The sequence below is a fragment of the Streptopelia decaocto genome, assembly GCF_964273445.1.
Source record: "Streptopelia decaocto genome assembly, chromosome: 21".
Lineage (NCBI taxonomy): Eukaryota > Metazoa > Chordata > Aves > Columbiformes > Columbidae > Streptopelia > Streptopelia decaocto.
Window position 1 is genome coordinate 4,000,153 of NC_138676.1, and position 70,948 is coordinate 4,071,100.

Here is a 70,948-nt window from a genome sequence, read left to right on the forward strand (position 1 = left end):
CCCCGAAGAAACGCAATTAAAATATTATAATTATTGGTGGTGGAGTATTTGCTTTTATCGGCTGCTACTTAAAACGATGCAAATAGAGGGGATTTTAGCATTCCAGTCAGCCCGGCTCCCTCCTACAGGGATGGAAATATTTGTTTTAGTCAACTTTGTTGTGTCGATTTTCTTATCTCCCTCTTCTTTTCCTCCCCCCCTTTTGTTTTACATCAATACACTGACACTCTTTCCTTCCCCGACCACCGAACCCCCTTCGCTTGCTGCATCTTCTCCCCGTGCTCCCCCCGAGCAAAACTCCGGAGAGTTGGGGGGTGTTGGGCGGTCCCTGGGAAAGGGGAATGGGGGGGATATGGGGGATGTTTGGAGTTGAAACAAGGGACAGGCCGACGAAGGGCAATTCTAATCCGAGAGCACCCTCCTGTGGCCAAAGCAGCAGGGTGCTCCGCAGCCCCTGCCCGAATTCCTGAGACCCCCCCCCGACCAGAGCCCAGCACCCCGCACCCCTCGGGACAGGGCACCCCAGTGCTGTGTGCGGCTGCGGGATGCAATATGCAATACTCAATGTGCAATAGACAATGTGCAATATGCAATGTGCAATATACAATGTGCAATATACAATATTAAATGTGCAGTGTGCAATATGCAATATTCAATATTCAATGTGCAATATGTAATATGCAATGTGCAATAGACAATATGCAATGTGCAATATACAGTGTGCAATGTGCAATATACAATGTGCTATATACAATATTAAATGTGCAATGTGCAATATGCAATGTGCAATATTCAATATTCAATGTGCAATATACAATGTGCAATATGTAAGATTCAATGTGCAATAGACAATATGCAATGTGCAATATACAGTGTGCAATATACAATATTAAATGTGCAATGTGTAATATGCAATGTGCAATGTGCAATATGCAATCTGCAATATTCAATGTGCAATATACAGTGTGCAATATGCAATATACCTATGTGCAATATGCAATGTGCAATATGTAATATTCAATGTGCAATATACAGTGTGCAATAGACAATATTCAATGTGCAGTATACAATGTGCAATATGTAATATTCAATGTGCAATATACAATATGCAATGTGCAATATACAATGTGCAATATGCAATCTGCAATATTCAGTGTGCAATATACAGTGTGCAATATGCAATATACCTGTGTGCAATATACAACATGCAATGTGCAATATTCACTGTGCAATATACAATGTGCAGGATGCTGTGTACAGGGTGCTGGATGCTGTGCACAGTGTGCTCTGTGCAGTGCGCAATGCTGGGCTCAAACCTACTGGGCATCCTCCTGCTTCTTTGCTTTTAACGATTAAAATGTTGGAAATTACAAAGTAGGTGACCTAAGCAGCTCACATCCCTCACCTGAACTGGGGGGCAGTGGGGTGGCCCGTTGCTGTTATTGCCATGTCTTTCAAAAGTGAAATTATTGTGCTTTGTGGAAGGACTCTTGTGTTACAGGCTGCATAGGCTCAGGGGGGAAATGTATGTGCTTGTTTTTTCACTGTTGGGGTTTGCTGTAGAGTCAAAACTTGCTGAAAACACAGGTAATTGCCTTAGAAATGTTCTTTTCCTTGCAGAGAGCTCTGTTCTCCCTGTACATCCTGGCCCAGGTGGGACGAGTTGCCCCCCGCCCTGCAGGAATGCAGACCCACCCTATCGGCACCGCCCTTGTTAACAAGGCAAAGTTCTGCAAAATCCTGCTGTTTGGAGCTCAACAAGAAAAATCAGAATAAAATAAAAGCCAGCATCAGCAAAAAGAAAGGTCTTTGTCCTTTATTACACTCACAAAGCAGCTTCATCCCATGTCCAACCAGCCCCTCACAATGCAGTACATAGCTACTGAGGGTAATTAACTCTCTAATTAAAGATTAGAGCACTGTTGTTGTTGTTGGTTTTTTTTCCCCACAGGGAGAGTCTTAAATGCAATCGCGGTATTATACAAATTTGTGAGGTGGCTCTGGCCGCTGCTTTGGGGGTTGGAAAGGGCATCGCAAGATGCGGAGCTGGGCAGGACTCACTGCTCTCAATTCTTCACCCTCTGCACTCATTTTGGGCAAGAAGAGAGGAAAAGAAAGGCAAAAAGGCAGGGAGAATAGTTGTGTGGGTCGATGGGGCTACACCCTGGCTGCGTCTTCCCACCCTGGGGATGCTGAAGCAGGACAGCTGGCTGAGGAGAGCCCAGGGGGCTAAAGCCCTACAGAAAAGCCACGGGGGCAAAAGGAGAAGCACAACATAGCTCCAGCCACCCACCCCAGCTCCCGGGGGTCCCGGCAGCCTCCCCTGTGCCCCCCAAGTGCCCCCCAGGTGCCCCCCAGCCCCTTTCTCCTTGCTGTCACTCCCCGCATAACCCCAGGGCAGTGCTGACTAAGGCTCTTGTCCCACGTTATTAAGTTTACCTTGACCATAAAACCCACAAGATTATAAAAATGCAAAAAAGGCCATTTGCACTTCACCTCCTTCGTCCTTTATTTTGCACTTTCGATCAGGCTCCAAAGCAGCTGATTCATTTTCCCTGTTTCTAACCCATTTTGCTGCCTGGCTTTCATGCCAGAAGGGCTCCCCCAGGAGGGGAATCTCTGCAGGAGCAGCCAAACTGGGGGAGCCCACCCAAACCCCACTTTTCCCCTCAAACTCACCCCTATATTGGGCCAGAAATACCAGCTTGAGGATGTTCTCCCAGCAGAATCAGCCCAGAACGGTCACCCTAATCCTCAAAGCAACAGGCTGATATAAATTCATCATATCCAAGTCTTTCTTCTTTTTATTTCTCTATTGTTTGCCCTTGTTGTGGAGAAATCTATATTTTAACCCTAATTGCCTCCCGGCGGTAATGATTAAGGCATGGCTGGGTGATTTGCATTACAAATGCCAACGGGGTTTTGGTCCAGCCCTGATGAATCGCGGGTGCCGTGTCCAAAACCCATTAACATGCTCTTGTTTTTGCCATGGTTTTTGAACACCCCACTGGAGAAGAAAGCTTGTGTCTCCCCCCAGTGGTCACCAGTACACATTCCCCATCAAACCAGCATCAAAAAGAGGTTTATTTTTCTCTTGGGGCAATGGAATCAGCTGGGAGCTCCTTTCCTATGTTCTCCTCTCATTGATGCAGCACAAACCCCTGGTGTTGGAAAAGGTGGTGGCTCAGACCACCCTCACTTGGCTTTGGTCATAGTTTCAAGTATTTTGAGGCCCTGTTTTCCCCATTATTTTTCTCACTGGTCCCCAAAACCATCCTCCATCCCCATCATACAGGAGATACTTTAAAACCCTCTTAGCATCATCAGCTCTCACCTCCAGCTTCCCACATACAGCCGTGGTTAACACAGCCTCCCCAGAGGGGAAAACCTGAAATAGATTATTTCTCCGGGGAATTTAAAAGTTATATTTGGGATTAAACACAATAGAACTAGGTAATTACATAGGCAAAATACCTACATGTAAAATATTTCCTATGAAATTTGCATGTTAAAAGAATTCCCATGAGAAAGCACACAAAGCAGCGAAAATTTAAGAGTGGAAACAAGTTTGTAAATAATGAATATGTATTAGAAAAAATGAAATATATTCACTTAGAAAGTAGAGTAGTTGCTAGGCTGGTAAATATCAGTCTATAAAGAGCAAATTGCAGTGGAGCCTTAGTTTATTTAGTCTTATATGAGGTTTTGTGAAGGCTCAGTCCAACCCACTCAGCAGCTCCATAAATGGAGTTTTCCATTATTGTTTTGCAGATTAAAAAACATAGGCTGATAGTTAAGGAAGGACATTAACCTTGGTTTTTTATTACTTTTTATAAAACGATATAACTGGTTTTATTATATTTTCAAACCTCAAGGAAATGAGCAGTTTTTCTGGGATTTACACGTTCCCTTGCAGTGTGTGAAACTTCGCAGCGTTGTTACAGGTTATGAGACCCCAGCACCGAAAACAACAGTCGAAGCAGCAAGCGTAGCTCAGATCTTTATTCATATTTGTCAAACACCACAAAAACAGCCACATGAGAAGGGTGGAAAACCAGCACGCACATACAAGAAAACATGTCTTGTAAGTTAGAATAAATTAAAGGGGGTGATGCAAATCCAGCTAGAAACCACCATTTGGAAAAGCAAAGATGTCTCTTGACATTAAGAACTGAAAACACATCCCCACCTCAAATTAATTTTGGATCCACTGCCTTCCCACCATTCAGAGCTGTTTAAAGCCCGTACCCCTGAGCTGCCCCGACACCCCCATCCCACAGCCACCCTCTGCAAACCCAACTTTTCCCAAAAACACCCAGTTCCACCCCATTTGCAGGAAGAAATACCTCAAGCAAGCCTTCAGTTTTGCTAAAATCAAGAAGGAAAAACAAATACATATATATATATTTTTTTAAATTATTTGAGTTTTGGTCTATTTTTTCATGCCGACAGAGCCAGCAGAGGACATAGTGTGTCCCTCCTACCCGCCCAGCATCTTGAACTGAGCCCAGCCCGGCCAAAAAACTCCTTCCTGGCCCAAAATGAGCCAAATGGCTGCAGATCCAAGCAGAAAGAAACAGAAACCCCCCCCATGTACAGCCATAGCTGAGAGCATCCTTCTGAGCATGCCTAATAAAAGCAAGGAGGAATGTCCCCCCGTGTTCCACATCCAAGCTGATTAGTGTGAACCACTAACGAGCCTCTGCCAGCAGCTGAACTGGGTCCCCGCCTTCTGCTGCAATGGAAATGTCACTGATTCAGGCCTCCCCAAAGTCCTAGTTGGCGAGAGGATGGTAAAAAAACAGAACATCACCCCAAAAGCTGGATCTGTGGCAATTTGCCCCCCTTTGTCTGCTCACTGCACCTCCCACACTGGAAAGTTCACCCAAACCCTAATTGCACTCTATTTCAGCCCAAAATACAGAGCCTTTGGGGCCAGAGAAAATAAAGGGATGTGGCCTGGGACAGCCCCGCATTTGCCGGGGGGATTTGGTGCCAAAAGCTTTCCTGGCTCCAGGGCTTCGAAACGGTCCAGCGCTGGGTTTAATCAAAGCAAAGAGGTCTGAGCATCCAGAGCAATGAAACAAGGAGGGGATGGGGGGGAAGAGGACTTAATGAGGCTGGCACGTGTTTATGGATTGCGTTTGAAATAAAATATTGCAGTTAGCATGGAAATGAACTTCAGTCCCGTCTGAGCCCATGGAGAGGGGCCGGTTCCTCCTGCTGCCGGCAACGCAGTGAAGTGACAGCTCTGTGTATGAGCAGCCACGCAAACACGGGCACATCTGGAAATGCAGCGTTGGTGGAGAACGCGGGAGGACGAGCCAAGCCCGTCTCGCACCGCGGCGTCAGCAAACAGCCCGTCCTCGCTACCTCTGCGCTGCCGCACTGTTGCTGTTGGTGGAACGTAAGGGCAGATCTGATATCCATAAATCAACATATTACTCATTTTCGAGCATTGCAGTCTGACAGCTGTTACATGAGCACATTGTTAGGAGCTGTCAGGCAGTGATACATAGTGCCTTTTACAACATATGTTGACTTTTATCTAATGTTGTTCCGTAATTAGCCCCAGGGAGCAGGAATCTGGGCAGCCGGCTGGCTGTGTGATCTCGGCTACCCTTTCCTGTGGGGGGAAGAAGGGCAGAGCTGGGAGGGCTGAGATCCAGGGATGCTTTGACGGATGCAGGAGGAGGCAGAGGAAGTGTGGATGTGAGTGGTACCCGCAGCCCGGGGATGGAGAGCGTCCTGTTCCCTTCCCAGGTGCCAGAGCACTTCAGAACCATCAGAAGAGGCAAAATAAAGCCCCAGAGGACTTGAGAGCTTCCCTTCTGGATGGAGCCCTGAATTTCAAGCTCAAAACACAGTCATGGCCTTGGGGGTCTGGGCTGAGGAGGGGACCTGGGGGAACTTCACCCATGCGTAGAGAGAGGGGGAAGGCGCAGGCAGGGGGTGATTTACTCATGGGGATAGTAGATAAATGGAGGAGCAGATGGTGGAGTTAATGAGCGGAAAGGGTAGATGGATGGACAAAGAGACAACGGAGAAAGTGCGATAATGGATGGTTGCGTTCCTGCTCGGATGAGGACGCACGTGCTGGTGTCTCCTCCCAGCCTGGCTCCTGCTTAGGAGCCCTAAACACCACGGTGTGATGAGCCTGCGTGAGGCTGGAGAACAGGGCAGAGCCCACCAAGCTCCTCGAACCATTTGCAGATGCTGCTTCTGCATCCCAGGGTCATGTTGCTCTCACGCACGTGAAGAGCACATGGTCACCATCCCACTCACCCCGCACGGTCCAGGCCACCCTTCACCCTTTGCTGCCACCAAAAATGACCACCGCCTCTCTTTGAAACATTCCCAGGCTCCTGCTCCACCAAAAGAAGCATCAGAATACTCAGAAGATGTTGGTCTCTACAAAGCAAGACTTGGCTTCGTGGTTTCATCCTACAAATGGGGCTGGTGGGACACACAATGTCCCACTGCAGCCACTCCCCCAGCCACTCGGCTCAGTTTCCCTTCCTCACTGCAGCTGCCCAAGCTTGAAAAACGGGAGAGGAAAATAAATCAACAAGACACAAAGATAAATACGCTTTTCAGCGCTCGCATGTTGCAGCCGGTTCCTCCGGACGTGCCGTGGTGGCTGCATAATTCATAAACTCACCAGTAATATGCAAATAGTGCAGCTCCCGCCAGGCTGGTCCAGACAAGCCCGGCTCCCTCCTCACCCGCAGCCGCCACGAACGAACACAGCGAACGTGGTTGTGCCAAAACAGTGAGCGGCACCAACCTGTGTCATGCTGGTGGGGACATGTCCAGCGTGATGCTGCCCCAGCTGCAAAAATCTTCCTTTTGGGTCTCAAACCTGGACCCTTGGACACCACCAGAGAGTGACCCAGGAGCAGCCCAAGGTCTGGAAGATGCTGGAGACTGAAGCACAGCTCAGCCCACAAATGCCCTCAAGTTTTCGCATTGTCCTCGTCACCCTGGACAAATGGAAGGTTGATGAATGAGCCGTTAAAAGATCTTAGTGGGTGCTGCATGCTCGTGAAATCAGGGAGATTAGTGCCACCACACGAGGGACAAGACGACACCCCCATTAGACATCAAACCCATCCCATCTCCTCCCTGTAACCACCACTGATGGGTTTGATCTGACAACCCGTGTTTTTCAAAAAGTAGGATTTCAGAGGCATTTCCTTCCAGTCTTTCAGACAAACACAGCAGTGAAGGTGAGTGCTGGGCTAAGACCTTGATGCAGCAGAAAGGCAAAAAAACCCTACACGCTTTTATGAGAGATTAGAGCAAACTTAGTTGCATCTTAAGCTACTAAAGGCTTATAAAAGCCTCAAAGAATACGCTGCATGCCTCAGAAAAACCTCCCAGGGCTTCGCTAAGAAAAGTCAATTTAAAGTTAGAATGCAGCCTGCCTAGCGGAAGAGCCACGCTCTGCAAACAGCAACCTGGCCTGCCCAGAGAGGAGAGGTTTTTTGGGGAAAAAAAGGGGCCTGAGTGCCCCACACAGGGCAGCACCAAGCTGTGGTCCAGCTCTGGTCATCCAGGAGGAAACGCCATCCTTGGTTAAAGCTGGGAGTGATGGCTGTTAGTACAAAGTGACACCAGCTTCTCAGATGGAAAAGTACTTATTAGTCAGCTCAGCGTCATTGAGGACTTGTTTCAGGCAGCCTATGGAAGCCAGGGAGCCAGTCTGGGGTCGGCAAGGATGCTGAGGATGGTACCCAGATAGGGATGCCGAGGATGGTACCCAGATAGGGATGCCAAGGATGGTACCCAGATAGGGATGCCGAGGATGGTACCTAGATAAGGATGCTGAGGATGGTACCCAGATAGGGATGCTGAGGATGGTACCCAGATGGGGATGCTGAGGATGGTACCCAGATGGGGATGCTGAGGATGGTACCCAGATAGGGATGCTGAGGATGGTACCTAGATAAGGATGCTGAGGATGGTACCCGCCTCACTCAGCCCTGAGGCTGCTCCCAGCCAAGAATTTCCCCCTCCCAGGGGCTGCCACCAGCCTTCCCTGTCCCTGCCTTCCCCACTTTGCTGCCATGCCCGTTCCTCCTTCATCCTGACAGCAGTGCTTGCCACGAGTGGCTGCTTTTCCCAGATAAATAGCTTAATTAGCTTTCTATTGACTCAGGCAAACACACTCACTCCTCAGGCAGCAGCTGGGAGAGGAGAAGCAATAAAGCCCCAGGGAGCGGGTCCTGCACCCCAGCGTCACCATGGGAAGGGATGCAACCTGCCATGGTGGGGGGGCTTCAAAAGGTCTTTGCCCCATCTTGCCCCATGGAATCACAGTTTGGACCAAAAAGGGCAGATCCAGCCCCAGGAGGGAGTTCAAGTCCCCACATGAGCATCCCTTGAGCTAATTTAGTCCTGAATTTCCTAGGAGAAGAAGAGAGAGGATGAGACCGTGGCAGGAGGAGAAATGCAGGGTGGGGGAAATAAAAAACCAATAACAACAATATTAAAAACAAAAAAACAACAAGCTTCTGCTGGACAGCAAAGCTGGAAATCCAAGCATGAACACCAAATATGTTTGCTAGACATAGGGAACATTTTTAATCTTGAGAATTGGCAAAAGATTTGAGATAGCTGGAGAACAATCAGCGCTTCCCTTCATGCCTGGAGGAACCGACAAACTTTGCATAAACAATTTTCCTTCCCTCTGATCTGGAAACGCTGCCACCGAGCAGCACGAGGGGCCAGTGCTGGTCCCCAGTGCCCTGCCCAGCAGCTGACTGGGAGAAAGCCAAACCCAGCAGGAACCCTCCAGAAATGACATTAATGGCCTGAGAGCAGCGGGAAGGGGACAATGTGATGGGAGACAGTTCAGCAGCATCTGCCCCCAGCTCAGCTTCTGATTTCTGGTCTGGGGACCCCGTGTTGCTTCTTAATCAGCAGCCCTCAGCCTGGCCACCCTAAACCCCAGGGGCAAACGTATTTCCCTGCCAGGTTAAATGCCACCCACACAAAACAGGGTGGGGGGATTAAATATAATTTCCCATAGGCAAGCCCCCCCAAACTGTGCTGCCCTGCGATGTGCACCGGCCCCGCACAGCACCAGCATATTAATTTGACGGAGGATGCCGTCCGCCTCGGCCAGGCACCATCTCCAGCACGGCAGAGATACCAGGAGCTCAATTTGTGTTTGCCTGAGCCAAGGAGAAAATCTAATTAAACATGGCGTCGGGGCTTGGAGGAGCTGGGGATGGGGCTGGAATATAAAGCGCGGCTGCTTCCCGCAGATCAGAGGGCAATATTAATAAACCCGCGGAGTGGGGACCGGAGGATCAGCTGGTAATATTGATAAATGTAAAGCAAAGACAAAGCAGCCGGGGAGTATTGGATGGTAATGCTGATAAAAATGCAATGGGGACAGCCTTGACAGCGGGATGCAGGCAGCACTGATGTCCCGCCAGGGCGAGCACCGCGGCCACCCGCCTGCTTCCCCGGCAGGGGATGGCATGGGGTGCCCCAGAGAACCCTGTAGCTTGGCACAGCGTGGATTTTGGCCTGGCAGGCTGCTACCCCCATTGCTGTGTCCTCAAACCTGCAGCCCCAGAGCAGCCGTGGCTGCCATGGATGTCCCAGAGCCAGAGAGGAGCCATCAAGGCACAGCATGTAGCATTGAGCCTGGGGATGCAGGGGGGACAGGGACGACCAGGGGGTGTTTGGGAGGGCAAAGTGGGGCTGTAGCTCTGGTGACAAGGACAGCCATCCTGGCTGGCATCTTGCACATCTTCTAGAGGAGCGAGGGAGCTGGTATTATAGCAGAGGCACAGCTGGAGCCCCTCTTGCAGGGACGAAGCTCCCACAGCCATGAACCCACTGCTCGCCCTCCCCAGCCCTCAGCACACCCGAGCCGGGGATCACAGAGACCCACCGACTACATTCTAAATAAAAGCAAGCATCTTTCAGAGCTATTGGAGCGATGATTTAAACATGAAGCCAAAGCCAGTAATAGTGCTGTCAGAGCCGCAGCGGTAACTCCAATCAATAATTCACTGATCAGCAGTAACGCCGCTTGCAGCCAGACCTGCCTGCGGTGGGCATGGTGCTTCCCCGGGGTGGGGGTACATCCCCCCCTTGCTGCAACCTCTGTTCTCCCCTCCAGCATCACCCCCCCTGGCTGCTCAGGTTTGACTGGGAAAGAACCAGGGCCCAGAGGAGGGTGCTGCCTGGCTCTGGGGAAACCAGTTTGTTACCTGGGGATGTTAAAAATGCTGAAAATACCTTGTTTTGTTGGTGATTGCAGCTCAGTTCTTCCTCCCAGCTTCCGTGCCCTTGGAGAGAGCCCTGACCACTCCCAGGAAGCCCCAGCTCTCCCTGGGGGGTTTTAAAGCACTACCTGTGTGATCCCAGCCCCATCAGCACAGCAGGACTGTCCCCTTATGCCCTGGGGGCGCTGGGGTTCGCTGCTCCTGTGCACAGGGATGCTTTTCTCCTCCGCCCCAGTGAGCATCCCTCATTCCCGCAATGCCCTGTCCCCCCTGGGCTCCTGCAGCATTGTTTAGCTGCACAAAACACTCAGTCACAGCCCAACAACCTCATATTTTCCCCACTCATTTTCTTACAACACAGCATTAATTAGTTCCCCCTGTAACATAGGATTGAGCCCGGCTTGGGGGGGGACTGGGCCCCAACTTAATACCCATGGCAACACAACAGGGATCCCAGCACCAGCAGGACAGCAGGGATGGCTCAAGGGAATGGGGGCAGATGGATGGACAGACAGACAAGCAGCCCTTTCATCCCAGTCGCCCGGAGGGATACCCAGTGGGCAGAGATGCTGGAGGTGGCCGAGCATCATCTCCCTGCCTCCTTGTCACCTCACCAGCGCTGGGAGCTGCCGAAACGGCACTGCCACCTCGTGGCACAGCGACCGGCGAGGCTGGGGACAGAGCGGCACCACACGTCGTCCATCACACATCATACATTTCACGTCATACATCTCGCATCATACATTTCACATCATACATCGCACGTCATACAGCAGACATCATACATCTCACATCACACGGGGCGCATCCATGGACAAGTCACATGCTTCAACGCTGTACACAGACTTTATTAGCAGGGGAGCTGCCTCCAGGTGAATCGGTGCCAAAAAGGTGACAAAAATCTTCAAAGGCGGCCAGGGAAGTGGAGCGGAGAGCAGGTCAGCCTGGATAGAAGAGTGCGGTGAGGAAGGAAAGCAGATGGGGCGGGATCCCCGGCCTCAAAGGAGGCAGCAAGGGACCCGGTTTGCTGCTCCGTCGGGTGGGTCGGGGCTCTCTTACCTCCTAGTCGTTGCTCGGAAGCGGGGCCTGGGCATCGGTGTCCGGCTCAGCGTCCAGCTCAGCGTCCGGCTCAGCTTGGGGCAGCGTCTCGTCCATGCTGCAGCAAGTCAATGTTAAGGGGGTGCACAGGACCCCCACCCCGGGCAGGCGGTGAAAGGGCTGGGTTCTCCCCACTGTCAACCAGCCCCTTCTCCTCGCAGGGCATGGAGGTTTTATTCCCAGGAGCCCCAAGAAACATGCCAGGCCCCCAAAAAAAAGCTGTGCTGGGGGGAACTCACGTGTTTTCAACTTGCTCCAGCCTTTCTTGGGATGCTTGTTTCCCCAGAGTCAGCAGCCCACAGCAGGAGACCTCGGCTTGGCTGGCAGAACTGCGCCCATCCCGTCAGGAGCTGCAGCTGCCACCGCCGAGCGCCCCAGCACATCCCACCCCACCTGCAGCTGGTCCCGGGGGACACCATGGGGCTTTACCTCTGCCTCGAGAGCTTGTTTGCAGCCTTGTCCTCCTCCATGTTGCTGAATGGCTGTTCCACTGGCTGTGCAACATCATCCTGCCAAAAGCAGAGGGGGACGAGGTGTTCAGGGCTTTGGCACAGAGGGGCATGGGGTGGACAGACCCTGCTCGTGGCACAGACACAGGATGGCTGGAGCCGGGTGCCTCCGAGGGTGCAAACGGGAGGGTTTCTCATCCACGGCCACACTCAGCCGGTGGATCCCAACCTGTGGGTCCGGCTTGCTCGGTGCCGGACACGCCGGAGGAGCCGATGCCGACACTGCCCGCTGCTCCGCCACGACAGCCTGCATCCACCTGATCAAGCTGGAGGCCCCATCTCCGATCTGCAAAGGCAGCAAAGCCGCCATCAACTGCAGGCAGCCCGGGGTGGGGGGGAAGGACCACACATCACATCCCGCCCCCCAACCCTGCCTCGGCGTGAAATCCTGGGCAAACCTCCCTGGATTTGAATCCCGGGGCTGCCCAGGGTTGGCATCGGCATTCGTGTGCCTCAGCCTCACCTCAAGCAGACTCTTCTCCATCATCGGGACTTTTCTCACCTCCGCGGATACCCTGGAAGAGAGGCAGCCGCTGAGCCCCCCCACCCCAGCCAGCACCCTGGGTGGGGGGAACCTACCGCAAAGCCCCTTCCCCACCGCTTACCGGGGCACCGGCGAGGATTTTACGTGCCACGAAATACACCAGCCACGTGGCAACGATCATCCTGGGCCCCCTGCACCGGCACTGGCAACACCCAGCACGTTGTTGGGTCGGTGATGGAACTGGCGCCACGGTAGCCGCGTCACAGTTCCCCTGGCAACAGGGACAAGGGCAGGGCCGGGGGGAGCAAATCCCAGCTCAGGGCACCCCCCTTGCACCCCATGGGATGCTCCAGGCAAAGAAAACCCAAGCATCCTTCCACATCCCACGGGATAAGCATCCTCTCCACAAACATTTCCAGGGCAGCCCACCTCCCGCCCCTCAGACCCAAAACATCAAAGACATCCACAAAGCCTTTTTTTTTTTTTAATTATTTTATTTTTTCTTTTTTAGCAAATGTTTATTTATATCAAAATACAAAACATTTCTGAAGCAGGGTAATGTTACATGAGGAGCAAGTTAATCGATTCCAAAACCCATCGTTCTCCTATAGCATAGCTAGTTGTATGTAACATTGCAACACTGCCAGAATTTCGTATAGTGGGTACATTAAAATTAAACAACAACAAAAAAAAAAACCCCAAACAAACCGACCAACCAAAAAGCCAATCTATGAACATGCAATGTTACCAGCGATAAATTGTTAAGTACTCAGCAGGCCTTAAAATCCCAACAGGCAGAGACCGAGGGACCAGGTACTCCCAGTAAGGCAGGGCTTCAAACTCTCATTTCCTCCAATTTTTCTTGGCTTATGAGCATTTTACTCATTAACTGACAACAGTCCAAGAGCCAAAAGGGACCCAAACTTTCTTGGCAGAGTGGGGATTATTGCTTAGAGCTATCCAAGCAGACCCAGCTCCCGGCACCCCCGGGGAGGATGAGGAAGGGCAGGGAGGGCAGAGCTGGAAGATGTGAAACCCCCAGCGGAGGGGGCTCAGGGGGTCATTATCCCCTTGGAGAGAAGCTCTGAGTTTGGCCGGGGACCTGGACCCCCGGCGAGGTCTCGGTTACCTGCCCTGGGCAGGTTAGCACCCAGTGGGAAGGAGAGTTTTGGGGTGAGGGACCCCCAATTTGTACCCCTCACTGCACACCTGGGGAGCGATGCTGACGTTTGGCGGCTTCTCCCCGCGGTCCCGGGGATGCGGGTGCTGAGCATCCCGGCCCCGGTCCCTCCTGCTGGCATTTCTACCGGCCTTGGCGAGCACAGAGGCCAAGAGCAACGATACAGATACAGAGAGATTATACAGAGCGCAGAATAAGTTTCATATAAGGCTTTGGTACAGCACCATTATGTCAGATTTGTAAATCGTTTACAGAAAAAAAAAAAAAGCTTACTGAAAAAATAGTGGTTTAGTTTCTCTTATTTTTTTTTTATTATTTTTATTTTTATTTTCTTCTTTTGAGGAACATACCTGAAGTTCAAAAATTAACCCTCTAGTTGCCATCTGGGCTCCCACCAAATGCTATTTTTGCTGTGTGCAAGTTAAGAACTAAGTGACTCGAACCCAAATCCCAACTGACCTGTTAACACAGCCCACCCAGCCAGGCAGCGGCCAACGCTTCGCGGCGCACAGGTCAGTCCAATCAACACCACAGAGATTCGGCAGCTGATTGCTACTCACTTTTTAGTAAAAATTAAAAAAAAAAAAATAAAGAAAAATAAAGAAAAATTCACAACAACAAACATTACGGAACCAGTGGTACTAAAGTTTCCTTTATTGTTATTGTTATTAAAAAAAGTCAGTTCCACTGGTTACCATTGAAACAGCACCAAAGAGCACCCTAACGTGTGTTATACATCGTAATACTCGACATTCAAGAAATGGAAACGAGGTTGGATGGTTTAGTCTTTATATCCATAGGCAAGAAATTCTTCTTAAAAAGAGGAAAAAGTTGTCACACGTGACCAGAAACCTGTTGGGTCGGGAAGAAAATCCTGCCTTAGGGGAAAACACTATGGAGTTAGGAGGGAATATTAAATCAAGAGCTACTTGTGGAGGTTTCTACCAGGGTTCAGAGACTCTACAAACCTACCAAAAGGGCTTAAAAAGTCTGGGCTCCCCGGGAGAGCCGGGGATGCTCCCTGGGGGATCCAGGGATGCTCCCCTGGGAGCTGGCACGCAGGTAAAATCTCCGAATACCCAAAGGATGGGACTCGAGGAACCTACGGCAACGCAGGTGTTTGCAGGACGATTTCTATCAGGCTTTCCCAGGTGGGAATCGCAAAGGGAGCGGAGCCCGCACAGCCGTGCGGAACGTCCTGCATCCCCGGGGCTGCGGGAGCATCCCTGCCTGCCCCAAAGAGCAAAATACAAGTAGAAGTTTGGCCTTAAAGTGCATGTGGGAGGGCAGGGAGCAGGTGCCGGCGTATCCCACCCAGCCAAAGCCTCCCCGAGTGCTTTCCCAGCGCTCCCAGCAGCCAAGCGGGAAGATCCCGGGATGGGGCAGGAAGCAAATACCGCCCCCCCCCCCCAAAAAGCAAGCTCCTGCTAGATGCACATGGATGGAGGAAGCGAGGTTGTGTGCACCAAACAAAAGAAATTAAATAAAGCCAAGGGAAGCGGGACGGTGCGGCCGCCCCTTGGGCCCACGGTGCCCGGGGAGGAGCGGCTCTTTATGTGTCTGTTTGGCATCCAGAGGGTTAACGGTACTGTGGAAAGTGTGCTTTGTAAACATTTCTATTGTTTTATGTCCTGTTTTCTTTTCTGTAAGTGATTCCAGGGGACATGGGGAAAGGAGAAAGCTGCTTGCCCCCCAACAACACCCCAAAGCCCCACCGGCTGGGCTGGGGGGGGCAATACAGCCCCCCAGCCCTGACACCAACCGGCGAGAAATATCATCCCTTCTTTTTCTCCTCACATCCTTTTCTCTTTAAACATATAAAATACTCACTTATGTATTTACCGCTAATAATGCAAGTTAGTCCCATCAAACATGCTTTGCTTCAATATCAAGAATTGGTGCTGAACAACTCTTGGCTTGATATTAGAAACATCTCCCCCCAAACCCCCCCTCCTCCCCCCCGCCCCAACAAAGAAGACAGAAATATCATGGAAAATACAGGTGACACCTACAGAGTGCCGCTGCGAGGGTCCAGCTCCCGGGTATTACATTCGTGCCTCGGCCCGTCGGGGACACGACGTGACAACGGCGAGGGACCTCTGCCTGGCCCCGGCGGGATGGGAGCCCCCGGGGTCTGCACCATTGCCCCCTGCCTCGCTGCAGGGACATCTGGGCCCCAAAGCAACCAGCAACCGGGCCCCCCATGGGGCCAAGGACCATGGGACCCATCCCGAGGGGAGCAGCAGGTCCCCTAAGCGCTGCCCAAAGGGGATGCTTTGCCGCTCCCTGGCATCGCTCGGTCCCCAAACTGGCTCTTCTTACCCCAATTCACAAGGGGAAAGGGGGCCGGCGGGTCCATATTGCTTTGCAGGGAAAGCCCTGAGCATCCCCAGCACCTTTTCCCCACCATGCCTATAGAGAACGTGCCCCCTCCAGCCAGACGCGGGGACCCCCCCACAGCCACCCAGATACTCTCCAAACCGTATGAGGGCTCCAGAAACCCGAAGGCTTTATGAGGACGGGTGGCCGACAACACCCAGCGAGGTAGCGGCGCGGGGAGCTGGTCCCTGCGGTGTCCCCCCCATCCCATGCCACCGGTTGCAACCAGCCCCGTCCTTCCCGCTGGAAATAGCACCCTTGGAGTTGAGATTTGTCCGATTGCTCTGAAAGAAAAACCCAAAAGCAACACGCAGCCCCCACCGGGGAGCTGGCAGCAAAGGGGGCGCCCGGGCTCCCCCCTCTTCCATGGGCTTTTTCCCTTTTAACTTTATTTTTCCCTATGGAAACAGCAACGCGACAGCAACGCCGGGTCAGCAGTGGGACTGAAGCCACCGATCCCCCTCGGAGCCCCTCGCCCAGCCCTCCTCTCCCTCGCCACCGTATTGCTCAAACAGCACTAGGCATGGATACAAAAATAAAACAGCTATGTGACTTAGATATATATAATTAATTTTTTTTAATATATATATATTTGTATATATATTTTTTTGTCTATTTATAGGTGGATGGAGAAGCAGAGAAGCCGAAGCGCAATATAATGTAAAAATACTCGCTCTGCTCCTGCTGTTCGGACTCTCCCCACCTCTGACAGCCTCTCTCATGCTGCACAGAAGTTTCTGACACCTATTACTAAGGAATTAGTTTAAATATTTATTCTTCCCCCCCTTCTAAAATAGAAAGTAAATATATATTTGTTTAATTTTATATACAATGCAGGTTTAATACACCAATATCATTTCTTTAGATAGAGATACTGGGGCTCATTTCTCAAGTCTTTTTTTGTTTGTTTGTTTTATTTTTAGTAAGTGCTGGGGGGGAGAGGGTGGAAATCAGAGGGGCTTTCAGACCAAGGACTGCATGTCCCAAGAAGATGGGCACCCTCATTGCAGCCCTCTTGGTCCCCTGCGATCTCAGGAGAATAAAAAGAAAAGCCCCCCCGGCTAGGAGAGAAATCGTCATTTCGATGGTAAAACAAATATCCGGGCAAACTCTCCTCCCTTGGGGGAGGCCAGCCCCTCCATACCGCCTGTCCCACCCCACTACAACCAGTATAAAACCCCTTGCTACCACTACAGCGCATGCTTTCGACATCCAAACCCCCTCAGCCCGGACCAGCCCCTCTCCCCCCATTGCTCTCACCCACCCCCTCCCTCCGTCCATGCACGTATCAAAAGCCAGCCAGATTTTTGGGGATTGGGGATGCTCGTCAGTACATGTCCTGAGGTCACCCAGCAAGACACCCACTGCCACACAAATGACGAGGAACAGACAAACCTGCTGGCCTAAAACACATAGAAATGGGGAAAACAGGAAAACACGGCACCTGGGGACGGGGACTCTTTCCAAAACCAGCACCTCCGCACCCGTCCTCACCACATGGGGATGTACAGACCCATGGAAATTAAGCTTAACGCTAAATTTCTTCTTTTGCTGGCATAGGAGTTGCCAAATCAGAGGTGCCATCAGTGCTTCCCCAGCCTCCAGTACTTGGCTCGACAGATTTCAGCAGTCACCTCTAATAGGAACAAATTGCACTTCCCAGCCTCCCCTCCCCGGCAAACACAAGCCAAGAGGAGTAAAAATATTCAGCAAAAGGAAAAAACAAACCAAACCAGACAACTAAGCTGAAATGGGAGTAAATATCCTGTTTTCTTTCAGGGTTACCCCAGGCAGCACAGGGATGGGCTCCTGGGGAGCGATGGGCATCCAGCCTCAATTTGGCCACCCCCATACCCAAGTCATTGGACATTTTGCCAATACTGGCTCTGGCATCACTGGTGAATGAATTACCTCTGTGCTTCAGATCCTAAAAGTCCCGTTAATGAGGTTTAAAAGAAAAGAAAAATAAAAGACACTGTGCAGAACATCTTGTCCTGCCCAGCAGCCACCACTGGGACCGGCTGGCACGGCCGGCGCCGTGTTCCGCAGCCCAAGGGACAAATTTAGCCGTACCCTTCTCATCCCTTCTGACTCATGCTTTCCTGGGAAGAACAGAAGCACAGCAAAATGCTTTCACATGAGTAACCGGAGAGCAGCATCTAGAGGGACTTCAGAGAAGGGCTCCTGCGTGGTGATGCTTTTTCTTTAAGTGACTGCACCAGAGATGAGGCAACGTGACGTCTCTGGCCCATGTCACGCCCTGCGTGCGTCGGTCATGCAGAGGAGAGGACCTGTCCCTCCTGCTTCTCAGCATCACAGCCCTGAGGTGAGTCATATACAATGAACAAAGCACAAAAAAAAGGTGGGGAATAATAATAATACTAAAACAACACCATCTGATTGTGTGCAGCAGGGATGCAGGTCACGCACAGGGATGCTGTGCCTGTCTGTTCCTAAATCCCCGGCTCCGGCTGCTCCCAACCCAGCTTTACCCATCCCAATCCATCCCCTCCACTGCGGCTCTGAACGCTCTCCCTTACAGACAAACATATCCCCGACATGCAAATCTACTGGACTTCTGCATACCTATCTACCCTTGTCCTACGCTTCCCTATGTATTTATTATATCTCATATTTACAGTGCATTTTACTCCGGTTCCTTGAAAAGATTTCCTTCCATAAAAAGCAGCGGCTCTGCCAGCCTGGGGCCACAGCGAGCCCACGCGGGACACACGGAAATCCCTCAAGGCAGCCGGTCCAGCCTCGCCAGAAATACCCCCAGCCAAGAACTGCAGCTGAAACCAGCCCAAAACTCCAGAGAAATCCCAAATCTCCATCACTGCCTGCAGCAGGAGGAGAAAGCAAAATGCCAAGCAGATTTTGTCCTAATGCAAGCTGCGAGATACCAGCAGCGATAAGTCTCGAATGCCTGTGTCGTGCCCAGATGCCATGAGACATGACTGAGCACAAACCCTGAGCCCTCAACAGCCCTGGAGGAAGGTACAGCAAACTTGTTATTCCCTTTATATTTATCTAACCAAACACCAGCACCTCCAGCCTTCCCCCAAAGCAGGGGGCGCTGAACCAGCTATAAAGGGAGACAAACATCAAATCAACAGCCCGGGGGTCCACCAGCAACCACAAACCAGCCCCCATGTCAGGGGTGACAGACCCTCCAGCTCCCCCATCCTACAAACCCATCGCTCCAAGTGCCCGCGGATGCAGTTAACAGCAGGCACCGAAACGGGGCCCTGCAAACCAGCCCCAAACGCTCCTTTCTCTCCCCACTTACTAACCTGCGTTTTCTTTCACATCAACATTGCTAAACCAAGCTTCTGTGGGAAAAATGACCTTAAAAATACACGGCTGATTTCTCAGCGGCTCCCGCCGGACAAGCAGGCAAAGCCTTTTCCCTGCCCCACGGCCTGCCACAGGTGTGATGGGGAGGGTGCGGGGGCACCCCCCAGCACCCCCTTTTTCCAAGGGGTCTCGGCGACACTCCCGTACCTACCTCTCCACATCATTCCCCCACTTTGGGGCTGCCAAATCCTGCAAAACCCCACAGCGGCGCGAAAACGGTGCTGGAGCATCTCCACCTCGCAGCAAGTACCTCCCAATGCCCGGCTGGTGCCCAGGGACAAATATTCTTGTGATTCAGAGGTGTTTTTTCCACCATGGCCCAGGATTTTCCAATGGACCTAATGGAACACACCGCGCTTGCACCGTGCAGGGAGGAATCGTACGCTTAGTGGTGAAGCAAGAGCCTTCTACCTCAGACAAGCTTACAAAATAAGAGAGTTTGGCCCAGGAAGATAAAAATCAACATATATTTTGCAGCATGAAAGGAAAAATAAAACTAAAAAAAAAAATGGAGCAGCAGCAGCGGCTGTGTTTGCAAACCACCAAAGCGAAACGGAGTTCGAACAGGGATGAAATGGGGGAAGCGTTTGGCATCGTCTGACACGGCTTCGACGTCCCAGGTCCGCGGGAGGAGAGAAGGAGCGAGAAGGGCATGGAAACCAGAGGGCTGGGAGAAGCGAGGAGGTTGCCAAAGCAAGAGGTGAGCCCGTCTGCCAAAGCACAGCCCGAGTCTATCGGAAGGTAACTCGGTCTAGCGGGGAAAGGAGTTAAGGATGGTTTTTTAGGGAAGAGCCGCTTCCACGAGGCGCCCGGGCGGGACTCCCCACTCCAGCAGCGTGGCAGGTACACGGCTGAAAGAGAGAGGGCTGCAGCTCCAGCCTCTAAAGGTCGAGGACCATGAAAAGCAGGGGGGGCCCGGCGGCTCAAAACACCTGCAAAAGGAAAACAACTCTCAAAAGACTGACCCCAGCAAGCCGGCGCGCTCCGTCAAACCTTCCCTGCGCTCCAGAGCTCCTTCAGACGGGACGGGGGCACGGTCCCGAGGTAGCGACCTCAGGAGCCTGAAGACACGGCCTCGCCCGTACAAACGGGCATCGTAAATAGTTTGGAAAGCACTCAAATGAAAAAGCAACCCCCGGTTAGAGAGGTCAAGGCAACAAGAGCGAAAGGAAGAGCGAGTGAACCGTGGCACGGGCAGCGCGAAGCCTCCATGCCTCCCCCCAGCCGGGCTGTCCCCTGTCCCCGATTGTCACCTGTCCATCGGGAGCATCCCGGCCCGTCACCGCATCGCTCACCGTACCACGCCGGCTCGCCGCACTGCTGAAGTTACCGGCGAGCTGAAGTTAACCAGCCAGAGGTTTTGGTTATTTTTCCCCCCGCTGCCAAGCGGGCAAATGGCATTAAATCAATTCAGATCCGAGCGGATTCTAGGGGGAATCCCTAAAACACACTCAAATAAAAGAAATTTGCAGTCATACTGTTAGCGACGTTGAATTCACACTGTGATGGTTGAGGGTCTTACATTAGGTCACTCATCACGTACTTGATATAAAGCCCTGGTGCAAGGCTGGAAAGAGAGGGGCGTTTCTACGAGGCCCTCCCTCCTTCACGAGACAAACCTACTCACGGTTTGAAGACCATCTACACAAAGTTGTTAAAGCTCAGAAATATCTCATTATCGATTTAGCAGATTCATTGTCAAGTGGTTCAAACCTACGTCAGGGCTTCGAGGTTGGAAAAGACACGGCGCTCTGCTTTCCGTGGCTACGGGTTTCCAAGCATCCTGCTGGGAAATGAAGCACAGCCTCCAAAACCAGATATTTGGAGGCAGAATGATAAACAGGCTCCAACCTAAAAGCTCCGGGGGAGCGTGGCGTGGTTGGAGTGCTGTATCCCGGCTGCCTGGCCAAAAGCATCACGTCTTTCTCCAAACATCTAAGCCCCTCGAGGTTCAACCAGCAGCAAGAGCAATAACCAAGGCAAAGTAGAATTAAAGGCGAGATTGCGGAGAATCTCTTGGCAATTCTACCTGGGAATAAACAAATGTTTTGTATGCAAATGGAGGGCCTGGGGCAAAAAACATGCCTGCAGGCTCTTCGATTCTCCTGACGTTTCTTCTTCAGCCTGAATCCACTCAAAGCAAGAATATCCGCATGAAACACTTGGTATTTTATTCCCAGGCAGGCTGGAGGGTTTAGCACTTTACCGCAGAGGAAGAAGTGTGCAAACCTGGATGTAGCGGCTGATTTTACCACTTCAAAAAAACCCCAAACAAACCTATAAATATTTTAAAGGTAGGGATCACTTGGTGTTAGCACTCGGCATTTACAGAGCACTTGCAGTCTGCAGGCCACCAAGTGCTTGTCCGAAGTGCTCAGCTATGACTTATCCCCATTTTACAGATGGGAGAACTGAGGCACAGAGAGGTTGAGTGACTTGCCCAAGGCCACGCAGTCAGAGAGTGGAGGCAGAGCAGGAAAGCGAGCCCGGCTGTTTTCGGGGAGGGCTACACCTTTCCTGCTAAAACAACTAAAATATAAAGGCCTATGCAATCCAGAAAACCACCGGCTGACAAACCTACCCTAAGTATTTTGAAGAGGAAATACATTCCGGTGAAGAGTTAGAACAGCATTACCGAGAGGGGAACAGCGGCTCTCCTCGGATGGGACAAAGGGAGGGGACACAACCCCGGCGGGTGTCACAGCCAACACGGCCGGGCTGGAGTAGGAGAAAGAAGGGGAAAAACAGCGAAACCAGCAGCAAGGTGCTTCAAGCTGACGCGAAACGCTGAGCTTAGCTTTGCGCGGTCTCCATCCGTCTCCATCTGCAGAGCTGGGGGTTTCCAGCCACGCTCGCCGGGGCTCAGCATCTGCCAATGGAGGCTTTTTGGGACCAAACCCCATTTGATTGGGACATCTCCCCATTTTGCAGTTATGAATCAAGATTACAAATGTTACCATAGTCAGAAATCACGCTACACAGCACTGAAGAACATTTGCCAGCGATACACGGAGCGTCAGGAAGAATTAATGAAAACCACCCCCATCAGAGCTGACACGCACCGTACTTTGGGGGAAAACACCCTTGGATGAGAACAGTCCCATACCTGCGCGCCCGCAGCAGTGAGTACACGTTAACAAGGTTCAAATGCATTTGCACAGACAAATGGTGATTTCTCACATCTCAGACAGATTCGAAGGCTCGGGGTCTTTCTGGTTTTCCCTTTCAGAGCTAGGTAAGGAGAGATGTCACGGATGGTTTTGTTGCTGTTATCTTCACATAAAAGGAGGCTGGGAAGGGGGAGGCAGGGAGATTTTCACAATTACAGCTTTCCTGGGATTATTTGGTAGTGTTTTTATCGTAATCAGATTCATGGGATTACCAGTTCCCGTCTGGGTTCTTAGTTTCTTGTCAATTAATTACACCCCGTGTCATTTAATTTCTTCCGGCGATTGAGGGCCAGCTGCTCGATCCCACACTTTCTCCCTAAACGCGCGCTGCAGAAGCAGACGTCAAAAGCTCCGTCTACACCTTTTAACCCTAGAGATCTTTTCCCAAACTGAGATGCAACACCCCCCCGTCCCCCCCGCAGCTTCTCACCCCACTGCAGCCATCCGGGGTGGGGGGAGAAGCGGATCCGAGGAGCCCCCACACCCCAAGCATCCTCCCTGTTCCCCCAAGCTTGTCCCCACCACAAACCCCACAGCACAGCGTAGGGGCTTCCCCCCATCTCTCCGTCCCCCCCATGGCGCGATGTCGGCTCCCTCCACCCCCTGTTTAACCTTCTGGGGCCGAGGTTTAGAGCAAGGTGGCGTGGCCGGCGGTGTCCTCGTGGTCCACGCTGTTGAGGATGGCTGTCTGGTCCTCGGGGAGCTGGCGGTGGCAGAGGTCGTCCTTGAGCGCCGAGAGGCGGGCGAAGGGGTCCTGACGAGGGTGTCTCTTCTTCTTGCGGAGGCAGACAGCTTCGTCAGGCCACAGTACCTGAGAGCTGGGAAGGTGCTGAACCTGGGAGGCAGAGCCGTCTGCGGAAGAGAGAGAAGGCAGATGGGACCGGAGGCGGCAGCGGTGGGCTTTGCGTGCCCTAAGGGGGAGGTTACGGCAAGCCTGGACCCAAACTCGGCTGCTTGGTAAGGAAGGAACACGTTGGGCATCGGGGAAAATTAAATTAACGCACAGAAATAAAATCCAAAGCAAAAATCACTCGAGATGGGAGATGCGTGGAAGGGGTTTGGAGACAGGGGGAGAGCAGGGGAGGGACAGTGTGTGGGTGAGCAGCCTGAGGAGCCACCAATTTTGGGGGCTTGGAGACCTCTCCTGGGGATGCTGTTGGGGACCGCAGGGCCCTTGCACTCACTGGATTGTTTTCTGGATTTCGAGGAGCCCTTGGATGACTTTTTGGGCTTCTTTATCCGCTGGTATTTCAGAGCTTCGAGCCTCTCAGGTGCAGCAGCGTCCACGGACGGAGATGGACGTTTTCTAGGAAGGAAAAGCAGACAGGCACCGTCAGCGGCTCTCGGCCACGCTCGCAGCCTCCGGATGTCCCCGGCGGGGGATCGGTCGACCCCAGCCAGCTCTGCGGTGGAAAAAGAAATGGTGAGAACCCCAGGCCGAGGGAGCTGGGCCAGCCAGATGTGCTGGAGCGAGGCGCCCGAGCGTGTCCCCTGCTGTCCCCTTACGCCTCCTACGCATCGCCAAGTGGTGCCGCAAGCCCGGCCAGACCCACCGGCACCATCCAACGCCTGAGAGAGCTGCCGGCACCCCAGCTCACCTGCCTGCCATGCCCAGCACCGCTAAACGGAAAAAAAAAATGAAATCAAATAAAAAAAGGACGGGGCAGATCCTATGTCCGATAAGGCATTTCTGGGGAAGCAGTGGGAAACCCCTTGGGATGGAGAGAGAGGAAGAGACAGGCAGACGCGGCACGGCAGCACCAGGACGGGCACCACGAGCCACCCAGGGCAGACAACAGCGGGGAGGGCCTGGCCCCGCTCCCATTGCCAAAATATACCAACCGGGGGCCACAGACAGACAGGGACACAGAGGGCACACGCCGACACAGCCGGGAGCGGTACCTCCTTCCCAGGTCCCTGCTATGAGCAACAAGAGACGCAACAGCATGGGAGTATCTACTCCTTAACGCTCACGGGCTGGGAGCTGGGGTTTCTTGCCCTGCAGGACAGGACACTGAAGTGATGACACTGACAAGGTCTTATAGCCAGGGACAAGGAGGTGATTTGCAACGGGGTGTTTCCTGCAGGAGAGACCGCAGTTTTGAGGGATAGTTTTCCAGCCTTAGCGCTGGAATAACTCTTCTACAGGAACCAGCTCAAGGCTAAGTCATCTCCCCTTTGCAAAAAGGTTGGTTGTTGTTTTTTACTCTACTTTCTTCACTGTACCTGCTTTTCCAATCCAAGGGCCGGACAGTATGACTGCTGTGGAGAGCAGGGCAGTAGGGGAAAACCTCCCTAAGGAGAGCATCGGTCCAGCTCTCATCTATAACGCATCACAGCATCCCCCCCTCTTGCTGCTTTCCCTTTTGTTTCCCCCTCTCCATTTTGCTCCCATGTCCCTCCAACGTGCACCAACACCTAATGCCACAGAAAGAGCAGCAGACGCCACCGGTAGCAACCTGGGATCAGCCTGAATCACCACAGAGGTTGCAACACAAAGTGCCCAGAGATGACAGGGGAAGCATCCACAAAGCACCTTTAATTGCAATAAAGCCAAAGCTCAAAGCCAGGCTCTGGAGAGCAAAGCCTGGAGATTTAAACCAGCGTGCCTCTAACAAGCCTGTCCTACCCTTCAAAGGAAGAAAAGACACTTTTCTGCTCTCATAACTCGGTCACTGGAGGTCAGTGACCAAACCTTTTCAAAACAGCCACGCAGAGGACAGCGCTGATGGCAACTCCTGCATCTTCAGGTGTCTGTGAGCAGGGCAGGGATCAGCAAAACCCTGGCTTGGGTGGGCAGGTAGAAGAGTCACCTCAGCTGACTGCAAGGAGGCAGCATCGGTGCATTCAGACTCCTGCTTTGTCACCAAAAAGACATGGACAAACTCATCCGTCTCGTTCCTGCTCTGTTATTAAGGCGGGACCCATCCGGCGCTGCAGAAACGCTGGTTTTTGCAGAGCCTGGCACACCTGGGCTGCGGTACAGGGGCACGTCCACCCCGTGAGCCTGCAGCTCCTCATCTCCCTTGGGCTCCATGTCTGAGATCCCCAGCGGCTGACGAGCGGCGATACTTCAGCTGGAGTGGCACACACAAATAGTTCCCAAGAGATGTTTTTTCCCCTTGGGGAGTAGTTGTTTTTGGTGATGTGTGTGATCGCAAAGCATCTCAGTTCCGCTAGCAGCGTCGCAGAGCGTCAAGAGAAGCGCGGTGTGAATTGATGAAGCAGCTGGGGCACAGCAGATGCAACAGAAACCCAAACGCTGGGTATTGAAAAGCCTCTTTTCATATTTCCCATCGCAACAGGGACATCAAGGCACGGATGCTCCTGGAGAGCCTCCGTTCCAGCTCTCGGCAGAGCAGCACATCAGCTGAAGATGAAGCAACTCATCAAACAAGCTGGTGATCCTGCTGGGTGGATCCAAGCGAGAGCTTTCCCTCGTTGGAAAGACGAGGTTTACAAGCCCATACAGTTGCGGTGCTCAAATGTCTTCTTCCCAAGAGAGATGCTGCCAGCAGTGCCTCCGAGCTTGGTTTGGGCACCACCTGCTGAGCTGCACCCCTGGCACACGCTTTTCCCATTTATATTCCCAATTTGATGATTCTATGAGCTTGGCAATCCTGTCACCGTCCCACCCATCAGCATCTGCCTTCCACTGCCTGTTCCTACCACCCAGACAACTTTGCTCATGTTATTGAAGCTCAACTTGTACAAGGCTCTTGCTCTTTCCATTCTTTTTTTTCCTTCTAAGAAGATGCTGCTGTGGCACGTTGACAAAATTAGACAGATTTACGCAAGGGATTACGAGGAAATTGCCTGAAGCTCATTTCCACTAGCTCTCCATAATTGGACTTGTATTTATACACACAAATACAAACAGCAAGCGCACTGAACCCACGTGTCACTATAAATACTGTCTGACCTCTGGCAAGGAAGAGATACAGAGGAGGACAAAATTATGCTACTCACCAGCCAAATTTTATCTGCTCTACCCACCCTTTATTTCTTCAAAGGACTCCGATTCTTTCCAATTAGTTTTCATTTTAAGCTCAGCCAAAAGCCTCTTCCTGCCCTCAGAGGTAACATTTTGGGCAGCTGCCCATGAACGAGAGATATCTTGAACACCAACAGATGAGAGGTTCAGAGAGGAGGGTGAACTTCTAGAGTCTTCAGTGTGGACCCAAGCACAGGAGCTTCAAGAAGCACATGTGAATGCCTGATGTGAGCCTCTGGAGATGCCACAAACACCCAGAGCAGCAGTTTTCCTCGAGTACTCAAAGGACAACCCTTCTGAATGAGCAGGAGTCTGAAGTGCATGGACAGAGAGGCACTGGAGGGGCCACAAAGGTACCAAGGGACCCCGGGAGCTCCAGTACGGAGGACGTAGCTAGAGGAGCCATCCAACCCAACACACATCTCAGCTGCTCTTCTTCAAATGTCTTTCCACATCCAAAGCAAAGACGCAAGGGAGAAGGCCCGTGAAAGAATCACTAAAGCTCTTTCCACCCAAAAGGAGGTACCCACATAAAATAAGGCTCTAGGAGATTCAGGGGCGCAATACATGTATTTAATCTTGTGGAGGTCTCAAGAGATATTCCCTGTCTCCTCCTCTCCTTGAGACAGTGACATCCAGGAATGGTTTGGACAGGTCAGAGCACCCACTTGGACCAGTTAGAGCATCCACTTGGACCAGAGCCCACCGTGTCTCAGCCACCGCGTCCTTCAAGCCTTCATCCTCCTCAGACAAAGAGCTCGATTCTCCTGTGTGAGGCTTCACCTCAAGTGTGATCCCATGAGATGTCCTGCCGATTGGAATTCCCCCTTTGCCTCCATCCCAAGATGCCATCACGCATCGTTTGAGATCCTCCATCGTGAGAGGTGCTAGAGAAACATGGCGGCGACAGCCCCTCGCCCCAGAGCTGCTGCTGCCAAGGCATCACAATGAGGGAGGAAGGGGCTGGTCGCAGTGGGGAGCACACCGGAGAAAGGGGGGGTCCCTTCTCCAGGTCTGCAGGCACCACAACTCACCTACACGAGGGACTTCACCATGCTGAGGGGAGAGGAACGAGGAGGAGAGAGGGCGAGGGAAAAGGGGCCGGACTGGAGAGGAAGAGGGAGATACAGTCAACAGGGGAGGGAGGAGAGAGGAAGATAAATGAAAAACAGGAGTGAGAAAAATATATAAGTAAATTAAAGAGACTGAAAAGAAAAAAAGAAATCATAATAATTAAAGAAGAAAAGAAAAACGCACTCAGACAAGCAGACTCACAACTTCTCCAAGCGGGAGGAGGCATGAAACACATGCAGAGGATCAGCACATGGACAGTCTTTAAAGGGGAACCTGTTTGCTTTCAAGCGGGAGCGAGAGGTGCTCGTCCTCCTGCACGCCCGGCACCCACGTCCCTTTGTCACTCACCGCGACCAAGCCCCCGGCACCGGGACAGGCTGCGGTGACCAGGGGCACAGGGGCTCGGTGCCTTGTCTGTGGTTTTTGGGTTTCCCTCTGCAGGGAGAAGACAGCCGCCTCTTCCCCATTAGAACCATAGAATTTGGTTGGAAAAGACCCTGAAGATCAAGTCCAACCGTTAACCCAGCACTGCCAGGAGATGCGTCACCACGCGCCACATCCGAAGAGAAGATGGGAAAACCGCTCGTGCCAACTCACTACTGGCATTATTTATCGCTGCCAGTCAGTAAAAACTACCCAGCCTTCACCCAGCAAAAGCCACTGTGCCACAGCCACCACCGAGCCCGCAAACTGCCTCTCCCTCTCCTCCTCTCAGCTTTTATTACTGCAGTACAGAAATCTGTCTGGTCTGGTATAAAAATCCCTGCGCTCTGCATGCACTGACAATTTTATGACCCCAAATCATCAAGAAATTACTTGGCTGGGCTCTTTACAGGATTCCTTGCTTATTAAATAGAGATTTATTCTTCTGGCTTCCCCCTTTTTAGGGATAATGGCTCTGGAGTCGCTCCTGTAACTCCGGTCCCCAGCAGCATCTTGGAGTAGGACACAGGGCAGATGTCCTGCTCGGTGATGTGACCATGCTCCTGAAACCCCATCAACCCACAGCACCCGTCACCAGCGACAGGAGCCACACCCAACTCAGACGTGAGCCTGGACTCACCTCTGCTGCGCCAAAGCCACATTCGCTCATGTCCCTAATGCTGCCAGGGCTGGGAAACACCACGGAAAAAGAGGGGAGGAAACAGCCGCATCCTCACCGAGGGCTTCCCCATTGCTCAACAAGTCTGGCACGGTCCGGATCTCACCAAGCTTTGCTCTTCATGGGACACCCTGCTCTGGGATCAGCAGGGGAGAACACTAGAAGGTGGTGGTCAAGTGCCTCAGAGCTTTGAAGGCTGCAAGGCTCAAATGGGCTCAGGCTGTTAGGAGAACACTGGCCAGGACCTTAACTGTTCCCATCCAAGCCAGCAAAGCTTAAGTTTTCTGGAAGACCTGTCCTAAGGAAGTCTGGGCATGGCCAGGCCATGGAAACAGTCCAACCTGCAAACCCACCTCTCCTTCCATAACCAGCCTGGTGACAGCCAAATGGCTCAGCATTCCCACTTCTTGGCATCAGGAATTACTATTATCTCACCTGGCTTTAGCAGTTTCAGTGACATTCTCTGCTTGTAAGGTCTGAAAACCATCTCCCGATTACTCCATCCAGTTCCAGGGATGCCCATGGGCACCTAAGAAACCAGCCCCACAAAGGCAGCCCAAGAGGTGTTTTCTTGGGAGAGCCTTTCTTGCTTAGGGCTGTTCTATTACAGCTGGGGCAGAGGAAGTCTTAAAGCTTTCTAAAAGGAGTATTTTGGAGAGGAGGGGGTTTTAATGTGACTATGAGAACAACAAACCACCTCACCAGCAGTCTGAAACTGTAGTTACGCTGCTGCCCACCATCTTGAAAAAAAGACTTCTATTTTCTGTGATTGAGAAGACTTGGGAAGAAAAAAACAGATCCAGGTACTGATGGGAACGAAATTTTCCGTTTCCTAGACTGGAAGTGGAGACTGATTTTGGAGCCCGATTCTCAGAGCTCTGTCTGCAGCTGGGTGGTTGTTTTAACAGGCTCCAGGGGGTGGCCAGGAGCTCCTCCTGGTTTGGACCTATTCCACCTCCACAGGCACCTTCCTAACACCACACAACCCTCGTGCCGGGGCCGAGGGCGCCGCGTGTCGCTGTCCTTCAAGGAACGGCGGCCATGGGGAGATGGCACCTTGACGCATCCCAAAGCCCAACGCCAAGACACGGTGGCCACCCCTGGGCTCTCCAGCCTCGCCGCCCCCCTGAAGGCAGGGGAGCAGCAGCACGCTGCTGGGAGGGGAAACCCAAAAGCCACAGAGACTCTGCGTCCAGAGGTGTTTCCTAGTGTTTTCCGATTCCTTATTCCCCTTTAAAGGAAGAGATGGTATTGGAAAAGCCCCTTCCGTGTCCCCTCTCATGCCCCGCTCCCGGCCACCCTCCACAGCACCCACACCATCCTTTCGGACATGGATCACCCTTACCTATTGAGCTGAGGAGAAGCTTGTCTCGACAACACTGCCCAGATAGCTGAGATTAATCAAAAACAAAGCAGTTATCAACACCCGCAAGGAGCCGAGCTCCGCAACACATCAGCACGTCAACAACTCCAAAGGAAAAAGGAGGGAAAGAAACCAAACTGAAACACAAACCAAACGAGGCTGGAGAAGAAAGGGGGAAAGAAACAGAAGAGAAAGGAAAAAAGAAGAAAAGAAAACAATAATCAACAAAGCGAATGGATACACTGCGTAAAAGCACGGACAACAGTGCTGCTCTAACACGGATCTCTCCTGGAGCTGGGTCTCCTCGGGGTGCCCTGGCTGGGAGACATGGACCTACATCTACATGCTTAATTGCATCGCTCCATAGCTGTGTTTTCCAGAGGCACCAAGAAGTTGTTTCAGGCTCATTCAGCTCCTCTCCCTCCCCATCCTCTGCCCTGAGCCCTCCTGCCTTCCCCCTGTGCACCCCAGCCGTGCCGGAGGGGTTTTCTAAGGCCATAACGCTTCCAGGTACCAGAGGGTGGGAGTGAAATGCGGAGGGCGCTGCGGGGTGAAACGCTGCCTCCCCCCTCCCCAAAACACACAGCTCTTCTCCATACACCTCCAACGACACCGGCTCCGCGGGGCTGGGCGCCCCAGCCCCCCCGAGTCCTCTCTGCCACAAGCCAGAGGGGGCTTTGACCCCACCAGACAACAAGCCAAAATGAAGCGAGACGAAAAGATGGGACGAAAGCACGGCTACGGGGTCTAAGGTGCTGCAAGAGATGGAGGGAAAGAGGAGAAATACAGAGAGAAAGAGAGAGAGAGAGAGAGACGCTTTTTGCCTGGAGCAACCCTGGTACCTGGAAAACCAGCCGCTACTGTCTAGTGCAGCCACATCCCTCTTTAGGGCAGGATCTGAGTGTGCCGGCAGCCTCCCGATCTCCGCTGGGGTTATTTTATTGTTTATTTTTTTCCTCCTCTCCTGACATGCTGCTGGTGTGGCTAAGTCCTTGATCTCTCCCTGCCCGCGTCCTGGGGCTGCAGCATCCCTTTTGCAGGTGGGGCGGCGACCGTGATAGCTGTTTCTGTTCATGCATTAAAGCTCTCTAGACTCCGCGGGAAGGAAGAGGAGGAAGAAGAGGCGCAGCGGCCCTAACGTTCGAAGAAAGCCAAGAGCCAGTAGCTAGAAGAAGGAAACAACCGCCAGTGACACCAGGACACTTACCTACACGAGCCAGGTTTTTGCGTGCCTGGCAGACGGCCCGTAACCCAAGTCACGGTGCCCCCGGCTTCCCCAGCGGAGGAGACAAGCACGGTGCCGGCACCGGGAGGCTCGCCTGCCTAAAACCCGGCTCCTCCAGGCAGCGGCCATACAACCCGCGGCACCGGCCTCTTCCTAGCAAAGCCCGCGGGGTCGCCATCTCCAAAAGGGATGCTGCAGCGCGCCCAGAGAGACCCTAAGAGTTGGGATGGCGATGGCGGGGAGGGAGTTGGAGGGAGCGGGTGAGGCGGGGCGAGGGAAGCCGGGAAGGGGCCGGGGATGGGGGGGCACCACGGGGGTCACACACTTACCCCGTGGCGGCTACCGTGGTGGATGTCGGCTCCGGTTGGAGAATCTCCTCGCCGGCCCTTCTGGGAGAGGGGATGTCTCCGAAAACATCCATGGTGTCCACAGGCAGGGAGGAGCCCTGGGAGCCGGAGTAGCCGGTGGCCACGGGGGTGAAGGCGGTGGCAGGTCGGTAGCTGGGGCTGTCCCCCCGGCTGCTGGGCGCGGGGGATCCCGTCGATGGCGTGGACTTGCGGGAGAAGCTGACGGCGGCGGGGGGCTGCAGGGTGATCTCCGACACCTCCGTCTGCTGGATGAGGCCCGGCCGGGGCCGGGCACGGGCGGTCAGCTCCGGGGAGCTGTTGCGGGAGCTGAGGGGGCTTTGGGTCAGAGGAGAAAGCCTCGAAGGTTGTAGCACCACCTGATGTAAACTGGGCTCAGCCCTCCTGACCTGCCGAGGACTGGGCCGAGGTCGGGGTTGGGGCTCGTACCACCTGGTGTCCAGGCTGAATGTGCTTGTGCCGCTGGGGCCGACGGGCTCGGACGGTTCGTGGTAAGGCAACACGGGTATGCCCATACCTTGGCTGGTATGTCTTAGCTGCCCTTGACATCCCATGGGTTGCATAGGTTTGTCCTGCCACTTGGTGGTGGTGGCCACCGAGGCTTGTCCCCTGCCAGGCGACTTGCCGGTCCAGCTCTTTGGTGCCTCCAAGGGCAGGATGCCCGGGTAGGACGCGGGGACCACCTGGAGGGAGGAAGGAGGTGGCCCCCGAGGAAGGCAGCCGCTGGGCTGGGTGCCCTCGCCCGCCTCGCAGGGCTGGAGCTGGTGGGGGAACGGCGCGGGGGCCGGCTCCAGGCTGCCGAAGGGGAACTCAGCCCTGCCCCATGGCTCGGGGGACCGGCCCCCCGTGGGGGTCTGCGCCAGGGGCAACGTGCTGTTGGAGGCGTTCTCCCCGTTCTCCTCGGGGATGGTGGGGTGTCCGAAGGGCCCCTCGGCGGGCAACGGCGGGGAGGACATGACCGAGCTCAGCGGGCTGACTTCTGGCATGTAGAAGGGCGGCGGGTCCACCTCCCCGGGGCTGCTGCTGCTGAGGTAACCGTAAAACTGGTGGTGGAAAGCCCGGGGGGCCGGCGGGCGGGCCTGGCCAGTGGCCTGCAGGGCGCCGGGACCCTCCAGCGCCCGGTGGAACCGGGGGCTGTATGCTGGTGGCTGAAGGTAGGACTCCTGGCTGGAGGAGAGAGGGGTGAGCTGGGCTTTCAGAGCCGTGACGGAGGCGGGGACGATGGGGTCGTCGTTCTCCTCGTCCGACTGCCGGAACTCGGGGTACATGTCCGTCTCCTCCACAAAGGGAAAGCCCTCGATGCGCCGCGTCTTCAGGGAGGGCTCCATCTCTGCCGGGTCCATGACGAAGCGGCCGTCCGGTCCACGGCTGATGAGCTCAATGGGGGTGGTGGCCTCGGCTTCGGCCTCCGCCTTGGAGACGCTGTACTTCTTGCTGCTGATGGCTCGCTTGGTCTTCTTGTAAAGGGAGAGCTCCTTCTCCTTGGTGGGGCTCAGCATCCGCTTGGCTTGGGGGCCCTGGTCGTCCGAGGACTCCGAGGGGGGACGGAGCGTGCGGATGCTCTCAGGACTCACCTTGCCGGAAGACAACCTGGACCACAGAGGAGAAAAACCGAGAAGGGTCGGTCACCTGAAGGGGAGAGGAGAGGTCTTCTTGCCCACCAGACACATCTGGAAAACCAAGTGCTACCAGCCTGCAAAAGAAGAACCACCAGGAGAAATTTGGGGGGGTAACCAGGGCCAGAGGGAGTGGAGCTCAGCAGGCTCGGTATCCCCTCCACAGCAGGCAAGTCACACCAACACCACGCAAGAAGCTCCACGGCCCCAGCAGGATGAAAGATCCAGAGCCCGCTCCCAAATCCTTCAGAAGCTTCCTGAGCCATCCACACCCAGGAAAGCAACCGAGAGGAAGGACACCAGGCCAATGTCCCCTCCCGCGGAACGCAGCATCTCACTTGGAGATGCCAGCAGACCATGGCAGACCAACTTTTTCCCCCTGTTCTCAACACTCAAGAGCCTCAAAAGGCAGCAAGCCTCAGATTAGTTTGCTCATCCCTATCCAGAAAACCTCGGACAAACAGGATTGAAAGGCATATGATAGTAGAACCAACAGAGAGGGTGCAGGCACCATTATTTCAGCACAGAGGATGAAACAAAAAAAGCAAGATGAAGATCAACCAGCACCAGGACATTTTGCAACAGTTCAGGAGCCAAAGCATGAGGCATCCACATCTCGGGCTCTCGAGCTCGCACTGGGGAGATGCTCCCACTGTTTAGCAGCTAGACTTGCTTTTGATGGGCTGTGTAAGCACCACGATCCGCCAACTTCAGACACATCTGGCAAGAGGCTTCAGTGGGGCACTCTTCATGGGAAGAGAAGCGATATGCATGTAACGTTGCCTGAATTTCCCAAGAAAAACCAGAGCCAACAGAGAATGACTCAACAACTACACCAAGCTTGCTGCACTCGTCCCTGCTGCTTTCTGCTCCAAAGCCCATTGTCTCTTGTGAACTGTTGTGTTCCCACAAGGTCAGGGAACACCAAAAACCACTCGTCAGCAGCAACCAAACAAGGTCAGACACTTCCATTTGAGCCTTGCAACAGCTGTAGGAAGGAGACAGCACCTTGAGGACCCACAGCCTTGTGCCGCATCTAAGACAGATACTTACGGGGACTCCAAACTCTTCCTGCAGTGGGTTATCGAGAGAGGAGGGTCTGGAAGAGAATAAAAAGGGGAAAGAAGAGAGAACGCTAAGGAGGCGCAACAGTGACAACAAGAAGACAAACTCAACACCAAGACAACAAAAGACACTCAATGAGAGGCCAAGGTTTCATTGCTCCAGTGTTTTAATGGTTGCTGACAACAAACAGCTCCCGACACCGGGTCCTGCCCGTCCTGTCACCGCAGTCCCGCAGGCTAGAGGAGAAGGAGCCCCATTTCCCTGGCCCCTATGGCTCCCCAAACACCCTTTTCCCTGCCAGTCGCTCCTGCAAGGTGGTGGCAGCCCCAGTTTTCGTGAAGAGGAGCAGCAGGGTCTCCTTTGCTGTTGGACACCCCCTGCTGCAGGTGGGATGGAGCTGGAAAGCCCAGCTCCCGGGAGCGATCCCCCCATCTCTGACCCAGAGGATGCCCCAAGCCCTAAGCCCCCGGCTCTAGGAGTTATCACCACGTGAGAGCGCTCCCTCGGAAATCCCCAGCTAGTTTCTCTGGCGCCTCGTCACCCACCCTGCCTCTCCCGCTCCCGACCACAGACGCTTTCAGGCACAGCCAGGGGATGAATTCAGGGCTTCACCTGAGGACGCGCACGGACGGAAGAAGAGACAGACAGGGACAACGTTACCACCACAACACAAACAGGGAGGAGGGGTGAGGAGGAAGGAATCACAGCGGCGACGGGCTCACCTTTCTTGCGCTTGAGCTTGCGTTTGCGTTGCTTGTTGACGAAGCAGGCGGCAAGTGTGCTGAAGAGGATGGCGGCAGCCAGGAAGCAGATGGTGGCAACGATGCCGGCCAGCACCGGGCGGGCTAGACCTTCGTCCGTCAGGTCAGGCTGAGGGAATACGTCTGGGGGAATAAAAACCAACCGTCAGGTGTCTGCTGCCTTCCCCGCGGACCCACCCCAGCATGAAGGGCAAAGCTCATTCCTGGTGCGGGGAATGATAATCTCAAAAACAGCCCCTGCTTCCAACCCGCATGGGGAGAGCAGTCAGTGCCGAGGGATTCACCAGCCTTGCACCATATAAACCTTTTTGTGGACCCTCAGCGAAGAAGCCTCCGCGCCACACGAATATGCATTTATGTATAAGCGCACACAACTGCACCAAACCCGCAGTTACAACTTGCTGCAGCTCAGACTGCAGCAGCACAAGGCGTTTTCTCCTTTCTCAACATTCTTCAGCTCTTTAATTGAAAACTGGCCTCCAAACCCCCATCGCACCCCTTCGCTAACCACAAGCGCACCCGAAGCACCAGCAGAGCTTCAGCTGCGGCCATTTGCGGATGCAAACGCTGCACACAGCAGCTCTCCTGCCGTGCGCTCACACGCAGGGTCAAGCACACGTTCTCCTGCTGGGAGCATCGTCCTTCAGCCTGGCCGAGCAGCCGCCGGGGGCCGGGGCACACGCACACCCCGCGGGAGCTGCCAAACCTCATCAGGAAAACCTTGCGAGAGGAGCAAGGGCAAGCGAGCGGCAGCTTGCAGCAGGCAGCTCCCCACACAGCACCGGCACCACTTGGGGGCAGAGACAGACCGTGCAGAGAGCTGGGTGGCTCCTTGGCTTTTCCAGAGCCATAAAAACGGGGTTTGCCGCATCCCCCCTCCTCCTTCCACCCTTGCCTTCCCCATCGCAATCACACATCCTCATCTATCCCTTGCTCAAGGAGCATCCTCCGAGTTGCACGGAGGCACAGGGTACCCGCGCGTGCTGCAGCGTGTTGCAGTCTCCTGTTGCAAAGGTTTTTTTTCCCCTCTCCTCGGACTCTGCACTGCAGTGCTACGCTTCCCTCTCTGCACTTTTCATTCCCATTTCCAGGCTGTGCAGAGCTTTGTACCCTCCAGGGCTGAGATGTGCTGCCCCTCTGCACCAGTGGACGCCTGACAACATTGCGCTCCATGGGAAGGACTAATCGGGGTGGTTTGTCCTCACCCGCTCTGAGTGCCCCTGGTCTGTTTGCACGGGGCCATCAGCGTGCCCAGGACACCGATTCTAAACATGTCCCCATCAGCCCAGCTCACAGTCCGAGCATCTCAGGCAAAAGCACAAAAACTGACGTAAATAAATACTGATGCATGACCTGAGCGCTAGAAGCAAAGATGCTCCCACAGCTGGAGGTAGAAGAAGGTAGAAGGCACGAGAGGGCACAAGTCACCCCCTTACCTGTACTGGACACACCAGCAACGTTGCTGGGTTCGCTGATGAGATCCTGCATGACCGCCAGGACCCGGAACTCGTACCAGGTGTCCTGCAACACCAAGCACACCCATCAGGTCCCCACCGCAGCCTTCAACCCTGCCCAGCTGCTTGAAGACCCCAGCAGGGGGATCGAGCCACCCCAAAAGCTTTCCCAGAGCTGCAGCAGATGGTGTGACACCAGAGATACAGTGTGGGCAGCCCCTGCTTACCTGGGACAAGTCCTTGGCAAAAAACTCGCTCTCGGTCCCCGGGATGCCGTCATCCAAGATCTCCCACCTCTCTGCGACGCGGAACTCCATGATGTAGCGGTCGATGGGGAAGGTGTGGTTAGCGGGAGGAAGCCACGACAAGAGGACGCCTTGCTGTGTCCGGTTGGCTGTTAGGCACCTCGGTGGGGTAACCAACACCAGAGGCTCTGGAGTTGTTACAGGGAATGCTGGGGACAGAGCAGATGGGACAGGGACACCTATGAGATGGGGTGAGGGGAAGCACAGAGGATGCTCTTCTATGTGCGTCCCATTGGTGGCCAATGGACCACAGTGGCAGTTCCCGCTTTCTGTGAGTTTAGGGCACACCTCTGCTACGTTCTTCCTTATTTCAGATACGCAAAAGTGGCAGATAGGACACAAGGACCAAGGCAAAGGGACACTCCTCCCTGGTGGCTTCCTAAAGCCCTTTCCCCTCCTCCCATGTGCCCATGGAGGACCTACCTAGAGTGTTCACAGTGACCACCTCACTGAAGGAGCTGGTGCCCAGCTTGTTTTGAGCCAAGACACTGAACTGGTATGCAGTCTCTGGTTCCAAGGTATCCACCAGTAGCCAACTGGAACCAGCTGGCACAGGGAGAGACAGCCAGTCGTGGGGGCCAAACTGGGCTCGCTTCACCCTGCCGAGAGAAAAGGGAGCATCCTCAGGGACGGCGCCTTCGACAGGGAGGACAAAGAGGCAGCGTTAACTTCTCGAGCGAAAATGGAGCTTTCCTGAGCAATGGTTTGGTTTGACAGCAGCGATGGGTATGGACATGGAGCCAGCACAGCTCCAGAGCTGGCTCAGGGATGGCACACACAGGGATGCCAAGGCACAGGGCACCGTCCCTTTGTGCCACACCAGCATCCCCCAGCTCGTGGGGACACGGCCCCCAGCCCTCCCCTCTGCACCCTCTGAGCAGGCCCAGGGACAAAAGCAGAGCCAGCAGCCCCACTCTGAGTTATCTCCATCAGATCCCACGGGCTAAAGGGGAAGCTGGTGCAGTTTTGCTCCGGTGAGTGCCGCAAAGGGGTCGGCTGGAGCAGGAGATGGGCCCTGTTCCCATTTATACATCAACAGCTCCTGAGCCAGAGCCAAGTTGTCCCTCAGCCACAGCCCTGTGCATGCAACTCCACAAAAGACATTTAACTAAACCATCATTTTTTGCCATGTTTGCACAAGTCGGGGGCTGCCAACACCACCCAGGGCATAACACAGAGAAGCCCCATGGTGAAACAGCCCCATGTCCCAACACAGCATCACTGCGCTGCAACGATATTGCAAGTGTTGGTTCCCACGTTATAGAAACGCTCCAGGGAGTCCCAGCCCTCAGCTGCATGATTCAGCGGTGTCTGCAGAGGATCTGAGAAGGCCTGTTCTGCATAGATCAGTGGGCACACCTATAGCCACCGGCACACAGCCAGGTAAATCCACTGAGTGGGATGTAAGAGACAGAGCGAAGACAAATAACGTCGCTGCGAAGGGAGCAAAGGGTGAGGTGGGAGAAGCGGTAGCAAGCTGTAGAAAGAAGCAATTCGGTGGAGAGCCATGCACGTGCAGCTTGCCTCCACCAAACTGGCAGCAAAACCTCCGCATCGCCGCGGCCCCAGCTGGGACCGTGGCTGCCGGGATCCCCCGCGGCACAGATGGGGTTTCCCGGTGGCATTTCACCCCACCACCTTCGCATCCTCTCTCCCTGGTGCTGCCATGGGCCAGCAAGCAATGGTGAGGGGCGAGGATGGGTAAATGCCAGGCGCTGGGTGATGGAGAGCACTGGGGATGCTGCGGTGGCCCTGGAGAGCAGGGCTGGCATTTCCAACACCAACAACCACAGAAGCAAGAGAAGAATGTGGCCTCCCAGGTCCCTACAGCACACTGTGAATTCCCTAAAGCAAGCCTGGTGCAAACACCTTTCCCGAGGACGTTTTCATCAGAGCGCCACGTGCTGCCTCATTTTTCTCCTCAGCTCACTTAATTTCTTCTTCTTTGTCTCCCAACTGCCCAGTCCCACCCCACAAGTACCAGCCTCGGGCTGGACCAAGGCAGAAATCATCACGGGCAGCATCTACCCTATCTCCACTCTATCAGCAGCCTCTGTCACAGCAAATTAAAGCAAGGAAGGAAAGGGAGAGCGAGAAGAAAGGCTGAGGAACGCCAGCCCCAGAATTGGGAAGGCGCCATCCTCTCCACGTTTGCAAGGACAGCTTTTCAGACAAAGACGACCCCACTGCGGGCAGGAGGGACGTACCCACTGTTTTTGGGTACCGGGTGGCACTGTTTGGCACGAGAGCGATGGGAGCAAAGCCCCGCGAGGCTCAGACCTGGCCGGCATCTCACAGCAGCTGGTTGTGAACTCAGCTGAGATTTAATCACCTCCAGGGAGCCACAGAGCAAGGAGAGATCATTTCTGCTTAGTCACAGCTCTTCCAGGACACACTCTATAAAGGTTGCATTTTCCATCCTCTCCCCGGCTGTTAAGCTTCATAAACAGTTTATCTTGAAATTAGATGCTAGGGGCAAAGTTACAGGAGCGCAAAGCATCTCCCTTGCACCATAAGCTGAATAAAACCCGCCGGGGCAGACGGAGCTCCTGGCTAGCACAGAAGGGAGAGGAAACACGGGAACTGCACGATCCCACCACCACCCCCCATCTCTCCAAGGCACCGAATAGGAGCTCAGCCCTCCCCACCCTCCCTTGAAGCTCGGGTCGGCTAGGAAGGAAAAGAAGCAGAGAGCAAAGCATGCCAGGATGACTCACAGAGGGCCGTACCAAACTGAGAAAGTCTGCTCGTATCCACCGTCGTAGCCGGGCTCCCAGGAGACGTTGGCTGAGGTCATGGCGGCCACGACGTGCACGCTGGTCGGGGCGTGAGGGCTTGTGCCTGTCGAGAGAGAAGGAAGGGTTGAAGGGGAGCAAAACTACATGTTATCTGGCAAAGGATCTACTCCCAGCCATGATTCAAGGGGATTCCACTTGCACCAAGCACAAACCACCTGGAATTTCTGCTAGAAATAGCAGCGGGACAGCTGTGCCCACAGGTGGCCGCAATAAGAGCGGGGGAAAAAAAAGCAGTGATAAATAAGATTTAAAGACACAGTTCTTTACAGGAAGCACCCTTGCTGACACACTACCCTGAGGACCTGTCCCCAGCCCTGCCCGTACCTACGACGGTGAGGTGGGTGCTGGCAGTAATGCTTGCAACGACGTTGGTGGCGACGCACTCCCACTCGCCATGGTCGTCCTTGCCGAGGGCGCGGATCTGCAGGGTGCCGCCGGGCAGCGTGTTGTGCTTGCTCCTGCTGGGCTTCCCTACCTTGGGCAAGGAGCCGGGCGAAGAGAGAGAACAAAACAAAACAAAACACGACTCAGCAGGGGGTCGCGGGGCAGGGCGAGGCGGCAGCGGGGACACTAAGCTACCTGCGCGGCCCAGGGGACACCGCCGGCCACCGGGAAGGGATCTGGTCTCTCCGGTCGCGGCAAGGCAGCCGGTTCCCCCGTTTTCGAGAGGACCTGGCGGGGCAACGCGAGAGGCATGCGTCAGGGAGGCTGGTGCTCGGCACTCGCGCACAAGCGGAAAACCCCAAGGCGCTCGCGCGGACACCGAGCCCTGCGCCGGGGCTCAACCTCCAGCATCCAAAGCTGAAACCGCTGCCGGGAAGGTGCACCGGCCACCCCCGGCAAACACCCTCCGGGGTGAGGAAGGCACCGCCAGGAGATGCCCAAAATGCCAGCAAGGGCCCCATGGGGACATGGGAGGTTGGCGTGCGTGGAGGTGTCCGGGAGCTCTCCAGCCAAGCGGAAAGATGGATCTTGTAACAACTCATGTTTATGCCCATCAGCTGAGCAAATCCCACGTTGTCTTCAGTCCTCTTGAGCTGTTCTTCAGACCTCTACCGATCAACACCAGGACCCAGAGCTTGAAGCCAGGCAGGATGAGCAGAGGGGCACGTGAAATTCATGGTCTTTGTGAGTCCTTCAAGGGACTGGTCAGTGCTGGTGGGGTGATGGGGAGCGAGGGAGCTTGTTTCTGGCACCTGTACACTCAGCACAGGCCAAGCCAGCCCCAAATGGATTTGAGAAGGAATGATGACATAAGGAGGAGGGCCAGAAGATACAAGAGGGGCAAAGCTAAAATAAGATGGAGAAAAAGACTAAAGGGCCAACAAGTTTTAAGTAGGTCACTTGCAATCTGTGCAAGTCGTGGTCCTCGTCATGCTGGTAAAAGGAACTCAAAGAGATCCAGCACCTCGCACTGCAAGGGCTGAGGATGGTGCCCACTGGGGTGACTCGGGGACCCTGCTCACTCTCAGGAGCCCTAAGAAGGGGATGGGAGGCTTGGAGAGAAGATCTTGATGGCGACAAATCGGCCAGAAGGTGCCCTGCGTGGTGGTTTTCCTCCAGGAGCAGTGAAGGTGGGAAGCAAAGGACTGGCTGGAAAGCCCTGGTTGCTCCCAGGCTGTGCCACCACATTGGCTCCTACCCTGCCCTACAGAAAGGGACACCTTGAAATCATTATGTCCAGTCCAGCATCATTAAAACATCTTCTTCTCAGGGTTTTCAAAGTCACGGGGCAGCAAAGCAGCTGCCGACCAGTCCAGACCCTTGCGAAAACACAGCCAAGGGACCCCCGGACAGGCTCCGATGACACGGGAGAACGGCATCGCCGGGGCTGCCGCGTCCTGCCGGTGACCACCTTGCGGGCAGGCGAGGAGGGCGTCCTGGGGTACGCCGGCGAGGAAGAGGAGGGGCTGGGGCAGGGGCAGCGCTCAGCTTTGCAGATGCCACCGTGATGGTTTCCCGGGGTTACGGCACTCGGTGGCCACAAGCCGGGCTTTTCCCCCACCCACCTGCGGGACAGGACGGCAGTGGCTCAGCCCAAAGCGAAGCAGCTGTACCTGCAGTTTTGTTCTTACCGGGACAGAGTGTGGCTTCTCTGTCTGCAATATTCACCAAAAGCCAAAGGCACTGCAGATTTGTCTGGCAGGCCGGGTACCTTTCTCCAGGCGATGATGGGAAAGGGGTCTCCGGCAGCAGCGCAAGGAATCAACAGCTCCCTCCCTGCCTCCTGTCTGTACTCCCAGCCTGGTAGCACCGTGAAATAGGGGGGGTCCTGCAGCCAAGGGAAAAGGCAATGAGTGTCACCTCCCACCATCAAAACCAGCCCTTTTCCAAAACAAATGAATCACTGGTTTAGGTAAGGTTGAGACATCGCAAAGCTGCAGCGGGAAGAGCACGCTAAAGCACACCAAATTACACACCCCGAGGGAAGCTTGCTCCAAAGAACCGCTGCACTCGAGCACTTTAAGGTATAAGGAGATAAACAGGAAAAAAAAAATACAAAAACCACCCACATCACATCAGACATCAACCTGATTCCATTGACTCCGCAGCCGCCTCGGCGGATGTGTGTGTCTGCGAGGCACAAAGCGTTATCACGTGAAGCGCGGTGAATCACCGCCGCTCAAAGCACGGGAGGGTTTGTTCGGGGAAGGCAGAGGCAGCAGCTCCCACCCCAGCCCTGACGGGAACCCAGCGCGCCTGGAGCTCCGCACGCAGCCAGAGCACGCGGAGCGTCCCCAGAGCTCAAATCATCCATTTAACTAAAACCCTCCGTGAACCCAAGCCCAGGTCAGCAGGGCTAAGTGTTTTGCTGGCAAGAAGGCCATCCCAGGGGCACATTTCCTCCAACTACTCCGGTCCAGCGCAACCAAAGCAAAGTAAAACTTGAATTTCTGCACGGAATTACCAACCAAGTAAGTGGCATGGAAAAAAAAGCAACAGCTCATCATCCCTGCAGCACCCTGCACAACACTGGGAGCATTTTTTTGCACAGGAGGACACAGCCCACAGCAAATCTGCTGGCTGCGGAGCAAGGATTTAACAGGCAAGTTACCTTCAGTACCAGTCGGGCAGGGGGAGACTGGCCCATCGTACCCAGGGCGTTATAAGGCACACAGGTGTAAGTGCCGAGAGCATCTTCAGTTGCCTCCTCTATCCGGATCGACCCGTCTTCCAGCAGGTTCCAGCCAGCATACTGCAACGGTGAGAAACAGAGAGCTGATTTACCCTGCACAGCTCATCATTTTCCCTTCAGCCAAGCCCAGGGCGGCTGTCACGTCCCCGGGAGACACTCAGTTCCATTCCCAGCATCCGAGGCATCTTCTCAGCTGCAGAGAAACGTGGGCGAGATCAGCCCATCCAAGCACAGCCCTCCAGGAAGGGCTGCCCTGCTCTGTGCGCACCCAAAGACACGTGGGTTTATCTCACCGCTGCTGCCCCACACACAGCCAGGCTTCTTCCAACAGCCCAAAAGATTTAACATCACCATCTATCACATCCTGACTAAAACTCCTTTTATCCTGGTGGCACCAAGGAGACAACTCCACCCGAGAAGCTGAGGACACCAAGGACCAGGAACCCGCAGCAGCAACAGGTTTAAACCGAATTAAAACCTCGGATCATTAATATTTAGGCAAAGAATTATAAATACCGAGCATTTTCGTTAAATATTTAATGGCTAGTACGTTTGCTCAGACTATCAAACCGTGATTATAAGAAGACAGAGACTTGTTAAAAGGGTCTTTTAACCACCAGCGGCCCTTGGGGAAATAAAAGGCCATCGGGTCACTTTGGTGGGTCTAGGGGACAGACAGCATGTCTACAGGCACCCGGGCTCCACCAAGAACCCCAATTAACTCTGCCCACAGCTGACAAGGAAAAGCAGCATCATCCCACTCGCAGGGCTGCTGCTTCCCACCGGGTGCCCGGTGACGCTCACAGGCGCTTGCAGGGGACACGAGGGTCCCCAAACCCAACCTGGGGCTTCGTTACCTTCTCGATTCGCAGGGGACGTCCGTCTTTGTTCCACTTGACCAGCGTGACGGGCGGCTCTGCCTCGACCGGGCAGCGGATGTATCCGTGGATCCCGATGGGAACATAGATGACGGGGGGCATGTTCACCACGCGGGCAGGATCTGGGGGAGCGGGAGAAGCAGCACCACGTTAGCAAGGGATAAGAGCCCATCTCCCCCCCACCGCCGGGCTTCAGAGCATCTCCATCGCTTTTACAATCAATTCCAAACACAAATACCACCTTGGCTCCCGCAGGCTGTTATCTCCAGGCTTGCTACGGCACAAATCCACCGTAATACCTGGCATTTCTGGGAGGCTTTACTCACGCCCAAAGTGGTCCTACCTGGGGCTCATTAAAAGTTGCATTTAAGAAGAAAACATTAGATATGCCCGCTCCACACGTTGCACTCAGCCTGGTGCACGCCCGCAACGCCTCGTTTTGCACTATTTCAACTATTTCAGCAACTCCTGAGCCTTAAAACACAGCAACCGAGATGGGAAAAGGGATTTGCGGCCGGGCCGCCGTGAGCCCTTCACCTCCTCTCTGTTTGTACTCACAGCTCGTGCCTCATTGAGGCTGGGTCGCGCTGAGCACCAGCCACCTCCACCCTTTCCGATGGGATGCAAAAAGCTTAAAATACACAACCGAACCCCCCCGCGCCGCACCACCCACGCAGCGAGGCGTCTCGCAATCCTCCAAGTCTAGGATGTGTCATTAACAGCGCTTCTAAGAGCTTTTTAATTAAGTGCGAGTGGGTTGGAGAGAACCTAGACTTCCTTTAATAAGAAGCTTCTTTTTTTAAAAAATAAAAAAAGTTACTTTTAATAAGAAGAGCGAGTATTTCTACAATCTTGTCTAGACACCAGCAGCGCGAGGTTACGGGAAAATCCTGCCAGGGCTTACGCTGCTTTAAGGGATGAAAGCGCTTTTTTGGGGCGCAGCATCCTTGCGCTGCTGATGCAAAAACACAGATTTGGGGGTAAAGGTAAGGTGTTTGGGGGAAGGGATGGAGGACAGCAAACAGCACTGTAACCCAGACTGCCAAGCGCTGCATATGGAGAGGGCTTTATCCCCCTTCTCCGCTTGACTCCACCTCTTAGGAAATGTAATCAAGGGCTCCGGCAGCAGGGGAGAGGGTAATGGGATCCAGCCTTTCACTACTGGGTCACTGGCCATGGGCCAATCCGGCTCACTAATGCCCCAGAGCTGTGTCCCCATCCCAAAGCCACTCCGGGGGTGGGGAGCCTCCCTCTCCATGCATCGGCCCCAGTACAGATGGCAAGGTTTCCTCTAGAGCAAAAGGGGCTCGCAGCGCAAAAAGCCAAGCGCAGGGGCCATCTGAACAGCAGATTGTCCAAACGCCGTTTTTCCTGCCATTAGAGCTATTTTTAACAAGCTATCAGCCTTGACGAGTGTTCCTGGATTAGCGGGCAGGGCAGATTTAATGGCCTGAAGCCACACGCTTTCCCAAGAGCTGCACCAGCCGGGCGCATCCGAGCCCCGAATCGCAACTGTGGCTCCGGCTGCACCGTCCCCTCGCCCCTTTGACCATCCCCAAAGGGAAACCATCGCACTCACCAGCCCTTCTCATAGTGGCAAGCGTGGGGTTTCCCGCTAACCAGTGGCAGATCTACAGGCAGCCCTCAAAACCTGAGTCGCAAGCCTGTCTTTCATTATAAAATAAAAACCGCCATAGTCTTTTATAGCAGAGCAATATTGCAATTGCGAGCGACAGCAATTGAGGCCATTAACGTCGAACGGCACAGGACGCTGGCGGCACACTACCCATTACCGCCCGGGGAGCCCCAGAGAACAAGCGTGGGAAGCAACGCTCCTGCTACAGCCCCTTCTCCTCCGCTCCTTTAGATCAGTTACCGCCTGGAAAATATGACACGCAAAAGCTACCGCGCTCACAAAATAATAAAAAGCCACACCGCAGAAGCAAGCCCCTATAATAAATACCCAAAAATACAAGCAGGTTGTTGAGACTGATGGCCCTGACGTGGTGTTTCCCTGCCCGGTGCTGTGCAGCCGCTGAGAACAGTGTGACGGCAGCAGTGGTGGGAAGATGGGGACTGAGTCAGAAGCTGCTGGTACCCAAGGTGGACACTGGTCCCAGCTGAGCAGTGATGATGCTCAGACTATTTGCCTTCTACGAGCACATGTGGGATGCTCTAAGCCTTTTGCTAAGGATGACTGCGTGCCCATCCAAAGGCTGCTGTCACATCAACCCGAGTTTCCCAGTATCATACTGGGATGACGGGGCTGCCCCAAAGCCGGGTATTATCAATCTCAGCCCCATCCCCGCTGCCCGCACTCACACTGCACCGTCAGGTAGGCAGAGGCTGATGGCGAGCGGCCCAGGCTGTTGCTGGGGATGCAGGTGTATTTTCCGGCATCCTCTGGCTTGACACGGAAGATGATCAGCGTCCCGTCGATCAGGATCCGCACCCGCAACTTCAGGTCGCTGCGAGAGAAGGAGGGAGGAGGATTGCGGGGTGACCCAGGGGCAATGCGGGATCCGGGAGAGAGACAAGGAAGACACGCCACCCCGCCAGGTACACACTTTTTGAAGTAGACGTTCTCCTCCTCCCAGTACCACAGGTAGGTGAGGTTCCCGGGGTACGCCTCGGCCTGGCAGGTGAAGAGCGCATCCTGGGAGATGTTGACCGTGATGTTCTCCGGAGGGGAAACGATGAAGGGAGGTCCTGGAAGGTGGGAAGGGAGAGAAAAGTGTCACCCCCACCCTTACAAGTGTCCCCACAAAGGTTGCTCAGGCTCAGCTCCATCACCAGGAGTTGCTGGGGGGCTCTGGGGCAGAGCTGGCCCCAATCTCGTGGGATCCCTCAAGGAAAACAGTGGGTTTATTATTCCCAACTCTTCCCCTAATCTCTGTAGTTTTGGGGAAGGGGCCTCGCACCCGTGACGCACGGCTCTGCTTCTCCCAGGGCACACAAGCTCACACCTCCCTTCATCCTGAGCACTTATCCAGGATGGCATCACCCACTGGAAAAACCCAGCGGGACAAAGTGCCGGGAGCCGGCAGTAAGCGGCCATGGCTCGCCAACACGGCGAAAGCAGAGCAGAGGACACCCTGCGCTCCTCTCTCCGCTGGTAGCTGTTGACCTAATTAAAGATTTATTTAATAAAAGAGGGAGCCAGGAGCAGGAGGCCTGCCATGCATCGCCGCTATCTGACGAGGCGCTTTGTGGCAGTCTCAATCTTTTCCCCGCTTCCCGAACAAAACCGAGCTGCCATGGGGGCCCAGCTGTTCATGGGCACGGCCACCGCTGTGCCCCAATTAAGCTGATTCCTCCATCCTACAAACGGGATGCAGAGCCAGGGGGATGCTGAGCCCGCAAGGCTGGTGGGTGGCTTTGGGGTGCTGCTGCAGCCCACAGAATTCCCCACATTCAGCCCCACAGGGACACCGGTGGGCAAGGAGGAGCCGAAGGGGTTGGGGTGGGAGATCTGACCTTGCACGAGCAGGCGCGTGGTGTGCACAGCCTCCCCCTGGATGCTGTACGCCCGGCAGGTGTAGGCACCCCTGTCCTCCCGGCTGATGGAGAGCACCGTCAGGCTCCCGTCGCTCACCTGGGGACAACAAGGGACAATCCTAGTGCACAGAAAGGGACAGAGCCCAGCCCAGCAGCCTCCGTCCCCCATCGCCACAGCAGAGTAGCTGTGGCTGCTTTTAGTGCCAGATGAGAAATGGGTTTTCCCCGCTCTGCAAGACTTGGGATATTAATAAACCAGCACACGCGTTTCTGCTCGACGCCAAGGGGAAGGAAAGAAAGGAAGGGAAAGAAAATAATAATGAAATAAATAAATAACCCTCGCAACGTATTCATCTCCCGCAGGTGGCAGACGCCAAACCGCTCCTGCCAAGCACCTCGGCTCCATCGGCATTTCACTAGGATGCCCGGCTGGAGCATCCCCTGTTCCCAAGGGAGCCGCTTCACCCCTGGAGTGGGGTACAATGGGGACACCCCAGCCCAGCCGCTGTCCTCCCCATGGGACAACCTCACAGCTGCAAGAGGAGCGGTCACATTCCTCCTTGGGGACACAGCCGAGCAAGGGACGGTCACCCCCAGGGTAGCAGCACCCCCTTGCACAGGGAGCCCTGCTCCCAGCCAGGCTTCCCCCCAACACCGCCTCGTTCTGCCTCATCCTTCTATTTCAATTAGTAACAAATGATTCCTAATTACTCTCATTAGTGCCTGTGCTGATTCCAATGCCTGATTTACCAATTACAGCTCAGGGGGGAATCTCTGCTTGGGAGCCTCCGGGATGTAAAAAGGGTCCTGGGAGAGGGGAGCAAAGTCCTCCCTGTCCAAATCAGCCCCTTGCATGGGGACACCCCAGGACCTGGCACAGCAACCGCCCCCCCAGGACAATTCCCCGGGGATCAGCAGGGAATGGGGCTGTCCCAGACAACAGGGGGGTCTCCAGCCTGTACCCAAGGGCAGGCAGCAGTGGGGGCTGCTGTCAGCAGAGATGGAGGGGGGTGGAAAATGGGCATCTTGGCGAGAAGTGCTGAGAAAGCACGTCTGGCTCCAGGCACGGCGGAGCTGCCACCACCATGGTCCCGTCGATACTGCCCCCCAGGAGCACCCCCATCCACCCACCTACCTGGTACTTGCTGTTGGCACCCAAAAGGTCCCCCTCTCTCAGCCAGGTGACGATGGGCTTGGGGTTCCCGAACGCCATGCAGGTCAGGGTGACACTGCTGCCTTCCTTGGCCTCCACGTACTGCGGCGGTGTCTCCGTGAAGGTGGGGGGAGCTGCGGGGCAGGGGAGACCACCGTGACCCCTCATTGCACCCATGATGGCTTTGGGGGCACAGGGACAGAGGGGAGGCTGCTGCCTGCAAACGGGGGTCACACTGCACATCCCAGCGCTGGGACCACCCCAAAAGTGAACAAGGCGATGGGGACAACAGCGGCTGTCACAGTCCCCAGGGACACCGGCCAAGAGCGTCCCCTCCACTCCACACCGCACCCCAGACTGTCCTCCCCACCAGCTCCAGGGCACAGCACCGCGTCCCACCCCCCCGCTGCACATTCACTTGCTATTGTCAAAACATGGGAAAACACCGCAGTGCAGATCGAAAAGGCTCCTTCCTGATTAAAGAGGCTGGCAGGATTACAGCCCGCCCCTAATTACCAGCAGTTGTTAAAGCCCACTTTGGAGGAAGACAGGTTGGCAATTTAATCTGCTCCATGGCAAAAAAAAAAAAAAAAGGAATTATATTTTGTTTCCCCCCAAATGATTTTTATTTTCCCCTAAGAAAATTAAGCATTGTAATGCGCTGGGGGAAAGCCATAGCCTTCCCCCCTGAAAGCAATTCCTTGGGCCGGGAGGATTATGGTTATTACTCTGTTATTAAGCCCCTGTGTGCCCTATGCTGCATAAAACCCCAAAAGTGCCCCATTTTGTCCCATTTGCAAAGCCCGGGGTGGGACAAGGAAAGGGCAGCAAGCAGGGAGGGGGCTGGTGTGCTGCACAGCCCTGCGTGCAAGGCTGCTGCTCGCTAATTGGGCTCAATTAGGTGGCTCTGCTCCGTGCCGCAGCCCAGCTGTCCCCCCAAAAGGTTAAATTAATTGCTCAAGGTCAGGCGAGTCCAGCGAGGAGCTGCCGGTGCCCACATCTCCCCAGCCGCCCCAGTGCAGCGGGAGAGGCTCAGCCCTGCTGCTGCCCAGCTAAAAATAAAGACCTGATGTGGAGACTGACAATTGGCTAATTAGCTTAACATGCAGCCTTAATAAAACGAAAAAGTAATTTGAGTAAATCTGAATTTCAAGAAAACAAAGATTTGATTTTCTTGATCTGTTTGTTAAAGAGGAGATTCATTCCCAGCCCTGTTTCTTGATGTCTCTCCTTTAAACGAGCTCGGTGTAATTAAACTGCAGGATCCCTAATAGAAGTTTGTCCCTTTTTTTTAAGTCTCCCCCTGGCTGGAGCAGCCAGCCTGGATGGCTTCGGGCTCGCTCGTCTGCAAGACGCAGACACCACCGAGGTCCAACCGAAATCAAAGGGAACCCCATCCTGGTACTGTGTGCTGCCCCCCGGCGATGCCGCGTCCCCCCCAGCTCACCATTGACCGTGAGGTGGACCCAGCTGCCGTTGTGGAAGGTGTCGTACTGCTGGTCCAGCATGAGGACTTTGCACTCGTACCAGCCCTGGTCCTCGGAGCGGACCTGCTCAATGCGCAGGGAGGCTTTGTCGTGCAGGCTGGCCCGACCTGCGGGGAAAACAGCTGTCAGCACCACGGCCTCCCCATCGCCAAAACAGCCCCACACCACCAAAGCCTTTCCCAGGCTTGGGAGTTTCCCAAAAAGCAGCGGGGTGGCTGCACAGCCCCAAATTTCCCCCCGGTGCAGTAGCCCAGTGGGCTCTGGCATCACTCATGAACTGAGCTGGGTAGGGCTCAGCCCAGGTGCTGCTGCATTTTGGGTGGAGGAAGCCCCCCAGAGCCTGGAAGCACGGTAAGACTCATGGAAAGGGCCATTGAAATGGGTCTGCCCCACCACACCAACACCCTCGGGGCTGGTCCCCAGCCCAGACACCCCACTAGAAGCCACCAGCCACACGGCACATTGGCGAGGGGCCACGTGGGCTCTGTGGCTCCAACCCGTCACCTCCGCCCAGCACGTGGCCCTGGCTGCATCCCCACTGTCCCCCCAGCATCCTGGCATCACCCCCCCGGCTCACAGCTGCTCCGGGGCACAGCAGCAGCCGCCGCCGCCACCACGCGTCACCCTGGGTTTCTCTGCCTCGCTTGCTCCTGTCCCACGCAGCCCAGCTGGCTTCCTAGTGCTGCTGCTTAATTAAAACCAACTGGGTGGAAAGCGAGCGACGAGAGGCAGAGCCCGCGCGGTTTCCGACAGAGGAGCGGATGGAGCGGAGCCGTGTATCCCCCAGCCGGGACCTGGCGTGTCCCCTTTCTACCCTCACGTCCCCAGGACTCACCGGCATACTCCGGGTCGACATGGGGAGGGTAAAACCCAAACTTGATGAAGATGGGGATGGGGACGCCAAACTTGAACCACTCCACGACATAGGGAGGGGGCTGCCCCGTCAGCGGGTGGATCACGTCGCATCCCAGGATCACGCTCTCGCCAGCGCGAGCGGTCACGAATTCGGGCTCCTCCCTCGAGCCGAGGGCACCTGCGAGGGGGTGAAGAAGAAATTGTGGCTGGTTCCACTGCTGGTCCCCAGCATCAGTGACAGCCAGAGAACCAGGACCCCTGGGAAAACCACAGCAGAGACTGTGTCCACACCCAGCCGTGGGGCACCACCCCTACTTTAAAACCAGTGGGGGTCCTCAAGCCCCTCCACCCAGCCCCAGGGCCACCCCAAGCCACCACAGGACTCAGGACAGTGACCATCAAGTACTTGATGCTCTGGGATCGCTTCCCACCCTCTGCACTAGGGCAAGGGTGGTACCCAGCAACCCTGCAGGGGTTTTGGGGACGCCTTGCTCCAGGAAAGGGGGTGCATGCAGCACACCTAGCACTGCTCCCCACCCAGCAGCACATCCCTGTGGCAGGGAAACAACTGCTTTTGCAGCCTCGTTTGTGCCCCTGCATCCTCTGGCGAGCAGGGGCCACTGACCCACAGCCCTGTGTGCCGGCCCAGGGATGTGGCTTTCCCGCAGGAGCAGCGATGCTCCAGCAAACCTGCCCGTTCTCAGGCATCCCCAAGAGCCCCAGGCCTAAAACCCGGCTGCGACCTGTGCATCCGGTCTGGTACCCTGCTCCTCCCACCCGGGATAATTAAGCAGGGCTTTGGTCTCAGGCTCAGACAGAAGCACCGCTCCACCCCAGCTCAGCTGCAGCCTGTCGTCATCCTGCTCTCACCAGCAGCAGCAACGCTGCATCCTCAGCGCGGCTTTGAGAAAGGGAGAGGGAAACCCAGGGCTGGGGGGAGCCAAGGGGGAGCTCCCCAAAACTGCAGGCACGGGGTTCAGCCCCACATCTCCATTCCCAGCAAGGAAGGCTCCCCCATATTTCCTGGCACAGGCGGCTGTCGCCCGCTCCGGGGGGACGCTCGGGGAGGGATGCTCGGGGAAGCACGTTCCCACTCCTCCGCGCTGCTCCTCGGGGCTGCCGGTGATTGGTGGCGAGTGACATCACCGCTTCCCCGCCACGGGAACCGAGCATCACTGGCTATTTTTGGCTCCGGCACAAGCGCGTACCGGCGAGAGGCCCACACCGTGCCACCCCACGAGTGTCCCCGTGGGAAGGGGAGCCAGGCAGGCAGCGGGCAGCAAGGTCCCCACCGCAAGGTGCAAGCCAGGCAACCAGGACTGGATGGTGGTTGTTTAACTGGGAGGGCTGGCTGGTGGCAGCGGGGAGGGTGATGTCAGGGTGCAAAGATGTCAACCATCTGCAAGGAGCAGACGCTGCATTGCACACCCGCTGCAGGCACCCGGCCCCGCTACGGGGGTCCCGAATTGCCGCCTACCTGCCTAGACCCCATCCAGGGGAGCGGGGGATCGCAGAGCACAGACGTGCAAGATGCATGTGCACCTGCAAAATGCACGCACGCTTGTACAATATGCATGCACACCTGCAAAATGTACGCACGCTTGTACAATGTGCATGCACACCTGCAAAACGCACACACATATGCGCAATATGCACACACGCACCTGCAATATGCATGCACGCACACCCCCCAGCTCCCGCCCCCCACTTTGCACCACTCTGACAACACTCTTGCACCTCTCCATCCCTCGTTTTCGCTGCATCGCCAATGAGCTCGGGCGTTCGCACCCTGTCAGCAGGGACAAGCGTCACCCTCCCCTGCCACCCTGGCAAAGAGCTGCAAGGACCCGGCTCTGACCCGCTGCACCCATGCGGGGGGCTGCGCTGCAGGGCTGGGAACCCCCCTCCCTGCGCGGATCAGGGACAGCAGCTGTCACGTGCTGCTCAAGAGCATCCAAGGACGCGCGCCTCGCCCGAGCCAGCAGGTCCCCAGCATCTCACCACCTTCCAAGGGACGGTCCTGCTTTCCACCAGTAGCGGAGGATGGGGGGGCTGCAGCCCCTGAGCCCCCAGCCTACCAACTCCTGGGTATCAAGGTGGTTTCCAGCTGCTGAACACCCACCGCAGCCTGGGATGCTGACGCTCACCCAGCTGGAGAACCACGCTGCCCGAGAGGTCACCCAGACGCCGCAGTGATGGCCACGCTCAACCCAATGCTGGGAACCCCAGAGCAGCTCCCCAGCGAACCGGTGGGTGACGTCCCCTCTCCCAGCAGCTCCACCAGACCCACGCCCGGCCAGGGTGGCCTGGGCAGAGGAAAATAGGTCAGGCCTGGCAGCTCGCAGCGCCGGTGTCTGATCGCAAGGCCGGTGGGGAATTGCACGCACGGCTGAGCATCGCCTCCCCACGCGCGCGGCCGGCTGGCAGCCATGGCGGCTGACCAGCCCCCGGCTCTCCCAGCTGCCATCCACCCCAAACAGCCCCTGTGCCCCGTCCCTGCTTCCACAGCTGTGTTCTGCAGTCTCCCCCTTGGTTCCCCCCAAATTCCCAACCTACTAACCCTGAACTCCCATCTCAGACCAAGTTTTCCTTCCAAGTCCCAGCTGCTGAAGGCACGTGAGCGATGGGAGACTGCAGCTCTCCATTAAAAGAAGCGTTTCTCACCCCCACATTTGTGGGGAAACGCTTGAAAACAACCCACAGATGCCAGAAGAAACAGAGCACAAACAGACAGGGTATTTTTAAACCCACTCGATTTTCCCAGCCAAGTTCAAGGGGGTTTCAAGGCTCAACCTGTGGTTTGGAAACAGGGTCAACATCAGGGAGCCACAGTGGGAATGCGAACCCCGAATCCCCCCCTCGGTGCGGGAGCTCACGTGAAGCCGAGGGATGCCTCGCAAAGGAAGAAACAACCAGTAATCAACAGGCTTCATCATCCAGGAAAAATAAAAGCACGGCGCGTGCCAGGAGGCGAGAATACAAGATGCGGAGGTGGAGTTGAACAGCATCCCAAAGGGAGAGGAGGGAAAGCTGCCGCCGCGTAGCGACGGTGCCACCGCAGGGCTCCCCAGGATGGCGATGCCGAGGATGGGGAGACCCTCGCCCGGCTCTGGGCAGCCAGTTCCTCCCATCCTGAGAGCAGAGACGTAAGGCGACGTGGGTCTTGGTCAGTCTGGGGGTATCCAGCATCTGGGTGAGCTCGCTGAAGCAGGACCCTTCCTGCAGGTGTTTACGAGAAGGACACGGCTGTGGCAGAGCGGGTTTCCAGATAAGAACGCTGCACCTCAACTCACAGCGAGGATAAACACCACTCCCACAGCCAAGGGACGATGGCAGAGAGCCCGGGAAGGCTGCCCATGCCCTGAGGTCACAGAGGGGATGGCGTCCCATCCCTGTCCCCCCGTGGGGACAGTCAGTGGAGCAGGCGCGAGGCCCCAAGCCCGCGGACCTCTCATCCTTTCCAAGCAGAGACAAGATCTGCTCTGACACATTGGTGGAGGCGGGATATGGTGGGGATCTCTGAGGACAAGGCCACCAGCGTGGCATATGGATGCCAGAACAGAAGGAGAGCAGGCGGCCAGCACCACGAACAAACCGGGCAATGACTGCAGGGCAGGGGACAGGGACCACCCGCTCCGGGGACCCCAGCCACCAAGACCTGCATGGGATGGGGGGCAGAGCCGCCTGCCCCCATCTCTGCCCCCCTAGTGGGGGCTGGATCCCCCACTGCAAGCTCGGTCACCTCCTGCCTGCCCAGGGGTATCCCCAGCCCCCAAAAGCATCTCCCTGTCCCCTGGCCAGGGGGGTTGTGAGCGCAGCCCTCGCCCCCTCCCCCATCTGGAAAGCAGCATCTGGGCTTTTTCAGCACGATTCCTGCGTTTTAAACCCGATTTTCCAGATGGATGGAGGGCGACGGCGCAGGTCAAGTGACGTGCTCAAGGTCACGCGGGGCCGGCGGAGGAGCGGGATTAGCTGCGAGGGGTGGCTCGGTGCCCCATTTGCTGCAAAATAGTGACTTCAAAAACACAAGGGGTGTCCCCAGGGGAGGGTGCATGTCACCCCATAGCAGATCCCCGCCCAGCATGGTGGGTCCCTGATCCATGGGATGACACCGATGGGACGGCGCCCAGCTGGTTGGCAGCTCAGCAAGGTCAGTGCTCAGATGGAGCGTGCAAGAATATGACTTCCCCACAGTCACCCCAGTGTCCCCGCTCCAGCCTGGGGGTCCTCAGCATCCCCTGCCTCTGCACCACAGGGCAGAGCATCCCCACAAAGCAGCCACCTCACCAGAGCCATCATCTCCCAGTAACAACCAGCAGCTACCTGTGCGCTTCCCGTACACGTTGCGGGGCTGAGGCTGGAGCTGAAACTGCTTCCTGGGCCCATAAAGCTCCGTGCCCCCCAACCCATCCCAGCGCATCCACATCACACCGGTACCCGCATCGCCCTCCCCATGGAGCGGCGTGTGCCTCCCCGATGTCTTCACTCCGGCTGGTTAACTGGGCTGCAGGCAGCGCCAGCAGCTCCTGAATCACACTGTTCCTGGCTCAGGCAGCCCTCCCACCAACGCCAGCCTCTCCATCGGGAAGCGGGAGGAAAAGCGCTGTTTTTCCAAAGGCCAGCTGGTCTCTCAGGGCTCCCAGCTCGGGAAGTGCCTACCGCAGGGGAAGGGAGAGGGGAGGACTCCTCCATTGGCACTGGACCCGTTGCTCGCCCGTCTGCAGGGCTTCTCTTCCAGCCTGAAGCCACGACCTCCAAAACAGGGGACTGGGTATGAATGGGAGATGACCCATCCCTGCAGGAACGAGCAGGGTCCACCCATCACCAGCAAAGCTGCATCTTCCAAGTCAAAAGGCAACCAAAACAGGAAAGCATCACCGCAAAAAAACCATCCGGAAAGCCAAGTCAACTACCAAGACACGCACGTCCCTTCCTGCTCCGCGCTCCAATCCAACAGGTCCAGAGGAGCAGAAATCCTCCAGGGAAGGGTGGGAATGGGAGCTGGGCCAACCCCCTTGGCCGGTCCTGGTGCCAAACCATCCCCTTGCCAGCGCAGAGCGGGGCCAAAGCCACATGTGCCGAATCCAGTGGCTGCCGGTCCAAACCCCTCTATGGCCAAAGAGGCACCAGCCCTCACGTGCAACATGTCCCAGCAGCAGCTCCGCACCCGGAGCAATGCAGGAGATGCAGCGCCAGCACCGCCACAGCGATCTGCGCTGACCGGCCAAGGTCATTGCCGCGAGCATCACCTGCCGCGGCGTCCAGAGGGAACCTCTTCAACAGGAGCCCTCGCCCAGGGCTGGCAAAGCCAAATCCTCCCTCCGCAAACTGCGCTTGCTGGATCCGAGAGCATCCCCGCCGCGTCACACCCGTGGGAGAGGGAGGAAAAGCCCCTCGGCGTCACGGCACTGCCGGGAATGCCAGGAGGCCGGATCCCTCCTCCGACACCCACTCCCGGCGCGGTCACGTCCTGGCTCTCCTCCCCCACGCCGTAAGAAGGGATAACGCACCCTCCTTCCCTCTCTGAGCCGATTAACGCCTGGAAAGCCCTCGGAGAGCCAGGCCAGGCAAGAGAGCTGCCCAGGGTGAGCATCACTGCATCACAGCCTGGCTCTGTGAGGAGGAGGAGGAGGAGATGGCGTGGGGAGGAAGGCCAGGGGAAAAGCCCCAGTGCATGGCAAGCCCCATCCCTCCTCCAGAGCTGTGTCCTCAAGCGATGCGGGGCGACAACCCCCCACGAGGAGGGGAGGACACTGGGGTGAGTCCCACGGGCTCCCCGTCCCCACGCATCCCTCCCTCGCCCGGCGCCCACCCACGCGTTACTCACAGCGCGCTCATTCATCACGTACGCGCCGCTCCGTACGCGCAGCACCCCCGGCACCCACCCACCCTGGCACCAGCTCAGGAGCCCCATCCGAGCGGCTCTGGGGTATTTCCAAGTTCCCGGCTGCTGAACTGGCCGCTCTGCTCCTCTCGCAGGCGGAGGATCCCTTTACAAACCGCTGCTGCAAACCACCGCCTCTCCACGCTGCAGGATGCAGTTCAGGCAGGCGGCAGCCAGCGCGGCTCGGCAGCAAGAGCATCCCCGTCCCCCTAAAAAAAGGGCAGCCCCATCCTGACCCCCTCCAGCCTCCAAGGTGGGAACGTCAAGGGACAGTGGCAGGGTGCAGATGTGACTCAAGGAGCATTGTGATTGCAGGTGGGGGGTGGGCTGCAGCACCCCAGCACGTGCAGAGGCGCCCCCTCCCAAACCACCCGCGCCTACTGAGCCGGTGTTCCCCCGCGCCATGGGGAGGGGAGCGGCGGTGGCTCTCAGCCAAGCATCGCTTGCTGCCGGCGGCCACTGCAGCCCCACGGGCAGGGCTCGGTGACACCGAGGGTGCAGCTCCCACCCCATATAGGGACCCCGGGAGTGCAGGGATGGCCCCGTGCTTGGCGAGGTACTGGCAGCAGAGATGGGAGATGCTGCTGCATCAGTGGCAGGCAGCTCCCCTTCTACCTGCAGGGATGGCTGGGGGCGAGGGAGAGGGCTGGCAGCTAAAGGAAAATAAGCTGGAGCAGGAAAATCAGGGTTATTCCCTGCTGCTGTCTCCCTCCTGACCTTGGACAACCCTGTGCCTCAGTTTACCCCAGTGCAGCAGCCACCCTGCAGTAAGGAGGGGAAGGAGGGCAGGCTCCCCTGGGCAGCAGGAAGCAAAGTCACCCCCAAACCCGCAGCCAGGGGCACAGCTCGAATGCTGCAGGGGGAAGGCACTGACTCCCTTTTGCATTTCTCCTTGCCCAGTCAGGCTACCCTTGCAGGGAAGGACAAACGCTGCCTGCTGGGAGAAAAAATGGGGGAGCAAGAAACATTCGCCCATGCCCTGCCTGTGCTCTGGCCAAGGGCCACGCTGCCCACCTCTCCTCCCGCACCCAGCCAGCCATGCCCCCACAAGGACTCGCACCCGCTCGCCTTCTCCCACAGGCAATTTCCAAGCCCCCCTGAGCGGAGACCCAGGCAGGACCAGCTCCTGCCTCCTAAAACTTCCCGACTTGCAGCCGCTGCCCTCTGGGAGGTCACCGCAAAAAAAAAAAAAACGCCGGGGGAAGATGCGCCGGGCGCTGCCCCCCCCCGGCAGCGGGGAACGAAGCGCTGGGCAGCGCCTCGCTGCAGCGGCAGCGCGCGGGGACACGGGCAGCGCTCAGCTCCCCCGCCGGAGCCGCAGCGCGCCGCACCCCCGGGACGTGCTCCCCCCGGCCCCCTCCCGCTGCAAGCCCCGGGACATGCGGACCGCCGGTGCATGATGCCCGCTCCCGGTGCATGCACATCCTCCCCCCGCAGCCGGCACAGGGAGGAGGGGGACATACAGACGCGGCCCCGAAGAACCCGCCGGACCCCCTCCCGGAGAATACCCCCGCGGCCCCACTCACCTTGCACGGGCAGCCCGCGGGCACCGAGCACACTTGCTACCAAAGCGGCCACATACCAAATCATAGTACTACCGGCCCCCGGTGCGCAGCATCTTCCGCCCGCCGGGCGGCCCGGCCGGGGCGGGGCAGGGCTGGCCGGGCCGGGGCAGGGCTCCCGGGGCCGCCGCGGGGCTGGCCGGGCCGGAGGGGCGGCTCAGGGCCGGCCGGCGGCCGCCGCCGCTGCGCCCATGCCCGCGCCCATGCCCGCCGCGCTGCACCTGCCCTCCGCCGCACGGCGCAGCCTAGCCTGCGCCCTTTAGCGGCTCGGTGCCGCCTCCGCCCGCCGCCCATTGGCGGAGCGCCGGCGGAGTGGGCGGTGATTGGCCGGCGGGACGGCCCGGGCCCGTTTCAAGGTGGGTTGGCGCGCACGGGGCCCCGGCGCCGCAGTATCATGCGCACTGCCGGGAGCGGCGGGCGGCGCGGAACGGAGCGGCGCGGAGCGGGGTCACCTCCGCCGGACGGTCACCTCCCCGGGACGGTCACCTCCCCGCCGGCTCCGACACCCGCCCCGGAGCGGCGTGGCCTCCCGGTCCCCAAATGTGCCCGCGTTCCCAGCGGCTCGGCGTCATCGCCCTGTCCCCCGGCGGGTACCCCGCACTGGCGGTGTCACCTTCCTGTTTCCAGATGTGTCCGCTGCACCGGCACAGTGTCACCTTCCCGTTTCCAAGACGTGCACCGGTTAACTATCACCTTCCTGTCTCCAGATGTGCCCCCTGAACTGACACAGCATCACATTCATGTCTCCAGATGTATGCCCCTGCACTAGCATGGCATCACTTGCTTGTTTCCAGATGTGCCCCCTGCACTGGCACAGCATCACTTGCTTGTCTCCAGATGTATGCACCTGCATTGGCACAGCATCACTTGCTTGTCTCCAGATGTGCCCCCTTGCACTGGCATGGCATCACCTTCCTGCTCCCACTTGTGCCCTCTGCACTGGCACATCATCATCCCCCTGTCTCCAGATGTGTCCTTTGCCCTGGTGCAGCATCAACTCCCTGTCTCCAGATGTGCCCTCCCTGCCCTGGCACAGTGCCCCCTCCATGTCCCCAGCTCTGCCACCTGCCCCTGCTGCCACACACCACCTCACTGACACCCCAGTGCCACTTGGCACCCACACAGGGTCACCTCCCCACCGTGCGCTGAGCCACCTGCCTCTTGCACCAGCTCTAAGTCACACTGACCAACATCAGCTGTGCCATCTGTCCCTACCACCCTGTGCCACTTTGGGGTCACGTCCCTGCCACCTGCTTGGTGCCACCACAACTTTGTACCCTGCATCAGCTCAGGGTAACATAAGTGCCACCACCTGTGCCCCCAGCAGAGGTTCAGGGTCCAATTAAATGGAAAACAGGTAGAAAATAGCAAGTCCCCTTGTGCTTTCCTGCCTCAGCCCACCTCTCCTCCCTGCAAAGACCTCTGGTGATGCCAGATGGGCAAACAGCCGGGCTCACTCCCCGAGGAGCATGGCAGCAAGAGAAACGGGCCACTGAGCTTCCCCCGAGATGACAGGCAGCACGGGAGAGGACAGGCTCGCACGGAGAGGGGAGCATGCTGCTTGGTTCCCAGCACTCACCGTCTTTCCCCTGCCCACATCACTGGGAGAGTATCTGGGGAGAGGTCTGAGCATCTGCTGATCTTCCCACCTCTTCTTCCCATGCATGTCCTGGAAAGGAGGAAAAAAAAAAAAACAACACAATTTTTTAAAAAATCAAGCCTTGTAGAGGATGCAGCATTTGAGGAGCGCAAAGAGCATCCCACACCTCCTGCCCACAATTACGCTCATGGAGGGTCGGGCATCAGCGTGGCCCTGGGCAGGAGGTGAGAGCATCCCCCAGCCCAGCCCCAGCTCACGCGAGCTCCGGGCACTTTGCTTCTCCAGCAAAATTCGAGACCTCATAAAAGTCTGACTCAGCTCTTAGTCCTCAGGTCTGAACTGAAAGCTTGCAAATCTGCAAGGTGGGTTGGCATGCTCGGTGGGCTCCGAGCAAGCAGCCAGCGCCTCCCTCTCCCAACCTCTGCTCCTTGAGGCTGGGGCAGTTGGCAGAGCCGAGGATGACCCTCAAATTGGGGCAGTTTTAGTCTCTAATGAGTTCTCTGGATTGCACACCGAGCCAGGTCAGTGCGGTCTGGCTCCTGAACAGCACGTTTGCAGCAGCTCGGGAGCTCCATCAGCCACCAACGGCATCGAACTGCTCCTTGGCCACCACCCGCCCTGCTCCGCTCTGGTCCTGCTGGCTTCAAAGCACCCAAAAAATCCCAGCCAACGCCCCCTGCCCATGAGAGAGCAAGCCCAAGGCTGGCTGAGCTCCATCCACCCTCGCCCAGACAGCGAGACTCAATATATTCTGGTCCAGCTGGAGTCCATGTTACCAGCCGGATCATCTCCATGTCTTTAGCTGGGTTTTGCCACAATTTCAAAGAGAAAAAATAATAATGAAGGGCAGCGATGACACCTACATCAACACAGCCCAAGCTGGGAGGCTTCAGAAGCCCATGGTGGCTGGGGAGGACCCGGCCCTGCTCCCACTGTGTACCAGAGCAGGGGCCCCACCAGCATCCCTCAAAAAACTGGAAATATGGGCTTGGGTTGGAACACGGCTGCCGGTTCACACCCTTGTTTCTCCAGACTAATTTGCTGGTTTTATGAAATCCATTCCCCACTGTTTTCACACTTCTCTCCCTCTCTATTTATAGCTGGGTTTATTTACATGAACAGGGCACTCCATGTACTCGCACGTCAGCCTGTGGTGGCAGAACCGGCAGTGGGTGAAGGCAGCAAGGCAAGGAGCACCCAGGTCCTCGGCCATGGCCACCTCCTGCCCCCCATGTGGCACTGGCCACCCCCCTGCAGGTGAACCCCTTCTCTTTCCATGGGGAAGCAGCTCTGGCAGCAGCATTTCACCAGTCTGAACCATATCTATCTTTTGTGCCACTGCCCTGGGGGTGCCCATGGCCTCTCCAGCTCGAAAGGTGATGGAAAGGGGGAAAAAAGTCATTTCAGACCAAGATTCGGTAAGATTGCCCTTGTTGTCTGCCCCACGCACAGCTGAGTCACTTAACAATTGCCCAACGATAAATTTACCACTTTGCCTAACAAGAGGGATAAAAAAGTCGTGGTTTTGGGTTTGTTTGGCAAACTCTGACAGATGAGGTGGGAGTTCTCCAGCTGGCACAAGGGCAAGAGACGTGGGGGCTGCAGCTCTCCCCATCGCATGAGGGATCATCTGGGAGAGATGCACCCCCAGACAAGTCCTGCTGCCAGCTCCTGGGGACTTGGCTTTTGGGATCGGGGACAGAGGTTTAGGTTTGGGTATCAGCACAAGAAAAGCAGGAACAAGCTACAAGTCCAGGCTGGAAATTCAGAGATTTCCAGCCCCTGGCCGCGGGATGCTCCATCCCACGCGGGACTGAGTCTCCCTTGCACAAGTACATGATTATTCACAGCCTCCCGCATTTGCATGGCAGAGTCACGAGTCTCACAACACCTGATTCTCCCGGGAGAGCTGCCTCCTGCACTTCGGGAGGCAACGGCCCACATTCGGAAAGTGGGACTCGGTGTCTCACAGCATCCCACATCGCCCAGCTGTCACCTCCTCCCCGCTCCGCACGGGGACCGGGAGAAGGGAGCCTGCCCCATCCCTGCCACCGCCGTGAGGAAAAGGGGTTCGGGACAGGGACACGCGGGCACCCTGAAAACACAGGAGCTGAGCGTGGAAATGCTGAGCCAGCCTGCAGCATCGCTGCGTGCACAGCGAGCCTGCCACGGGAAAGACCAAAAAAGCTCCGCGACGGAGTCGCTGAAGGACGAGCAGGCAGATGGGCTCGGCTCACGCCAAGCTGGGGTTAGGCTCGTTCCCTCCCTGTCCCCTCTCCCGTCACCGGTGGCTCATCAGCGGCGCGTGACTCCAGCTGGCAAGCAAGGAGGAATATTCTGCCATGCCTTCCCGGCTCCACATCCAAGTCGTGGAATACTCCACCTGTGGTATTTCAGAAAAGGCACACTAACTTCTGTGGAGAGGGGTCAGTTGAGTCACGTTAACAACTTTTTTCTCCTGTTAGCAGGTCTCCAACGTAGCTGATTACTCATCAGCCCACTAATAGACTCACTCACTCAGCACTCTCTGGATCAAGCAGCAGCGATTGTCTGTCTTGTTTTATTAACCTCAAAGAAGGATCCGACGGTGGTAACGCAATACCCCATCCTTATCTTGTCACCTGCTTCTCCAGCCAAAATACATCTCTCTGCCGTGCAGGGCATCCCCATCCCAACGCCAGCCAGACGAACACTGTTGGGCTCAGCATCATGATGCTGCTCCACAGGACCGGGGCTGGGGCAGATATAGCCCAGGTTGCGGGGGACACCCCAGACTCACGGCAGCCACCTCCAGGCACGCTGGGTTGGGCTTTGCTCCCCCAAAGCCAGGGACAGAAAAGCATCACTAACCTCCCTGGGGACCCATGGGGACTGTCCCCATGCTGGTGCTGTACTCTCCCTACATTGGGGCAGGTCCCCCCCTCACCATACAAGGATGCTGGAGCCTGCTCTGCTTGGTGCCACTGACTGCAGCCCCCCCAGCCTGGCAGAACCCCCCAGCCACCCACCCCATTACTCACTGGGCCTCTCTGGCACTGGGAACACACCTCCCCGCACTGGGAGCATGGGCACAGCACGTGCTCCCGGGGGCTGGGGGGGACTTGTCATCGGCGCTGTCATCGCCATGAGTAATGACACTGCTTCCCCTAGCACGTCCCTAAAAAATCCCGGGAGCGTGTGTTTCTCCTTGCTGCTCAGCCTCCCCTGCACCGTGGGGGAAACTGAGGCACAGGGCTTCGGCAGCACGGCCGCCCAGCCGCGGAGCTGAGCTCCCGGGGGGTGAGGGACAGGCTGGGCCACTTCAAACAAAGGCGATGGCAGGCTGGGGAGGAGAGGTGACTCACTGAAGGTCGGGCGGTGAGGCTGGCTCAGCGCTGCTGTCCCGGTGCTCCAACCTCTCGCCCTGGCATCCTTTCCAGCCCCTGCACATGCGGCGTGTCATCGGCTGTGACACACTCTGCTGACGTCCCCGAATCATGTGGCATCATCCTCGCCGGTAATTACGGGCGGCAGGAGCTGCTCTCCCTTTTCCCTGCTCCTTGCTGCAGCCAGGCGTGCTGGGCTCCCAGTGCCCCCCAGCAGGAGCCCACCCCAGCCCTGCATGGTAGCCCACCCCAGACTGGGAGGGGGTTGTTGGTACCCCAAGCCAAACCCCCCCAGCACCTCCCCAGACCCTTGGTGGGGAGCACTGGGCTGTAGGACCCTCTCCCTTGCAAGCATCTCCCCCCAAATTCCCAGCAGCAAGGGCACATGGTGGCCCAGCCACAGGAGGGGACAACCCTGCTGGGGTCCCCTCCACAGCTGGACCCCGCAGCCCCCCGGGCAGGGCTCGCAGAGGGCAGCAAGGGGGTTGCAGCCCCCCGGGGAGGGGGGGAACCAGGCTTGGGAAGAGCTTTTTCTGCTGGAGAGAAGGGCTCTCTTGTGCAGTGCCAAGAGGCAGGGGAGGCTCAGAGCCGCCTTTGTTCGGAGGGGAGCAGACGGCGGCTGCGGGGGGCTGGAGACACGCACCTCCCTGCCCGAGCTCGCCGTGCTTCTCCCCAAACCCAGCACCCCTGGGGGGGCTCAACGGGGTCTCAGGGCAGCCCCCGAGGACCGAATAGCTGCAGAGCATCCTCTATGGGATCGCTTTCCCCACAGCCATGCCAAGCAGCCCCAAAAAGCCAAGCTGCAGGGAGCAAACCAGGGGAAAGCAGGCAGAGCTGTGACCCTCCAGCCCCCTGACACTGCTCCCTGCCCCACCACGGGTGGGCAAATCCCCATCTACAAACAACAGCCTGAGGAGCAGAGATCTACCTGTAACAGGATTACCAGAGGCCACAGCCCTCCAAGCTGTCTGCTCTCGCACACGCACGTGAGCCCAGATACACTGCAAAGAGGCTGTGGCGCTTCCATGCGTGCCCTCCCGCCGCAGCCCAGACGCCACAATGATGGGCTCAAGGAAACGCATGTGCCCGTTATCCACTCTGCCCCAGCATATCGATGGCTCGATCCTGTTGGAGGTTCCCAGCTCAGCGCCCTGTGTCCCCAAAGCTCAGGACATCACAACAACCACCCAAAGCATCCCCAGGGTCAGGAGAGACCCAAAGGTTAAGGGCTCACCCGGTCACCCCTTTACAGCACTGCCACAACATTCCAAGGGGACATGAGGCTGCCAGGCATCACAGGGAGAGGTGACAGCCCCCCAGGGCTCTGCTGGGGGTGTGGGGGTCCCACAACACCGGGACACAGAACTCTCAATACCGAGACCAACACAAATTAGAGAGACGAGTTGGCCAGTCCTCAGCTCGCCACTGAAGCCACCCCAGCGAGCCAGTGTGACAGCTGCCAGCATCGCTTCCCGCAGCTGGGCTTGGCCCTGAGTCGGCTTCCCCCCCATCGCTCCCTCCTCGCCAGGCAGCAATCAGCCCTGCATTCAGAGCAAAGATGATTAGGCAGCGAGTCAGACCACTTTGGGGAAAAAATAAGTGCAATCAGCTCCGGGGAGCACGCCTTGTTCCCCCCGGATCGATGGCACAGCCCCTGGGGAATGCCCCAAAGTGGGGCAGGAGCATGGGCAGCACTGTGCTTCGCTTTGCTGACTCTCCCCCATCCCCAAAAGCAAATGCTCGCCCACTCCTGCATCACCCTTCTGACCCATGAGCTCCCAGCTTGGGCAGGAGGCCCATGGGAAGCACCCCCACCTACTCGTCTTTGCTGATGAATGGTCCCAGGAGCAGAGCAGCTGGAAGTCCTTGGCTCCAGCCTGTTTTACCCCATCGGACAGCAGGAGGACAGCTTTTGGGACCCTGAGAGCCTGGACCGCAGGGCACCTAGTGACTTACGTGAGCCCAGCAGCAATAGCATTCCCAAAAACAACCCCAGCAGCGTGACACCCATGCTTTGACCCACCAAATTCAGAGGAGTCCCCCCCGCTGCTGTCCTGACCTCGATTCCTGTGGATTTGACCCCCCAGATAACAACCATCCGCACCGTTTCCCTCTCCATCTCAGGTGCTGGTGTGTCGCTACTGCCACACACTGACATTTCTTTCTCTGGATGCTGCTTATTTATAGCACGCCTGACCTTTTCCCCGAGTTTACATCCTCCTTTCCCTTCCCTTCCACCCACTCAGCACCAAAAACCACCCCCAGCTTTCTCCCAAGCCCGTCTGCATGCAGACATCCCTCAAGTCCCACCCGGGATGCGGTTCCCCCGCATCCCCACGGACAGCACCGGAGGACAAAGCTGGGGGCGTCCGCTGGGCACAAGCCCCCTCCTTCCTCCAGCAAGGAACAGCTTCAATTAAACCAGCTGCCCGGCTGCTCTTAGAAATCCAGATGGCCCTGTAATTCTTGCTGGGGAAGAGCAGAAAGGCCATTTCCCCGCAGCCCCCTGTGAAGGCAGAGCTGGGGGAGCAGCAGGCTCGCTCGGTGTGGGTGGGATCCGCAGGGGGGCTGGAAAGGGCAAGGGAGAGCTGGGAAAGCTTCGGCACACAAGCTTTGCAGCCCAGCTCTGGGATTTTTTGGGCTGCGGGGAAATTGTTCCCATTTTCCCCCCACCAGACCTGGCTCCCTCCAGATCCCCGTATCACTTGCTCCCTGGGGAGTGTGGGGGTCCCTGAGGTCACCCCTATTTCAAGCACCTCAGCTGCTGTCTGGTTTGGGGAAAAATTGCTTCCCAGGGGTGGAGACGCTGCTCGGAGAGGCAGGGGAAGCGCGCTAGGAAAATGCCCAGTTTTGGGAGCCAGCCCTTAGCAGTGTAAACCCCTTCTTCCCAACAGCCTGAGGGGGTTTTGGGTGCCCAAGCGGGGGGAGCGGGAGCAGACAATGGGCTCCGACCTCGCAGCAGCCAGCCCCGCGCCGCCTCTGCTGCTCTAATTACTCCTCTTGCACCCGGCGCCGGGCCCTCCGACGAAATTCCGATCAATACTCTGCTCCAGCCCGATCAATGTCATTGACTGAGGCATCAGAAAGACAAATCGGGGTTCCCCCCTCCCTGGGAGGACGGCAGCCTCGGGGGGATGCCACTGCACGGGATGCCTTCGCTTGATGCTCTCCATCCCTAGAGCCACGTGGACCGGGCAAATGCCTGCGAGGACCTGAAAGCATCAGCTCCCTTGCTCTCTGGCCACTGGTTAAAAGACAAATTGCAGCAGGGATCCAGCTCCTGGACCACTCAGACCCGACCGGCCAGAAATCCCCAGCACCAAAGGATTTTCCTCCCGAAACATCATCCCCTCTGCACAGCTCCTATCAGTGAGGGACAGGATTTTTCTCTTAACTTGCTGAATTAGCAAATCCAGCCCATAACCAGGGCTGCATCCCAGCCACCTGAATTAAGGAGCAATGATATTTAATAGCCCAGACAGCTGATGAACCGGCTAACCTGAGAAGAGGGAGGGCAGTCAGCCCTGCATGGGATGGGGACACCATGGTCCTCCCCGTCCTTCTGTCTGTCCTCCTCCATCACACCACACGAGGAACCAAACCCCAGCCCGTGGTTGTGCCCCCCGGTAGCCAGTGGCGAGGCTGCAGTGGGGAATAATTGAATCAGAGACCTGACAAGGGATTGCTGGTTAAACCACCCCCTGGTCCAGTGTTACACAGATGGGGAATGCAGGGGGGCTGCCCCTGAAACCCCTTCCTCCCAGGACCAGATAATAGACCCCGCGTGAGGAAATTACAAGGAATTTGCAGCCGTGCCATCTAATCCACAGGGGAGACATCTGAATCCTACAAGGAACATTTGGCTTCTGGGTACAGAAGAGCTTAGAGACATGCAGAGGCATTAAAAACACACATGGGGATTAAGTCGGCAACTGGGAAGGGAGAGCACAGCTGGAGACCATGGGTGACCGTGGGAGAAGGTGCTTGGGGCTACCTGTGGGTAAACAGGCTTTGGGTGATGTCTGAACATCCCAGTGCCCTTATCCTGTCCCAGAGCCCAAGGTGGTGGGGACGGAGATGGGAACCCATTGGATGCTGCAGGACAGGTGGGATCTGACCATGGCATGCAGAAGTGAGGTGCCACAGGGTTTTGGGCTCCGATGCTCGAGCAGGCACGGAACACCACGGCAACGTGCCCAAATCTGCAGGCAGGTACAAGCACCTGGCCCCGGGGCAGGGCAGAGCGAGCCCCGAGCATCCCTCACAACCGGGTCCTTGCGAGTGGGGTCTTCCAAGGATAGACTTTGGCAACGTCCCTCATCATTTGGGATTTATTCTGATCATCTCTAATCCTCCGCCTTGATTGCTGAGGCTCCCAATCTCATTAGCTGGGCTACGCTGGGTCATTATTTATGTTGAGGGGGGTGTTTAAAATTGATAGTAATCCCATCCCGATAATCTGGCATTTATTAATTTTTATTTTTAACCTCTCATTTTATTAAGATGAGCCAAGGCAGCTCCCTGCTGGCAGGGGCAGCCCCAGCAAACCCTCAGAGGTGTGACACGCGATGCCTTGGTGACACCAAATGCTCCTAAAAAGCTGTTGGACCCCAATCCATGAAGGAGATGCTACCTCTGGCCTTTGCAGGCTGTGAGCATCACCGGGGGCACGCGAGCTGCCAACGTACCCAGTGGCACCTTTAAACCCCTTATTATTATGTTTCTTAATTATCACAGAAACAAGCAGCTTCCGCTCGGCGCGTTTGGGGACATCCGCGCTCGCAATTGCCTGATGAGGAAGGAGCCATTAGCAGCCCCGTCAAAACAGCTTCTCAAAAACCAGCTTTGACAAAATTGTCACAGGAGAGGCAGGGGGAGCGAGGGAGCCCAGCGCAATTGTACATCATTTTGACAGCTCGTATTAAGGCAACTTCAGGCACCTCTGGGAAATTACCTCCCCAGCACACGGAGCTCGCAGTGAGCACAGTGGTCTGGCTCCCCGAACAAAGCCACCACCGAGCAGAATTTGGCCCTTTTTGGGGCAAACCAGAGCAGGAGGATGGTCCTCAGGGTGCGCGATGCATCAAAACTCAGGCCCCGTGCCTCAGTTTCTCCAAGTGCAGTGTCCTCTTGGCTCCAAGCTCAAACGCAGCAGCGACAGCTGCTGATGTTGCTGCAAACCGGATGCTCAGAAGGTGACACCGTCCAGCCCCAAGCTCCCCTCTTCTAACTCACAAGAACAAGCCGCCTCTTTGCCGCAGCCCGGAGTTAATGGCTGTTTACCCGCCTCCTCTCTAGACCCTTGGCAAAAATCAAAATGCCAACAACTTCGGGAACAGCTCGTGTTTAGCTTGGCAGGATGGCTATTGTTCCTGTATTGCAAATGCATGTATCACACCAAAATGTTTTGAGTGAAAGCAAACTGCTCCCCCCAGTCCCGCTACAGCGACGGCAAGCGCTGTCTTGTAGCTGGAGGCACATCCAGATGGGCTTTTCAGGGCAAAGCCACCTCCAAGTGTTCCCCAAATTATGGGGTGGGAGAAAACCAGCTGCAGCACCCCAGCCCCATAGCAAACCCATCCGTCCATCCCAATCCAGTTGCTCAGAGCGCATTTGAGCCTGAATCCTGCAAGTTTTTTGCATGAGGTCGGAGAATACTTGATGGAGCAAAGCCAGGGAGTCAAGGACCAGGATTGCACCGGCTCCATCAAGCACATTGAGATGCTCGTGAGGAGAAAATAGAGGCAGAAACAGGGGTCCAAGGTGGAGTTGTGGGGATGGGGTGGGCAGCACGGTGGCCTTGCTGTATTTTTAGCTCCCGGTTTTATTCAAGAGCCAATGGTTTAATAAGGAGGTTGTTTTAATTGGAACTCAAGTCACTAAGGAAAACACAAGCAAGGGGAGTAAATATATAAAAATAGCCATGTTTCTAAAGGTTCTGTGGTACCTGCCTAATTAAGTGGAGTGTTTTAATTACAAATCAAAGTTAGTGCCATTTTAAAAGAAAAACACAACCCACAGGCATTTGATTCAAAGAGCAGCTGACACCAAGTAGGGAAAACAAGCTTGGACCCACTCGTTTGCAATGGTAACAAAGCAGATGCGGAGAGACCTTGGGATGGACCACAGAGTAGGAACTGGGGGAGACCCCAGCATCCCTCATGTGTTGTTCCTACCAGGGAAACCCACCGCTGGAGGTCCTGATTGTCACCAGGGCACAAAGCAGGAGGATGTTGTCCCCGAGTCCAGGGGTGAAGGAAGCTGGTGGTGCCCATAAGATGCTCCTCAAAGCCAGACACTCATAACTGAGGATCTAGGGAAGAGCTAAGCAGCAGTCAGCAAAATACCAGAGAACTACAGACAGTGAGATGTGCATCAAGATGCTGACCATCTGGGGACATACAATGAGCAAAAAGCCACTTTAGTGTGTTGTTCCAGACATCCAAGCTCCTGCAATGCCCATATCAAGCATCACCTCTCCAGCCACCAGGTCCCTGGGGCTGGATCCTTTTTGGTTCTAGAGGCACTCAAGGGCTTTGCATCCTTTCTCCCCCCATACCTGAGTGACGCACAGCTGTCACCAGCAGCTGTGTGACTGACAGCTCCCTGCCTCGCGCCTCAAAACGGCTCCCCAGCAATTACCTCCTCAAAAAGTTATTAAGAAACGTCTTTGTCTGGAAGGCACTCATTACAAAAAAAAAAAAATTGGCATGAAGAACTATGTATATTGCAAAACAAAATGTGTCGCTTTTTAATATGTTTTTATAACCCAAACAAATTTGTTTCTCACACTCCCAGGCTGGAAAAAGGAGCCGTCCGACAGTTTAAGATTGCAGTTTGCAGTCAGCTCCGCCAAAGAATCTGTTGCAAAGCTGCCGCAGCAAATAAACGCCGTTCCCCCGCTGTGCTGCAGCTCCGCCGGCGCTCCGGTCACCGTGCCGCGGCAACCGCGGCTCCGGCATCGCTGCAGGGAAGGCGAGCGGGAGCTCCACGGCACCGGGAAAACAGCCGGGGAGCAGCAGACGCAGGTACCTGCGTCACCCCCGGCTGACAAGGACACGGTGGCCTTGCAGAAGGTTCTGTGCAGCCTCTGCAGGGGCATCGCTCCATCCCTGGGCCCTCCCGCTCTTGCTATGCCAAATGCACCCAGCAAAACCTGCAGCAGCATCTTCAAAGTGGCCGGGGGCTGCTCGTGATTCCCCCATCCCCATGTGCTTGTTCCTCCACCAGCATTTGCATTTCCCTCTCGCCACCTGCGCCTGACTCCTTGTCAGCAAGAAAAGGGGGGAAATCACAGCAGATTATTTTATTTATTGTTTTAAATGGAAACAAATGCACAACCCCAGCTTCTTGAACCCATGCAGAGATGCAAAGGCATTTGAATATACAAATGTCTCCCCGCCGGTGCTGCAAAGCCAGAGTGGGATGCAGCACCAGGGATGGACCAAGCAGCCCTAAAACCTAAAGCTGGGCTGCAAGAAAACGCCTGTGGGGACCCACCAGCACCTTCCTGATCCCCAGAGCAAGGCAAGGAAATGATCCCCATATCCCCAGTCAGATGGGGAAAGCCTCCAGACCTGAGCATCCTTTGGATACAGGGGAAGGCAGAACAACCCCCAGAACTGGCCTATGCACCCCAAAAAGTCCCTGGGTGTTCCCTGAATTTTACTAATATCACCCAAGCAGCATAACAGAGCATGAGGTGCTTCTCCCAAATTACCTGCAAATGCATCACAGCCAGAAGACCTAGAGATTCCCGGCTGGTTGCCTGAGGGTCTTCAAATAAATTAGCCCCCCCCCCAAGAAAACCAGCCTGTGAGAGGCAGGGAGCCAGCCCAGCCAGCCCCCCGGGAGCTCGCTTCGCTTTGTGCTCAGAGAATGGCTGATTCATGCTTTTTTCCAGGCATCCTTCGCAAAACCTTGGATGAGGACACAACTCAAAGCTGAGCGAGTGTCTTCCACGGCGCGCCACGCTGGGCTT

At 56.0% G+C, this 70,948-nt stretch overlaps 1 protein-coding gene across 1 annotated transcript; it reads right to left on the minus strand.

The window, feature by feature from the left end:
• Nucleotides 1–23,055: 23,055 nt before the first annotated feature.
• On the minus strand, nucleotides 23,056–58,030 carry IGSF9B (immunoglobulin superfamily member 9B; the record flags this gene model as incomplete). Its single annotated transcript, XM_082070233.1, has 20 exons — nucleotides 23,056–23,279; nucleotides 23,612–23,733; nucleotides 31,515–33,140; nucleotides 34,220–34,265; nucleotides 34,954–35,115; nucleotides 36,429–36,513; nucleotides 36,674–36,900; nucleotides 37,175–37,350; nucleotides 39,481–39,592; nucleotides 39,874–40,024; nucleotides 41,705–41,821; nucleotides 42,605–42,745; nucleotides 43,543–43,685; nucleotides 45,886–46,031; nucleotides 46,131–46,272; nucleotides 47,041–47,158; nucleotides 48,197–48,348; nucleotides 49,662–49,808; nucleotides 50,537–50,734; nucleotides 57,967–58,030. 20 exons carry the CDS (start codon nucleotides 58,028–58,030, stop codon nucleotides 23,056–23,058), a joined length of 4,299 nt encoding a protein of 1,432 aa, XP_081926359.1.
• Nucleotides 58,031–70,948: the final 12,918 nt, after the last annotated feature.